The sequence below is a fragment of the Echiichthys vipera genome, assembly GCF_963691815.1.
Source record: "Echiichthys vipera genome assembly, chromosome: 18".
Taxonomy (NCBI): Eukaryota; Metazoa; Chordata; class Actinopteri; order Perciformes; family Trachinidae; genus Echiichthys; species Echiichthys vipera.
In genome coordinates this window covers 1,787,878-1,859,966 of record NC_139843.1, presented here as the reverse complement: position 1 = coordinate 1,859,966, position 72,089 = coordinate 1,787,878, and the positions used below count along the sequence as shown (strand labels likewise).

At 42.2% G+C, this 72,089-nt stretch overlaps 4 protein-coding genes across 4 annotated transcripts; 2 read left to right on the top strand and 2 right to left on the bottom strand.

Annotated features, from left to right (window-relative positions):
• Positions 1-31,486: 31,486 nt before the first annotated feature.
• Positions 31,487-43,645, top strand: LOC310961363 (neoverrucotoxin subunit beta-like; the record flags this gene model as incomplete). Its single annotated transcript, XM_083933393.1, has 4 exons — positions 31,487-31,577; positions 32,625-34,094; positions 35,275-35,450; positions 43,598-43,645. The coding sequence occupies 4 exons, from the start codon at positions 31,487-31,489 to the stop codon at positions 43,643-43,645; spliced, it is 1,785 nt and encodes a 594-aa protein (XP_083789519.1).
• Positions 43,646-46,828: 3,183 nt separating this feature from the next.
• LOC310961362 (neoverrucotoxin subunit alpha-like) lies at positions 46,829-50,696 on the bottom strand (the record flags this gene model as incomplete). Its single annotated transcript, XM_083933392.1, has 4 exons — positions 46,829-47,346; positions 48,067-49,533; positions 50,428-50,520; positions 50,606-50,696. 4 exons carry the CDS (start codon positions 50,694-50,696, stop codon positions 46,829-46,831), a joined length of 2,169 nt encoding a protein of 722 aa, XP_083789518.1.
• Positions 50,697-53,496: 2,800 nt separating this feature from the next.
• On the top strand, positions 53,497-59,653 carry LOC310961359 (stonustoxin subunit beta-like; the record flags this gene model as incomplete). The annotated part of the gene is made up of 4 exons (XM_083933389.1): positions 53,497-53,591; positions 54,935-56,401; positions 58,684-58,859; positions 59,624-59,653. The coding sequence occupies exons 1-4, from the start codon at positions 53,501-53,503 to the stop codon at positions 59,651-59,653; spliced, it is 1,764 nt and encodes a 587-aa protein (XP_083789515.1). The 5' UTR covers positions 53,497-53,500.
• Positions 59,654-62,405: 2,752 nt separating this feature from the next.
• On the bottom strand, positions 62,406-69,151 carry LOC310961356 (neoverrucotoxin subunit alpha-like; the record flags this gene model as incomplete). Its single annotated transcript, XM_083933386.1, has 5 exons — positions 62,406-62,926; positions 63,483-64,964; positions 66,706-66,805; positions 68,728-68,965; positions 69,111-69,151. The coding sequence occupies 5 exons, from the start codon at positions 69,149-69,151 to the stop codon at positions 62,406-62,408; spliced, it is 2,382 nt and encodes a 793-aa protein (XP_083789512.1).
• Positions 69,152-72,089: the final 2,938 nt, after the last annotated feature.

The following is a 72,089-nucleotide window of genomic DNA, read 5'->3' as shown; positions in this document are numbered from 1 at the left end:
TATCAACACTGCATGTTGAAATATAAAGCAATAGCTCATCTAAAAGGGAAATCAAGGTTAACTTGTTGGATTTATCGTCATAGTTACGCTGGGACACAAGGTAGCTTAAGTGCCTATGGCTTAATTTAAGAGTTAAGAGTTATCTTCAGAAAACAAGTTACGTAAGTCATTTAGTTTTACTTAGAGAAGCTCTGCTGATGTGTTTTAAGGGCTAGTCCGTACCCTAACCACGGGTTAGCTTCCTTTACGGTTCTGAGAGTCGCTGTTGACGCTGCTGACATTTATAGAGCTCACTAAATGCACAGTTGTCTAAATCAGTCGATACTGATTCAGTGCACAGTCGCCTTCTCCTCAAACAGGAGGGAAATCAAGGTTAACTTGTATTTTTGTTTTGTTGGATTTATCGTCATAGTTACGCTGGGACACAAGGTAGCTTAAGTGCCTATGGCTTAATTTAAGAGTTAAGAGTTATCTTCAGAAAACAAGATACGTAAATCATTTAGTTTTACTTAGCGAACCTCTGCTGATGTGTTTTAAGGGCTAGTCCGTACCCTAACCACGGGTTAGCTTCCTTTACGGTTCTGAGAGTCGCTGTTAACGCTGCTGACATTATAGAGCTCACTAAATGCACAGTTGTCTATATCAGTCGCCTTCTCCTCAAACCGATTTGTTTGGCAGTTTAAACTTTTATTGCTTGGCAGATTAAATTCTGTTGTTGATGTAACTTTTATTCAATCTTCCAACCCACTGGCTCTCGTCATTTTAGCTCCCTAAGGGGGTCTCGCAAGCAGATAAACTTCCTCTTCTGAGTGGCTGTCATTGTTAACGTCCGGTTGGAGACTTTAGACACATGAATGGAGTTGTAGTCAAGAGTCTGCATCTCTATAAACTGATACCTGCATTTGTATTCAGATGAATAATAACAAAAAGCTAAATCATCTCCAGACAGCAGCCAGTGGGTTCAGTAGTTGCATGATAGCTAATGCATTACACCTCTTTTGCTAACCACATGGACTCTTTACATGCCTGCAACCAAAGATGCACAATTGCTATGTCAACACTATATGTTGAAATATAACCCTTTGCTCATATAGATAAGATATAAAGTCACTGTTAACACCATTTTGTTGCAAACATTGCTGATCTTGACGGAGCTAAAGTAACGTCAGATTCCTGTGATTCTGCAACACCTGTTGGATTTGTTGACCCTGTTCTTGAGCACAATATTCAATAAACTGGAGAACTGGCTTTACCACTGTGTGATGCTGTTTCATTTCAAAGTTGAGCGTACTAAATGTATACAGTGCCTATAGAAAGTCATGATACCCTTCTGCTATAGTCACTTTTGTTTTACAGCCTGAAAATAATACATAAAAAACATTTTTCCTTACAACCTTCCAGTGATTGATAAAAAACTACAATAGCAGGGTTGGAAAAGTGATGAGTCCCCAGATGTGACACTTTGTGGTGGCACCTTTTGCTTGAATCACAGCCATCAGTCTGTTTGGATCTGTCTCTACCAGCTTCGTGCTCCTAGATTGGAAATATTTCCCCGTGTTTCCTGCAGAACTGTTTGAGTTCAGTCAAATTCTGTGGTGACCACTCCAGGACATGTGTCTCAAACTGATCCAGTAAAGAGTCGCTGTGGCTGCAGGTTTTCATTCCAACCAATCAAAAACACACCTGGTCCAACAAATCAACTGTGTGAAGACAGTTCAGGTGATTGAATGAGTCGAATCAGGTGTGTTCTTGCTTGGTTGGAATGAAAACCTGCAGCCACAGCGACTCTTTACTGGATCAGTTTGACACCCCTGCTCTAGGACAGGGATGTCAAAGTCAAACACATCAGAGGCCAAAAAAACAAATTTACTACAAGCCGAGGGCCGGACTGGTTCAATACTTATTAAAACACATTAAAATGATGCATTTAACCTGTTGAACCAAGACCTAACACAGTGTACCCTATTTTATTTAATGATTAAGTTAATAATCCAGTGCTGTTGTATAGAGTGATATAGTCTGGTCAGTAATTTCAGGTGACACATTTTTCAACAGGCAAACAGCAAAAAATAAAACATGTTCCTTAATATCAAGATAAAGACGCACAGCTTTGTGAACATGTGCTTCAAACCCCCTGTGCTCATCGTCCACCTTCAGTTAAGCCGTTATTGGGGGGGGGGGGCTGAAAGTTGACATCTGCACTGAATGCTGATGAATAATGAACTTGCGGCGCTGCAGTGAGTTTGCGGGCTACCGTTGCATTGTGGGTAATGTAGTTGTGGTGCGTGAAAACACCAGCAGGCGGCTGTGGCGTGCGGGCCGGTTCTAATACTAATCAAATATCATCCCGGGGACCGACATCATTCATTCGCGGGCTGGATCTGGCCCCAGGGGCTTGACTTTGACACCCATGCTCTAGGACATTCACCGTCCTGTCCTTTATCCACCGTGTTGTTTTTATGGCGGTGTGTTTTGGGTCATTTTCATACTGAAAGGTGAACCTCCTGCAGGTTTTCCTGAATAATTTGGGTTAATTGGTAGCATCCATTTTCCCTTCAATCCTGACCAACTGCCCAGTCCCTGCTGAAGACAAACGAGCCCCCAACATAATGCTGCCACCACCAGGCTTCACTGTAGGGATGGTGTGTTTTGGGTGGTGTGGTGTGCTTGGTTTCTGACAAACATGAGATTCATAACTGGCTGTAAACCCCTCACACATCACTGTGCATCGTACTCTCTCACAAACTGGTCTTCACTTTCCACGCACAGAACCACTCACTGGTGTCTGTTTATCTATAAATCCATTATCGGACCGCTCCCCTCTTGTTTATCAATGTATCTGGTAGAGAAACAGTCCGATCGCAGCCTCAGGTCCCTGGACTTCATCTCGTTTGCCGTCCCGTCAGTCCGTACTGAACTGGGCAACAAGGCATTTTCCTACGCTGCACCTGCGACCTGGAACCAGCTCCAGCAGAGGCTGAAGCTGCACCTGAGACCTGGAACCAGCTCCAGCAGAGGCTGAAGCTGCACCTGAGACCTGGAACCAGCTCCAGCAGAGGCTGAAGCTGCACCTGAGACCTGGAACCAGCTCCAGCAGAGGCTGAAGCTGCACCTGAGACCTGGAACCAGCTCCAGCAGAGGCTGAAGCTGTCCAGCTTTACTTCTTTAGGAGACTTCAAACTGCTGTTGAGACAGTGTGTGGGGGTCTGCACGTGTACATAACTTAACTTGTTCTTTGCCCTTTGCAGTTTGTACTGTTTGTGTTGTGTGTTGTGTCTCCTGTGTGTTCAGTTAGTCTGTAACTTTGTGTTTTGCTGCTGCCGACCTGAACAGGTCTCTCTTGCAAATGAGATCCTGGGTCTCAGTGAGATTTGACCTGAATAAATAAAGGTTCATAAAAATAAAAAACATAGAGCTTGGAGTTCAATTTCGGTCTCATCTGACCAATATGTTTTTTGGCATACTGTAGATGAGACTCAGTGTGACACTTGTTCAGAAGAGGCTTCTTTCTCTCCACCCTGTCACACATGTAGAGCTTGTGAAATTGTTGTCACATGCACGGATCGACCAAGCTCTGCCATTAAGACTTTTAACTCCTTCAAGGTCACCGTGGGCCTCTTGGTAGCTTCCCTGATCAATCTTTTCCTGGCTCGGTCCTCCAGTTTGGAGGTGCAGCCCGATCTAGGCCAGGTCAGGGTGGATCCATATGCCTTCCACTTCTGGACAATACTCTGAACGGTTCAACACGTTTTAAGCATATTCCCAGACTGTCCTGAAGCATTTGTTGTTGTTGTTATTTGTGATACTTTCACAAGGAAAATGGAGAAAGTGATGGAAAATAGATATAAGAGCAATTGTAATAGCTTCTTTGTTTACTCATATTACACGCTGTACATGTCCACTTTGACATGCAAACGAGTTGGTCTGTGTGTGTGTGTGTGTGTGTGTGTGTGAGTGAGCTTATCAACTACCCTTACGTTAGACTACCTGTAAGCTACATCCATAATAATGTTCGTGTTCCTTCTCAAGACAGACCTGTACAAACATATGCCTTATAAACATACACAAGCATATCTTAAAGGACAAGTCAGGCTGTGTTGGTGCTAAATCAGGCATAAGCATAGAAGAAGTAAGTCCACACGGTAAAATGTTCAACTCAGGTCTGTATTTATTTATTTCTTTCAAACGTATCCAACAGCTGTTAAAGTAGATGCTGAACCAGAGCCAGACAGACAGCAATCATGATGTTTACATACTGATAAAAGCTGCAATGAGACTTCACCCAGCTTCTATAAAAGCTAGGGAGCAGCAGAGGTATCCTGAGTGGTACGCAATACTTATATAAGAAGCGAGAAGTAGTTTTTTTGTTACTTTACCCCGATGAATGAAACCCAGTGATAGTAAGGGAATAGAACAATTGCTAAATCAAACAATGGACAAGAATATCTTACCACAATTAACATATATTCATCATGGTCAGCTTAGTTAAGGTCCATGCTTTGAAGCAAGACGTTGTCTATAGCAGATTTAACACAAACGCTGCATTAAAAGATATTTAAAGCATTAAAAGTTACATTAGGTTAAATTAAGTCTGTTTCTAATACATATGTTAAATTACTCTGCATGCTAATCCAACATACTGACATACAGTGTCATCCCACATGTGTTTTCCATATTCATGTTTAGATGTCAAAGCAAACAGAAATAGGCAGTATATGCGAAACTTTCATGTCATGGAAGTACTTTGTTTTTATTTTGAAAAGGTGTTTTTAAGCACAAACTGTTTTGAGAAGCAGTCTGCACATAATCAACACCAATAAAGCTATTTTAATAGGGATCACTGACGTTGACATGACTTTGATTGACATATCAGAAAAAAAGAAACTTAGCTCTGCAATGTGAGGGGAATTCATAGGCGGTACAAACCGGAGCGATCTGTATCCCCGGACTGCCAGAATTCAGATTCTGATGCACGTCCAGATAGAAGAAAGAAAACGTATCTCTCCAAAACAATTTTGAAGGTTAGTAGCCTTTGCGGAGTATTGGAAACTCTGGTACTATGTTTCAAAGTAGTCTGACCTTTCCGTTGGCAGTTATTTTACCAATAGCAAAGGCTGGATAAACAGGTTCATTGAATTTAAACTGGAAGGTGTAAATGTGTTCCACCCTAGAGTTAGAGATCACTGTGTAGTAAGACAGAGTGCCAGCTCTCCAGTCGAGATAAATTCCTAGTCGTTGAGTTCGCAGAGGCGGCACAGTGACCAGGTTGATTTTTTCATGAAACACTACATTGGGTCCACCTTTGGGATTATGTTTTAAAGCCCAGCTGCACTGATTGTACCCAATTAGGACGTTTGATATTCCTTTCCTTGGGATTCTTATATATGAGACACCTGCACAAACGTGTCCCGTGTACTCCACCTCCCAGTAATAGCACCCAGTCAGCCCCTCTTTGCACAACAGCTGCCAAGGAAGCTCGAACCTCAATGGGTTATCTGGTTTTTTCTTCAGTTTTCCAGACTCTGCAAATTTGTTGTCGTCAGAAAGAGCGATACCGTTGTGTGCTGTGTCTGGGTCGAACGTGAGGTCGCAGGCATCTGATGGAAAGACAAAGACATTATGTTACGAGACATCATCATCACTCAAACTACATTGTATGATACAATGTTTTCCTATAATGATTATATTCGTATCTGGCATATTATATTATTTCTAAATTTTGAAGAGCAAGGCAGGAAGTCGTGTAGACGACATACAGCAGGACCAAATGCAAGCCTGTTTTCAGTGACAGGGAACAGGAAATGTGGTAAATAAGGGTGTGGAAGCATCTATCATATGAGGGATAGGGAAACAGGAGTTAAGGGCGGTGCAGGAAGGGCAACTCGTGGACAGATGGGGAATGACAGGAAGAAACAGAATAGGAACTAGGGGAAAGAAGAAAGGGACACAGGGCCGGTGTCACCATGACATGATCTGTGGTTTGCTAGCAAATAACACCTGAAGTTAGGATATGTACTTACACCAGAGTAAATCACTTCTGTCTTTGATAGTTCCCACACGAGGCAGGCGAGAAAATGTATAGTCCTGAGTCATCAGGCTGCCCTCCTTGTAGTGGTAGATGGTTGCTCCTTCGTATTTCTGATTTCTTATGGCGGCTACAAGGAAACGGACATTCCTGCTGTCCTTCATGGTGTTCGTGGCATTCTCAAAAAATTCTTCAGCTTTTCTTTTCATTCTGATGATCACACGAGTGTCGAAACACCAAGCTTTTTCAGTAGATGGCACAGTCTCCCTGATACTGTCTGGGTCAGGTAACTCCAAAGTGTCAGACAAGTTTTTAAGGTAGTAATCATTGGGTTCCAGGGAGGTGAAAACAAAGCACACGGCATGTTTTACATCTGGGGCAAGGACCTCTCTATCCAACTCTGTCTTATTTGAGACCACTTTAATCTGTGTTTCCTCCATCATGTCCACGCAGATCTTTAAGGCACCGATTTCTCTCTCGATAATATCCAGCCATGTCTTAACACTTTGATCACGGAACGCTGACTTGGCCCTCTCTGCAATGATGTTCTCCAACGTGTTCTCGTCATCTATACCTGCCCGAATCTGTGGAAGCCTTACCGCAATTCTCTTTTGTATAGTAAGAATGTAATCCCTAAATATCTGTTGGAAGTTGCTAACCCTGTCATGAAGCAATGGAAACTGTTTCACAATTTTGTTATCCAGGGCATCATTGGATCTCCTCTTCAGTTCATGCAACTCTTCTAGAAAAGTGTGAATATTTCTCACTCTGCCAACAGAGATCTCACGGACCAGCTGTTTGGCTTTAGAATCAAATTTACTCAAGGGTACCAGCCAGACCTTCATTGGAACCCCTTCGTATCCATCTGATCCAAGAATCTCTGGAAGTTTCTGGTAGGTCATCACTGCATCTTCAAAAGTTGTAGGGAGGCTTTCAAGGATGAAGTCCCCATGAAACTTGCAGGAGAGATTGCTGGCCAGAGTTTTTTCTTCATCAGTTAGTTTGACAGAACCGAACCCCTCGATAGAAACAGTAGGAATCTTCTTTATCACAGCTTCCATTTTACCCTCGATGTCCTGAAGGTTGCTATCCTCTGACTTGTCACTGTCAAATACAAAGAAAGCATTTGCGCCATAAAGGATGCCTGTGACTACGTGTGTGGCTAAGCCACTCTCAGTGACAGCTGTTTGTTGCACCACGGTTCCAGGAGGTGCTTTGAATTGTTGATAAGTGGTGGTAGCTTTGTACTTTAGTGTAACTCTGCTCTGATTCTTGTATTTTTTGGTATTGTTGAGATACTTGGCAGACCCCCCAACTTCAACCAGACCGCCCAGGAAACTGACTCCCAGGGAAGCTTCAATATCCATCAGATCAGACTTGGATTTAATTGAATCTGAGGCAACAATTTTGAATTCACTGCTGGGATTTTGTTCACTTGATGTGTACTGTTTTAGAGTTTCATCACCAAACAAAGAGAAACCTGAAGAAAAGACAAAAAGCCATTTAGTTAAAACGCCATGACCATTTCAACTTCAATGCTGATGTTTGCAAGGTGTGCAGTAGAATTATTCAGGAGTAATTCACCTGAAGTATGCATGCATGCATGTATGCACCTGAAGTATACATGCATGCATGCACCCGAAGTATGCATGCATGCACCCGAAGTATGCATGCATGCACCCGAAGTATGCATGTATGCATGCACCCGAAGTATGCATGTATGCATGCACCCGAAGTATGCGTGCATGCATGCATCTGAAATATGCTTGCATGCATGCATGCATGTATTTGACTGCCCTATGGAAGCAGAGGTGGAAGAAGTACTCAGAGCTGTTACTTGAGTAACAGTAGTAATACTACACTGTAAAAAATACCCTGTCCAATCATCTCTAGTTGCGTCAAGGATTTAGCATGCACAGCTCATGTCAGTTTGTGGCCACACAACTAATGTTCAGAGCCACTGATGGTGAATCAGCTAATTCAGTTGCAGCAGACCTTCAGCTAACATAATTTACCTGGGATCAGTTTCTCTCGTCGAGCGTCATACAGCATCCCCAGGGTGAAAGGCCGACCCAGAGCCGCCGTTATCATGATCTCTGAAGACATGTCTGCAACCTTTTAGGACACAATGTGGGTCAACCCGAAAACACACAGCCTCTGAAAGTTGATCACAGTGACGACAAAATTTAAGGAGCATTAGTTTTAGCTTTGTAAAACATGGACCCAACTTCCCTGAAAGTGTCGTATTACTCACCTGGTGGAGTTCTGTAAACCAGTTATGTTGGAGTCTTCATGACTTTTACCTGGAGCTTCCAGTGTGATGGTCTGTGATGTTGCAAGGTTACTTATATCCTGTCAGATACTCCATCCTTGTGACCCCTCACCTGACACGCCTCCTGCACACCTGTAATAAAAAAAATTTCACATGTCCGCATGAGTGGGAAAATCTTTATCGAACTTTTCATAACGGTTATTTTGCATCGTGACAAAGTCAAATGTGCGGGAAATTGCTTCAATTTTGCATGAAAAGCCTTGGAAAGTCTGGTTTGGCTTTAGTCATATTCATACATTTTAATAGATACCTTTCTTCATTTTGCATCACATTGCAGGAATGCAAAAATACAGTGGTAATAATTATTTTCTTGATTGTGAGAAACTAGTTATTGTTAAAGGGTTCTGGATAGCCTGTCTTTTATATTGAATGTGTTTTTGTCCTTGTTTCTGTTATTCAGTAAGATAAGACAAGACAAGATGAGAAAAACTTTATTGTCTGTCACAAGTGACAGAAATTCGTCTTTGACAGCGCAGGTTCAATTTACACCAAATAAATAAATACCTACAAAACAGACGGTCCCAAACAACGACAATACCTTAATGCCAAAAGATGCCAGCAGTGCAAAGGGGCGACTGAGTGGAGTGACATGTGTCGCCTATTTGTGACTGTTCAGTGTGGTGATGGGGTCTTGTGACTATTCAGTGTGGTGATGGCAGTGTTGTGACTGTTCATTGTGGTGATGGCAGTGTTGTGACTGTTCAGTGTGGTGATGGCAGTGTTGTGACTGTTCAGTGTGGTGATGGCAGTGTTGTGGCTGTTCAGTGTGGTGATGGGGTGTTGTGGCTGTTCAGTGTGGGGATGGCAGTGGGGATAAAATATTTTTTATAGGTGTTTTTTCGTGCAAACGGGACCTTGTAGTGTCGCCCTGATGTCAGTAAGTCAAAGGACTGGTGGAGGGGGTGGGTGGGGTCCTGTGTGATGGTACTGACCAGGTGAACAGTTGTGGTAGGGGGGTTTGGGGTGAGCCAATTCTTTTGCCGGCCTGGTTGACTATACGTGCAAGTTTTGTTTCGTGCTTGATGTTGAGGGTGTTGCATCAGGCTGAGATATTGAAAGTAAGTACAGATTCAATGAGTGAACAGTAAACCACAGTGAAAATGTCCTTGCTGACATTAAAAGTCTGAGCTTCCTCATCAGATGGAGGCGCTGTTGGGCCTTCTTGAAGCCCATGATCTACCGGTCAGTCTTCGTTCCTACCCTCACTTGTGGTCATGAAAGCTGGGTCAAGACCCAAAGAACCAGGTCCAGGTCCAAGCGTGTGAACTGTGTTTCCTCAGGAGGGGGTCTGGAGTCTCCCTTAGAGAGAGGGGGAGAAGTTCAGCATCCGTGAGGAACTCGGAGTAGAGCCGCTGCTCCTTTGTGTTGAAAGGAGCCAGTTGAGGTGGTTCAGGATCATCTAGTAAGGATGAACCCTGGGCGCCTCCCTAGGGAGGTGTTCCAGGCACGTCCAGCTGGGAGGAGGCCTCGGGGAAGACCCAGGACCAGGTGGAGAGATTAGGTCTCCACACTGGCCTGGGAACGCCTCGGGATCCCCCAGTTAGAGCTGGTTAATGTGGCCCTGGAAAGGGAAGTTTGGGGTCCCCTGCTAAAGCTGCTGCCCCCGCAACCTGACCCCGGATAAGCGGCTGAAGATGAGATGATGAGATGATATATAAAGAAATATATTCAATGATTGTCTGTAATCTTGAATAAACACGGGTACATGAAGATCATTATTTGCCAGAAATGCAAAACCTTTGCGTGGGAAATTCAGCAGAGTTGCAAAAACATGGATCAAACCTCTGCTGATGTGTTTTAAGGGAAAGGCTAGTCTATACCCTAACCACGGCTTAGCTTTCTTTACAGTTCTGTGAGTCACTGTTCACGCTGCTGACATTTATAGAGCTCACTAAATGCACAGTTGTCTATATCAGTCGCCTTCTCCTCAAACCGATTTGTTTGGCAGTTTAAACTTTTATTGCTTGGCAAATTAAATTCTGTTGTTATCTTCCAACCCATTGGCTCTCGTCATTTTAGCTCCCTAAGGGGGTCTAGCAAGCAGATAAACGTCCTCTTCTGAGTGGCTGTCATTGTTAACGTCCCGTTAGAAACTTTTGACAAATGAATGGAGTTGTAGTCAAGAGACTGCATCTCCATAAACTGATACCTGCATTTGTATTCAGATGAATAATACTATAATAATTTACTGTAACTAACTTACTTCAGTAAGAAAGGCTGCTACACTTCACTGTACTTTACTGTAACTTACTTCAGTAAGAAAGGCTGCTACACTTCACTGTGCTTTACTGTAACTAACTTACTTCAGTAAGAAAGGCTGCTACACTTCACTGTACTTTACTGTAACTAACTTACTTCAGTAAGAAAGGCTGCTACACTTCACTGTACTTTACTGTAACTTACTTACTTCAATAAGAAAGGCTGCTACACTTCACTGTACTTTACTGTAACTAACTTACTTCAGTAAGAAAGGCTGCTACACTTCACTGTACTTTACTGTAACTAACTTACTTCAGTAAGAAAGGCTGCTACACTTCACTGTGCTTTACTGTAACTTACTTCAGTAAGAAAGGCTGCTACACTTCAGTGTGCTTTACTGTAACTAACTTACTTCAGTAAGAAAGGCTGCTACACTTCACTGTACTTTACTGTAACTAACTTACTTCAGTAAGAAAGGCTGCTACACTTCACTGTACTTTACTGTAACTAACTTACTTCAGTAAGAAAGGCTGCTACACTTCACTGTACTTTACTTTAACTTACTGCTGCTACACTTCACTGTACTTTACTGTAACTTACTTCAGTAAGAAAGGCTGCTACACTTCACTGTACTTTACTGTAACTGACTTACTTCAGTAAGAAAGGCTGCTACACTTCACTGCACTTTACTGTAACTTACTTCAGTAAGAAAGGCTGCTACACTTCACTGTACTTTACTGTAACTAACTTACTTCAGTAAGCAAGGCTGCTACACTTTATTGTACTTTACTGTAACTAACTTACTTCAGTAAGAAATGCTGCTACACTTCACTGTACTTTACTGTAAATAACTTACTTCAGTAAGAAAGGCTGCTGCACTTCACTGTACTTTACTGTAACTAACTTACTTCAGTACAAAATGCTGCTACACTTCACTGTACTTTACTGTAAATAACTTACTTCAGTAAGAAAGGCTGCTACACTTCACTGCACTTTACTGTTACTTACTTCAGTAAGAAATGCTACTACACTTCACTGCACTTTACTGTAACTTATTTCAGTAAGAAAGGCTGCTACACTTAACTGTACTTTACTGTAACTAACTTACTTCAGTAAGAAAGGCTGCTACACTTCACTGTACTTGACTGTAACTAACTTACTTCAGTAAGAAAGGCTGCTACACTTCACTGTACTTTACTGTAACTGACTTACTTCAGTAAGAAAGGCTGCTACACTTCACTGCACTTTACTGTAACTTACTTCAGTAAGAAAGGCTGCTACACTTCACTGCCCTTTACTGTAACTTACTTCAGTAAGAAAGGCTGCTACACTTCACTGTACTTTACTGTAACTTACTGCTGCTACACTTCACTGCACTTTACTGTAACTTACTTCAGCAAGAAAGGCTGCTACACTTCACTGCACTTTACTGTAACTTACTTCAGTAAGAAAGGCTGCTACACTTTACTGTACTTTACTGTAACTAACTTACTTCAGTAAGAAAGGCTGCTACACTTCACTGTACTTTACTGTAACTTTCTTACTTCAATAAGAAAGGCTGCTACACTTCACTGTGCTTTACTGTAACTTACTTCAGTAAGAAAGGCTGCTACACTTCACTGTACTTTACTTTAACTAACTTACTTCAGTACGAAATGCTGCTACACTTCACTGTACTTTACTGTAACTAACTTACTTCAGTAAGAAAGGCTGCTACACTTCACTGTACTTTACTGTAACTTACTTACTTCAGTAAGAAAGGCTGCTACACTTCACTGTACTTTACTGTAACTTACTGCTGCTACACTTCACTGTACTTTACTGTAACTTACTTCAGTAAGAAAGGCTGCTACACTTCACTGTACTTTACTGTATCTAACTTACTTCAGTAAGAAAGGCTTCTACACTTCACTGTACTTTACTGTAACTAACTTACTTCAGTAAGAAAGGCTGCTACACTTCACTGTACTTTACTGTAACTAACTTACTTCAGTACGAAATGCTGCTACACTTCACTGTACTTTACTGTAACTTACTTACTTCAGTAAGAAAGGCTGCTACACTTCACTGTGCTTTACTGTAACTTACTGCTGCTACACTTCACTGTACTTTACTGTAACTTACTTCAGTAAGAAAGGCTGCTACACTTCACTGCACTTTACTGTAACTAACTTACTTCAGTAAGAAAGGCTGCTACACTTCACTGTGCTTTACTGTAACGAACTTACTTCAGTAAGAAAGGCTGCTACACTTCACTGCACTTTACTGTAACTTACTTCAGTAAGAAAGGCTGCAACACTTCACTGTACTTTACTGTAACTTACTTCAGTACGAAAGGCTGCTACACTTCACTGTGCTTTACTGTAACTAACTTACATCAGTAAGAAAGGCTGCAACACTTCACTGTACTTTACTGTAACTTACTTCAGTACGAAAGGCTGCTACACTTCACTGTGCTTTACTGTAACTAACTTACATCAGTAAGAAAGGCTGCAACACTTCACTGTACTTTACTGTAACTTACTTCATTAAGAAAGGCTGCTACACTTCACTGTACTTTACTGTAACTAACTTACTTCGGGAAGAAAGGCTGCTACACTTCACTGTACTTTACTGTGACTAACTTACTTCAGTAAGAAAGGCTGCTACACTTCACTGTACTTTACTGTAACTGACTTACTTCAGTAAGAAAGGCTGCTACACTTCACTGTACTTTACTGTAACTAACTTACTTCAGTAAGAAAGGCTGCTACACTTCACTGTACTTTACTGTAACTAACTTACTTCAGTAAGAAAGGCTGCTACACTTCACTGTACTTTACTTTAACTAACTTACTTCAGTAAGAAAGGCTGCTACACTTCACTGTACTTTACTGTAACTAACTTACTTCAGTAAGAAAGGCTGCTACACTTCACTGTACTTTACTGTAACTAACTTACTTCAGTAAGAAAGGCTGCTACACTTCACTGCACTTTACTGTAACTAACTTACTTCAGTAAGAAAGGCTGCTGCACTTCACTGTACTTTACTGTAACTAACTTACTTCAGTAAGAAAGGCTGCTACACTTCACTGTACTTTACTCTAACTAACTTACTTCAGTAAGAAAGGCTGCTCCACTTTATTGTACTTTACTGTAACTTACTTCAGTAAGAAAGGCTGCTACACTTCACTGCACTTTACTGTAACTGACTTACTTCAGTAAGAAAGGCTGCTACACTTCACTGTACTTTAATGTAACTAACTTACTTCAGTAAGAAAGGCTGCTACACTTCACTGCACTTTACTGTAACTGACTTACTTCAGTAAGAAAGGCTGCTACACTTCACTGCACTTTACTGTAACTGACTTACTTCAGTAAGAAAGGCTGCTACACTTCACTGTACTTTACTCTAACTAACTTACTTCAGTAAGAAAGGCTGCTACACTTCACTGTACTTTAATGTAACTAACTTACTTCAGTAAGAAAGGCTGCTACACTTACTGTACTTTACTGTAACTAACTTACTTCAGTAAGAAAGGCTGCTACACTTCACTGTACTTTACTGTAACTAACTTACTTCAGCAAGAAAGGCTGCTACACTTCACTGCACTTTACTGTAACTAACTTACTTCAGTAAGAAAGGCTGCTACACTTCACTGTACTTTACTGTAACTAACTTACTTCAGTAAGAAAGGCTGCTACACTTCACTGTACTTTACTGTAACTAACTTACTTCCGTAAGAAAGGCTGCTGCACTTCACTGCACTTTACTGTAACTTACTTCAGTAAGAAAGGCTGCTACACTTCACTGTACTTTACTGTTACTAACTTACTTCAGTAAGAAATGCTGCAACACTTCACTGTACTTTACTGTAACTTACTTACTTCAGTAAGAAAGGCTGCTACACTTCACTGTACTTTACTGTAACTAACTTACTTCAGTAAGAAAGGCTGCTACACTTCACTGTACTTTACTGTAACTAACTTACTTCAGTAAGAAAGGCTGCTACACTTCACTGTGCTTTACTGTATCTAACTTACTTCAATAAGAAAGGCTGCTACACTTCACTGTACTTTACTGTAACTAACTTACTTCAGTAAGTAAGGCGTCTACACTTCACTGCACTTTACTGTAACTTACTTCAGTAAGAAAGGCTGCTACACTTCACTGTACTTTACTTTAACTAACTTACTTCAGTAGGAAAGGCTGCTACACTTCACTGTACTTTACTGTAACTAACTTACTTCAGTAAGAAAGGCTGCTACACTTCACTGTACTTTACTGTAACTAACTTACTTCAGTAAGAAAGGCTGCTACACTTCACTGTGCTTTACTGTAACTAACTTACTTCAGTAAGAAAGGCTGCTACACTTCACTGTACTTTACTGTAACTAACTTACTTCAGTAGGAAAGGCTGCTACACTTCACTGTACTTTACTGTAACTAACTTACTTCAGTAAGAAAGGCTGCTACACTTCACTGTACTTTACTGTAACTTACTTACTTCAGTAAGAAAGGCTGCTACACTTCACTGTACTTTACTGTAACTAACTTACTTCAGTAAGAAAGGCTGCTACACTTCACTGTACTTTACTGTAACTAACTTGCTTCAGTAAGAAAGGCTGCTACACTTCACTGCGCTTTACTGTAACTAACTTACATCAGTAAGAAAGGCTGCTACACTTCACTGCACTTTACTGTAACTAACCTACTTCAGTAGGAAAGGCTGCTACACTTCACTGTGCTTTACTGTAACTAACTTACTTCAGTAAGAAAGGCTGCTACACTTCACTGTACTTTACTGTAACTAACTTACTTCAGTAAGAAAGGCTGCTACACTTCACTGTACTTTACTGTAACTAACTAACTTCAGTAAGAAAGGCTGCTACACTTCACTGCACTTTACTGTAACTAACTTACTTCAGTAGGAAAGGCTGCTACACTTCACTGCACTTTACTGTAACTAACTTACTTCAGTAAGAAAGGCTGCTACACTTCACTGTACTTTACTGTAACTAACTTACTTCAGTCAGAAAGGCTGCTACACTTCTCTGCACTTTACTGTAACTTACTTCAGTAAGAAAGGCTGCTACACTTCACTGTACTTTACTGTAACTAACTTACTTCAGTAGGAAAGGCTGCTACACTTCACTCTACTTTACTGTTACTAACTTACTTCAGTAAGAAAGGCTGCTACACTTCACTGTACTTTACTGTAACTAACTTACTTCAGTCAGAAAGGCTGCTACACTTCTCTGCACTTTACTGTAACTTACTTCAGTAAGAAAGGCTGCTACACTTCACTGTACTTTACTGTAACTAACTTACTTCAGTAGGAAGACTGCTACACTTCACTCTACTTTACTGTTACTAACTTACTTCAGTAAGAAAGGCTGCTACACTTCACTGTACTTTACTGTAACTAACTTACTTCAGTAGGAAAGGCTGCTACACTTCACTGCACTTTACTGTAACTAACTTACTTCAGTCAGAAAGGCTGCTACACTTCTCTGCACTTTACTGTAACTAACTTTTGTAAGAAAGGCTGCTACACTTCACTGTACTTTACTGTCATTAACTTCAGTAAGAAAGGCTGCTACACTTCACTGTACTTTACTGTAACTAACTTACTTCAGTAGGAAAGGCTGCTACACTTCACTCTACTTTACTGTTACTAACTTACTTCAGTAAGAAAGGCTGCTACACTTCACTGTACTTTACTGTAACTAACTTACTTCAGTCAGAAAGGCTGCTACACTTCTCTGCACTTTACTGTAACTTACTTCAGTAAGAAAGGCTGCTACACTTCACTGTACTTTACTGTAACTAACTTACTTCAGTAGGAAAGGCTGCTACACTTCACTCTACTTTACTGTTACTAACTTACTTCAGTAAGAAAGGCTGCTACACTTCACTGTACTTTACTGTAACTAACTTACTTCAGTAGGAAAGGCTGCTACACTTCACTGCACTTTACTGTAACTAACTTACTTCAGTCAGAAAGGCTGCTACACTTCTCTGCACTTTACTGTAACTAACTTTTGTAAGAAAGGCTGCTACACTTCACTGTGCTTTACTGTCATTAACTTCAGTAAGAAAGGCTGCTACACTTCACTGTACTTTACTGTAACTTACTTCAGTAGGAAAGGCTGCTACACTTCACTGTACTTTACTGTAACTTACTTCATTAAGAAAGGCTGCTACACTTCACTGTACTTTACTGTAACTAACTTACTTCGGGAAGAAAGGCTGCTACACTTCACTGTACTTTACTGTAACTAACTTACTTCAGTAAGAAAGGCTGCTACACTTCACTGTACTTTACTGTAACTGACTTACTTCAGTAAGAAAGGCTGCTACACTTCACTGTACTTTACTGTAACTAACTTACTTCAGTAAGAAAGGCTGCTACACTTCACTGTACTTTACTGTAACTAACTTACTTCAGTAAGAAAGGCTGCTACACTTCACTGTACTTTACTTTAACTAACTTACTTCAGTAAGAAAGGCTGCTACACTTCACTGTACTTTACTGTAACTAACTTACTTCAGTAAGAAAGGCTGCTACACTTCACTGTACTTTACTGTAACTAACTTACTTCAGTAAGAAAGGCTGCTACACTTCACTGCACTTTACTGTAACTAACTTACTTCAGTAAGAAAGGCTGCTGCACTTCACTGTACTTTACTGTAACTAACTTACTTCAGTAAGAAAGGCTGCTACACTTCACTGTACTTTACTCTAACTAACTTACTTCAGTAAGAAAGGCTGCTCCACTTTATTGTACTTTACTGTAACTTACTTCAGTAAGAAAGGCTGCTACACTTCACTGTACTTTAATGTAACTAACTTACTTCAGTAAGAAAGGCTGCTACACTTACTGTACTTTACTGTAACTAACTTACTTCAGTAAGAAATGCTGCTACACTTCACTGTACTTTACTGTAACTTACTTACTTCAGTAAGAAAGGCTGCTACACTTCACTGTACTTTACTGTAACTAACTTACTTCAGTAAGAAAGGCTGCTACACTTCACTGCACTTTACTGTAACTAACTTACTTCAGTAAGAAAGGCTGCTACACTTCACTGTACTTTACTGTAACTAACTTACTTCAGCAAGAAAGGCTGCTACACTTCACTGCACTTTACTGTAACTAACTTACTTCAGTAAGAAAGGCTGCTACACTTCACTGTACTTTACTGTAACTAACTTACTTCAGTAAGAAAGGCTGCTACACTTCACTGTACTTTACTGTAACTAACTTACTTCAGTAAGAAAGGCTGCTGCACTTCACTGCACTTTACTGTAACTTATTTACTTCAGTAAGAAAGGCTGCTGCACTTCACTGCACTTTACTGTAACTTACTTCAGTAAGAAAGGCTGCTACACTTCACTGTACTTTACTGTTACTAACTTACTTCAGTAAGAAATGCTGCAACACTTCACTGTACTTTACTGTAACTTACTTACTTCAGTAAGAAAGGCTGCTACACTTCACTGTACTTTACTGTAACTAACTTACTTCAGTAAGAAAGGCTGCTACACTTCACTGTACTTTACTGTAACTAACTTACTTCAGTAAGAAAGGCTGCTACACTTCACTGTGCTTTACTGTATCTAACTTACTTCAATAAGAAAGGCTGCTACACTTCACTGTACTTTACTGTAACTAACTTACTTCAGTAAGTAAGGCGTCTACACTTCACTGCACTTTACTGTAACTTACTTCAGTAAGAAAGGCTGCTACACTTCACTGTACTTTACTTTAACTAACTTACTTCAGTAGGAAAGGCTGCTACACTTTACTGTACTTTACTGTAACTAACTTACTTCAGTAAGAAAGGCTGCTACACTTCACTGTACTTTACTGTAACTAACTTACTTCAGTAAGAAAGGCTGCTACACTTCACTGTGCTTTACTGTAACTAACTTACTTCAGTAAGAAAGGCTGCTACACTTCACTGTACTTTACTGTAACTAACTTACTTCAGTAGGAAAGGCTGCTACACTTCACTGTACTTTACTGTAACTAACTTACTTCAGTAAGAAAGGCTGCTACACTTCACTGTACTTTACTGTAACTTACTTACTTCAGTAAGAAAGGCTGCTACACTTCACTGTACTTTACTGTAACTAACTTGCTTCAGTAAGAAAGGCTGCTACACTTCACTGCGCTTTACTGTAACTAACTTACATCAGTAAGAAAGGCTGCTACACTTCACTGCACTTTACTGTAACTAACTTACTTCAGTAGGAAAGGCTGCTACACTTCACTGTGCTTTACTGTAACTAACTTACTTCAGTAAGAAAGGCTGCTACACTTCACTGTACTTTACTGTAACTAACTTACTTCAGTAAGAAAGGCTGCTACACTTCACTGTACTTTACTGTAACTAACTAACTTCAGTAAGAAAGGCTGCTACACTTCACTGCACTTTACTGTAACTAACTTACTTCAGTAGGAAAGGCTGCTACACTTCACTGCACTTTACTGTAACTAACTTACTTCAGTAAGAAAGGCTGCTACACTTCACTGTACTTTACTGTAACTAACTTACTTCAGTCAGAAAGGCTGCTACACTTCTCTGCACTTTACTGTAACTTACTTCAGTAAGAAAGGCTGCTACACTTCACTGTACTTTACTGTAACTAACTTACTTCAGTAGGAAAGGCTGCTACACTTCACTCTACTTTACTGTTACTAACTTACTTCAGTAAGAAAGGCTGCTACACTTCACTGTACTTTACTGTAACTAACTTACTTCAGTCAGAAAGGCTGCTACACTTCTCTGCACTTTACTGTAACTTACTTCAGTAAGAAAGGCTGCTACACTTCACTGTACTTTACTGTAACTAACTTACTTCAGTCAGAAAGGCTGCTACACTTCTCTGCACTTTACTGTAACTTACTTCAGTAAGAAAGGCTGCTACACTTCACTGTACTTTACTGTAACTAACTTACTTCAGTAGGAAAGGCTGCTACACTTCACTCTACTTTACTGTTACTAACTTACTTCAGTAAGAAAGGCTGCTACACTTCACTGTACTTTACTGTAACTAACTTACTTCAGTAGGAAAGGCTGCTACACTTCACTGCACTTTACTGTAACTAACTTACTTCAGTCAGAAAGGCTGCTACACTTCTCTGCACTTTACTGTAACTAACTTTTGTAAGAAAGGCTGCTACACTTCACTGTACTTTACTGTCATTAACTTCAGTAAGAAAGGCTGCTACACTTCACTGTACTTTACTGTAACTTACTTCAGTAGGAAAGGCTGCTACACTTCACTGTACTTTACTGTAACTTACTTCAGTAAGAAAGGCTGCTACACTTCACTGTACTTTACTGTAACGAACTTACTTCAGTAGGAAAGGCTGCTACACTTCACTGTACTTTACTGTAACTTACTTCAGTAGGAAAGGCTGCTACACTTCACTGTACTTTACTGTAACGAACTTACTTCAGTAAGAAAGGCTGCTACACTTCACTGTACTTTACTGTAACTAACTTACTTCAGTAAGAAAGGCTGCTACACTTCACTGTACTTTACTGTAACGAACTTACTTCAGTAAGAAAGGCTGCTACACTTCACTGTACTTTACTGTAACTAACTTGCTTCAGTAAGAAAGGCTGCTACACTTCACTCTACTTTACTGTTACTAACTTACTTCAGTAAGAAAGGCTGCTACACTTCACTGTACTTTACTGTAACTAACTTACATCAGTAAGAAAGGCTGCTACACTTCACTGTACTTTACTGTAACTTACTTACTTCAGTCAGAAAGGCTGCTACACTTCTCTGCACTTTACTGTAACTAACTTTTGTAAGAAAGGCTGCTACACTTCACTGTACTTTACTGTCATTAACTTCAGTAAGAAAGGCTGCTACACTTCACTGTACTTTACTGTAACTTACTTCAGTAGGAAAGGCTGCTACACTTCACTGTACTTTACTGTAACTTACTTCAGTAAGAAAGGCTGCTACACTTCACTGTACTTTACTGTAACTAACTTACTTCGGGAAGAAAGGCTGCTACACTTCACTGTACTTTACTGTAACTAACTTACTTCAGTAAGAAAGGCTGCTACACTTCACTGTACTTTACTGTAACTGACTTACTTCAGTAAGAAAGGCTGCTACACTTCACTGTACTTTACTGTAACTAACCTACTTCAGTAAGAAAGGCTGCTGCACTTCACTGTACTTTACTGTAACTAACTTACTTCAGTAAGAAAGGCTGCTACACTTCACTGTACTTTACTGTAACTAACTTACTTCAGTAAGAAAGGCTGCTACACTTCACTGCGCTTTACTGTAACTAACTTACTTCAGTAAGAAAGGCTGCTACACTTCACTGCACTTTACTGTAACTAACTTACTTCAGTAGGAAAGGCTGCTGCACTTCACTGTACTTTACTGTAACTAACTTACTTCAGTAAGAAAGGCTGCTACACTTCTCTGCACTTTACTGTAACTAACTTACTTCAGTAGGAAAGGCTGCTACACTTCACTGCACTTTACTGTAACTAACTTACTTCAGTAAGAAAGGCTGCTACACTTCACTGTACTTTACTGTAACTAACTTACTTCAGTCAGAAAGGCTGCTACACTTCTCTGCACTTTACTGTAACTAACTTTTGTAAGAAAGGCTGCTCCACTTTATTGTACTTTACTGTAACTAACTTACTTTAGTAAGAAAGGCTGCTACACTTCACTGTACTTTACTGTCATTAACTTCAGTAAGAAAGGCTGCTACACTTCACTGTACTTTACTGTAACTTACTTCAGTAGGAAAGGCTGCTACACTTCACTGTACTTTACTGTAACTTACTTCAGTAGGAAAGGCTGCTACACTTCACTGTACTTTACTGTAACGAACTTACTTCAGTAGGAAAGGCTGCTACACTTCACTGTACTTTACTGTAACTTACTTCAGTAGGAAAGGCTGCTACACTTCACTGTACTTTACTGTAACGAACTTACTTCAGTAAGAAAGGCTGCTACACTTCACTGTACTTTACTGTAACTAACTTACTTCAGTAAGAAAGGCTGCTGCACTTCACTGTACTTTACTGTAACGAACTTACTTCAGTAAGAAAGGCTGCTACACTTCACTCTACTTTACTGTTACTAACTTACTTCAGTAAGAAAGGCTGCTACACTTCACTGTACTTTACTGTAACTAACTTACATCAGTAAGAAAGGCTGCTACACTTCACTGTACTTTACTGTAACTTACTTACTTCAGTAAGAAAGGCTGCTACACTTCACTGTACTTTACTGTAACTAACTAACTTCAATAAGAAAGGCTGCTGCACTTCACTGTACTTTACTGTAACTTAGTTCTGTAGGAAATGCTGCTACACTTTAACACTGTTGTCACTTATCGCTCCTTATCACTTATTTAGTTTGTTCTTATTTTATTTAATCTGCTGCTAAACTGCACGCTGCATATTGTTGTATATTGTATAAACCTACACTTAACCACGATGTCTGTTGCACTCTGTCACACTTAGTTCATTGCTTGATTTATCTGATGTTAGCTTTATTTTGATTTGATTTATGTTTATATGCTTATTGTTACTCTGATCCTTTCATCTTTGTATTGAAACTGTTGCACAATAATTTCCCTCGGGATAAATAAATAAAGATTCTTCAATCTTGAATCTTGAATCATGAAATTCTGTGGTGACCACTCCTGGACATTCACTGTCCTGTCCATGAATGTCTGAAGCTGTCCAGCTTTACTTCTTTAGGGGACTTCAAACTGCTTTAGGAAGGCTGTTGAGACAGTGTGTGGGGGTCTGCACTTAACATAACTTAACTTGTACTTAACTTGTTCTTTGCCCCTTAAGAAGTCGCTATTTTAGAAAATACTACAAACAGGGAGGCACCTTCCCCCACCGTCTTCTTTCCACTTTTCCTACTTCTTTTTCATAGAGAGACAATTTGCGCCTGTCGCTGCCATGCCAGTGTTATAAATATTGGCTTGAATTGGGTTTGCCGATTTTCAGGCATGTATAGGTGCTCATTGGTGATCCTGGAAAGGTGCTTGGTTTTAATAATGTTCATGTTCCTTCTCAAGACAGACCTGTACAGACATATGCTGTATAAACATATATTAAAAGACAAGTCAGGCTGTGTTGGAGCATAAAAGAAGTAAGTCCACACGGTAAAATGTTCAACTCAGGTCTGTATTTATTTCTTTCTTTCAAACGTATCCAACAGCTGTTAAAGTAGATGCTGAACCAGAGCCAGACAGACAGCAATCATGATGTTTACACACTGATAAAAGCTGCAATGAGACTTCCCCCAGCTTCTAGAGAAACTAGGGAGCAGCAGAGGTATCCTGAGTGGTACGCAATACTTATATAAGAAGCGAGAAGTAGTTTTTTGTTACTTTACCCCGATGAATGGAACCCAGTGATAGTTAGAGAATAGAACAATTGCTTAATCAAACAATAATTATCATATAGTAATGATGTTCAGCTTTGTTAAGGTCCATGCTTTGTAGCAAGAAGGCGTTGATAGTAGATTTAACACAAACGCTGCATTAAAAGATATTTAAAGCATTAAAAGTTACATTAGGTTAAATTAAGTCTGTTTCTAATACATATGTTAAATCACTCTGCATGCTAATCCAACATACTGACATACACTGTCATCCCAAATGTGTTTTCCATATTAATGTTTAGATGTCAAAGCAAACAGAAATAGGCAGTATATGCGAAACTTTCATGTCATGGAAGTTCTTGGTTTTTATTTTGAAAAGGTGTTTTTAAGCACAAACTGTTTTGAGAAGCAGTCTGCACATAATCAACACCAATACAGCTATTTTAATAGGGATCACTGACGTTGACATGACTTTGATTGACATATCAGAAAAAAAGAAACTTAGCTCTGCAATGTGAGGGGAATTCATAGGAGGTACAAACCGGAGCGATCTGTATCCCCGGACTGCCAGAATTCAGATTCTGATGCACGTCCAGATAGAAGAAAGAAAACGTATCTCTCCAAAACTATTTTGAAGGTTAGTAGCCTTTGCGGAGTATTGGAAACTCTGGTACTATGTTTCAAAGTAGTCTGACCTTTCCGTTGGCAGTTATTTTACCAATAGCAAAGGCTGGATAAACAGGTTCATTGAATTTAAACTGGAAGGTGTAAATGTGTTCCACCCTAGAGTTAGAGATCACTGTGTAGTAAGACAGAGTGCCAGCTCTCCAGTCGAGATAAATTCCTAGTCGTTGAGTTCGCAGAGGCGGCACAGTGACCAGGTTGATTTTTTCATGAAACACTACATTGGGTCCACCTTTGGGATTATGTTTTAAAGCCCAGCTGCACTGATTGTACCCAATTAGGACGTTTGATATTCCTTTCCTTGGGATTCTTATATATGAGACACCTGCACAAACGTGTCCCGTGTACTCCACCTCCCAGTAATAGCACCCAGTCAGCCCCTCTTTGCACAACAGCTGCCAAGGAAGCTCGAACCTCAATGGGTTATCTGGTTTTTTCTTCAGTTTTCCAGACTCTGCAAATTTGTTGTCGTCAGAAAGAGCGATACCGTTGTGTGCTGTGTCTGGGTCGAACGTGAGGTCGCAGGCATCTGATGGAAAGACAAAGACATTATGTTACGAGACATCATCATCACTCAAACTACATTGTATGATACAATGTTTTCCTATAATGATTATATTCGTATCTGGCATATTATATTATTTCTAAATTTTGAAGAGCAAGGCAGGAAGTCGTGTAGACGACATACAGCAGGACCAAATGCAAGCCTGTTTTCAGTGACAGGGAACAGGAAATGTGGTAAATAAGGGTGTGGAAGCATCTATCATATGAGGGATAGGGAAACAGGAGTTAAGGGCGGTGCAGGAAGGGCAACTCGTGGACAGATGGGGAATGACAGGAAGAAACAGAATAGGAACTAGGGGAAAGAAGAAAGGGACACAGGGCCGGTGTCACCATGACATGATCTGTGGTTTGCTAGCAAATAACACCTGAAGTTAGGATATGTACTTACACCAGAGTAAATCACTTCTGTCTTTGATAGTTCCCACACGAGGCAGGCGAGAAAATGTATAGTCCTGAGTCATCAGGCTGCCCTCCTTGTAGTGGTAGATGGTTGCTCCTTCGTATTTCTGATTTCTTATGGCGGCTACAAGGAAACGGACATTCCTGCTGTCCTTCATGGTGTTCGTGGCATTCTCACAAAATTCTTCAGCTTTTCTTTTCATTCTGATGATCACACGAGTGTCGAAACACCAAGCTTTTTCAGTAGATGGCACAGTCTCCCTGATACTGTCCGGGTCAGGTAACTCCAAAGTGTCAGACAAGGTTTTAAGGTAGTAATCATTGGGTTCCAGGGAGGTGAAAACAAAGCACACGGCATGTTTTACATCTGGGGAAAGGACCTCTCTGTCCAACTCTGTCGTATTTGAGACCACTTTAATCTGTGTTTCCTCCATCATGTCCACGCAGATCTTTAAGGCACCGATTTCTCTCTCGATAATATCCAGCCATGTCTTAACACTTTGATCACGGAACGGGGACTTGGCCCTCTCTGCAATGATGTTCTCCAACGTGTTCTCGTCATCTGTACCTGCCCGAATCTGTGGAAGCCTTACCGCAATTCTCTTTTGTATAGTAAGAATGTAATCCCTAAATATCTGTTGGAAGTTGCTAACCCTGTCATGAAGCAATGGAAATTGTTTCACAATTTTGTTATCCATGGCATCATTGCATCTCCTCTTCAGTTCATGCAACTCTTCTAGAAAAGTGTGAATATTTCTCACTCTGCCAACAGTGATCTCACGGACCAGCTGTTTGGCCTTAGAATCAAATTTACTCAAGGGTACCAGCCAGACCTTCATTGGAACCCCTTCGTATCCTTCTGATCCAAGAATTTCTGGAAGTTTCTGGTAGGTCATCACTGCATCTTCAAAAGTTGTAGGGAGGCTTTCAAGGATGAAGTCCCCATGAAACTTGCAGGAGAGATTGCTGGCCAGAGTTTTTTCTTCATCAGTTAGTTTGACAGATCCGAACCCCTCGATAGAAACAGTAGGAATCTTCTTTATCACAGCTTCCATTTTACCCTCGATGTCCTGAAGGTTGCTATCCTCTGACTTGTCACTGTCAAATACAAAGAAAGCGTTTGCTCCGTAAAGGATGCCTGTGACTACGTGTGTGGCTAAGCCACTCTCAGTGACAGCTGTTTGTTGCACCACGGTTCCAGGAGGTGCTTTGAATTGTTGATAAGTGGTGGTAGCTTTGTACTTTAGTGTAACTCTGCTCTGATTCTTGTATTTTTTGGTATTGTTGAGATACTTGGCAGACCCCCCAATTTCAACCAGACCGCCCAGGAAACTGACTCCCAGGGAAGCTTCAATATCCATCAGATCAGACTTGGATTTAATTGAATCTGAGGCAACAATTTTGAATTCACTGCTGGGATTTTGTTCACTTGATGTGTACTGTTTTAGAGTTTCATCACCAAACAAAGAGAAACCTGAAGAAAAGACAAAAAGCCATTTAGTTAAAACGCCATGACCATTTCAACTTCAATGCTGATGTTTGCAAGGTGTGCAGTAGAATTATTCAGGAGTAATTCACCCGAAGTATGCATGCATGCATGTATGCACCTGAAGTATACATGCATGCATGCACCCGAAGTATGCATGCATGCATGCACCCGAAGTATGCATGCATGCACCCGAAGTATGCATGCATGCATGCAACCGAAGTATGCATACATGCATGCATGCACCCGAAGTATGCATGCATGCATGTATTTGACTGCCCTATGGAAGCAGAGGTGGAAGAAGTACTCAGAGCTGTTACTTGAGTAACAGTAGTAATACTACACTGTAAAAAATACCCTGTCCAATCATCTCTAGCTGCGTCAAGGATTTAGCATGCACAACTCATGTCAGTTTGTGGCCACATAACTAATGTTCAGAGCCACTGATGGTGAATCAGCTAATTCAGTTGCAGCAGACCTTCAGCTAACATAATTTACCTGGGATCAGTTTCTCTCGTCGAGCGTCATACAGCATCCCCAGGGTGAAAGGCCGACCCAGAGCCGCCGTTATCATGATCTCTGAAGACATGTCTGCAACCTTTTAGGACACAATGTGGGTCAAGCCGAAAACACACAGCCTCTGAAAGTTGATCACAGTGACGACAATATTTAAGGAGCATTAGTTTTAGCTTTGTAAAACATGGACCCAACTTCCCTGAAAGTGTCGTATTACTCACCTGGTGGAGTTCTGTAAACCAGTTGTGTGGGAGTCTTCTTGACTTTTACCTGGAGCTTCCAGTGTGATGGTCCGTGATGTTGCAAGGTTACTTATATCCTGTCAGATACTCCATCTTTGTGACCCCTCACCTGACACGCCTCCTGCACAACTGTAATTAATTTTTTTTCACATGTCCGCATGAGTGGGAAAATCTTTATCGAACTTTTCATAATGGTTATTTTGCATCGTGACAAAGTCAAATGTGCGGGAAATTGCTGAATTTTGCATGAAAAGCCTTGGAAAGTCTGGTTTGGCTTGTAATGAGTTTAGTAATATTCATACATTTTAATAGATAACTTTCTTCATTTTGCATCACATTGCAGGAATGCAAAAATACAGTGCTAATTATTTTCTTGATTGTGAGAAACCCCAAACTTGTTATTGTTAATGGGTTCTGGATAGCCTGTCTTTTATATTGAATGTGTTTTTGTCCTTCGTCCTGATATTCAGCTGACAAAAGAGGCATACAAAAAAAATCTAAATCACTCTTTCAGAGGGAAACGGAAAACACAAAAACATGTGTGACGATTCTTAGACTTTTCGGCATTATGGACGAAATATTTTGGCAACGACACAGGGGAAGACATGGACTATATACACATGAGACAGGGGAAGACATGGATATACACATGAGACAGGGGAAGACATGGATATACACATGAGACAGGGGAAGACATGGACTATATACACATGAGACAGGGGAAGACACGGACTATATACACATGAAGGGAGGGGAAGACACAGACTATATACACATGAAGGGAGGGGAAGACACGGACTATATACACATGAGACAGGGGAAGACACGGACTATATACACATGAAGGGAGGGGAAGACATGGACTATATACACATGAGACAGGGGAAGACACGGACTATATACACATGAGACAGGGGAAGACACGGACTATATACACATGAAGGGAGGGGAAGACACGGACTATATACACATGAGACAGGGGAAGACATGGATATACACATGAGACAGGGGAAGACATGGACTATATACACATGAGACAGGGGAAGACACGGACTATATACACATGAGACAGGGGAAGACATGGATATACACATGAGACAGGGGAAGACACGGACTATATACACATGAGACAGGGGAAGACACGGACTATATACACATGAAGGGAGGGGAAGACACGGACTATATACACATGAGACAGGGGAAGACATGGATATACACATGAGACAGGGGAAGACATGGACTATATACACATGAGACAGGGGAAGACATGGACTATATACACATGAGACAGGGGAAGACATGGACTATATACACATGAGACAGGGGAAGACATGGACTATATACACATGAGACAGGGGAAGACATGGATATACACATGAGACAGGGGAAGACATGGACTATATACACATGAGACAGGGGAAGACATGGACTATATACACATGAGACAGGGGAAGACATGGACTATATACACATGAGACAGGGGAAGACATGGACTATATACATATGAGACAGGGGAAGACACGGCCTATATACACATGACACAGGGGAAGACACGGACTATATACGCATGAAGGGGGGAAGACACGGACTATATACACATAAGACAGGGGAAGACACGGACTATATACACATGAGACAGGGGAAGACATGGACTATATACACATAAGACAGGGGAAGACACGGACTATATACACATGAGACAGGGGAAGACAAGGACTATATACACATGAGACAGGGGAAGACATGGACTATATACACGTGAGACAGGGGAAGACACGGACTATATACACATGAGACAGGGGAAGACATGGACTATATACACATAAGACAGGGGAAGACACGGACTATATACACATGAGACAGGGGAAGACATGGACTATATACACATAAGACAGGGGAAGACACGGACTATATACACATGAGATAGGGGAAGACAAGGACTATATACACATGAGACAGGGGAAGACACGGACTATATACACATGAGATAGGGGAAGACAAGGACTATATACACATGAGACAGGGGAAGACATGGACTATATACACGTGAGACAGGGGAAGACACGGACTATATACACATGAGACAGGGGAAGACATGGACTATATACACATAAGACAGGGGAAGACACGGACTATATACACATGAGACAGGGGAAGACATGGACTATATACACATAAGACAGGGGAAGACACGGACTATATACACATGAGACAGGGGAAGACACGGACTCTATACACATGAGACAGGGGAAGACACGGACTATACACACATGAGACAGGGGAAGACACGGACTATACACACATGAGACAGGGGAAGACACGGACTATACACACACGAGATAGGGGAAGACACGGACTTTACACACATGAGACAGGGGAAGACATGGACTATATACACATGAGACAGGGGAAGACACGGACTATATACACATGAGACAGGGGAAGACACGGACTATACACACATGAGACAGGGGAAGACACGGACTATACACACATGAGACAGGGGAAGACATGGACTATATACACATGAGACAGGGGAAGACATGGACTATATACACATGAAGGGAGGGGAAGACATGGACTATATACACATGAGACAGGGGAAGACATGGACTATATACACATGAGACAGGGGAAGACACGGACTATACACATGAGGAACTTTGAGGAACTTCCTTCTTCACACGTGGCAGTTGAATTGACGAGTATGTGTATCTGTACTTCACATATCTCAAGATGTGCTTCACACTCTGAGGGTGTTTTGCTGGATTGATGTTTGTCATATAATGTTGTATTGTGTCCAAATCTGTTTTTTGTGCAACTCCGACAATTTCCATACGGACGATCTCTGGACCAACAAACATAAAAGTCACTTTTTTAAGGTTTTTTAATGTTCCATACAGTTTTTCCTTAGCTGAGCTTCAAAGTTACTCAAATGCTGTGGGCAGGGTTTGCATTACATGTATATGTCTGAGTGGCCATGACATACAGTATATGGTGTCATTTGGCCAGGAGGTGGCACTGTAGAATAATCTCATGTAAAGGAAAGACTCACACTTCCACTTATTTATCAAACAGGCGCATAAGATAATAATGTGACCTTTACTTCTTTTGAAAATGATCTAATCATTGTCCAAGGATACAACTGTGGTCATAATTAGGCTATTGTTTTTTTTGCAGAGTTGCTTACTCCAGGTCGGGAATGAGTCCTGACCCCAAGTGAAGGAGTTCAAGTACCTCGGGATCTGGTTCACGAGTGAGGGGACGATGGAGCGTGAGTTTGGCCGGAGAATCGGAGCAGCGGGGGCGGAGCTGCAGTCGCTCTACCGCACCGTTGTGATGAACAGAGAGCTGAGGAAGACAAAGCTCTGGATCTACCGGTCAGTCCTGGTTCCTACCCTCACCTGTGGTCATGAAAGCTCGGTCAGGACCCAAAGAACCAGGTCCAGGTCCAAGCGTGTGAACTGTGTTTCCTCAGGAGGGGGTCTGGAGTCTCCCTTAGAGAGAGGGGGAGAAGTTCAGCATCCGTGAGGAACTCGGAGTAGAGCCGCTGCTCCTTTGTGTTGAAAGGAGCCAGTTGAGGTGGTTCAGGATCATCTGGTAAGGATGAACCCTGGGCGCCTCCCTAGGGAGGTGTTCCAGGCACGTCCAGCTGGGAGGAGGCCTCGGGGAAGCCCCAGGACCAGGTGGAGAGATTAGATCTCAACACTGGCCTGGGAACGCCTCAGGATCCCCCAGTTAGAGCTGGTTAATGTGGCCCGGGAAAGGGAAGTTTGGGGTCCCCTGCTAAAGCTGCTGCCCCCGAGACCTGACCCCGGATAAGAGGCTGAAGATGAGATGAGACAGGAGGTCTGTAGAGTGTAGTATACTTTCATTCAGTTGTATGTGTGAATAACATTAAAAAGTTTAGGGTTTGGTGAAAAAGGTGGAGTGAACACAGATGTTACAGAGAGCACGATTGCATAAATTAATTAATAAAAACTAACTATTGGCAGATTAAACTTAAACAAAGACACAGCTGATTAATGTGCAGTTAGCATCTTGGTGTCAAGCTTCACAGAGAAGCAGAAAAATCAAATAAACAATAGCAGACATTTGCTGTCTGGTCAAAATAACATCTCTGTAAGGTAGAGACACAGTTTAAATATTATAAAATACATATAAAGAAATGTTTTCAATGATTGTCTGTAAGCTTGAATAACCAGGGGTACATGAAGAGGATTATTTGCCAGTAATGCAAAACCCTTGCGTGGGAAATTCAGCAGAGTTGCAAAAACGTGGATCAAACCTCTGTCAGGCAATAAAAAAATTACCAAAATGGAAAACAACCGTTACAGAAACTTTGCTGCGGAAATCTTAACATTCACACTCAAAGGCGATCTGCCAACGTGGACAGATTCCAGGTGTGCAGGAGGCGTGTCAGAGGGAGGGGTCACAGATTATCTGACAGGATAAAAGTGACCCCGCAAAATCACAGACCATCACACCGGAAGCTCCTTCACGAGTCTGTGCACAACAGCTGATCTACACACCTTCCCCAGGTGAGGACAGACTGGGATGACGAGTCTTTCTGTTATTTATTTAACCCAGACATGTTTCTGTTACCCGTCTTCTCTTTCTCTTTGACTCATGTTGTTATTCCCACAGGTTGGAATCATGTCTTCAGATATCTTGGTCGTGGCCGCCCTGGGTCGACCCTTCACTCTAGGGGCGCTTTACGACGCTCGGCAGGATATACTGACCCCAGGTAGGCTTGGACGTGCTTTTCAGACGCTGGTAAAATTCTAAAATACAGAAATAAATTCATAAGCACGTCATCTGATTGGACACAGATGACCGTACTGTATTTCATCTTTACAAAGGCCTTTCCATCTGTTTTGCAGGAAGCAAGAATATAAATAATACACTTCAAGTCTTCACTGTATTCGAGTATGAAGTCAATAGAGAACTACACACGTTTTATTGTAATTTGGCCTTTGATTAGATACAACTACCCTCACTTGTACCAACACCAAATCCATTATCCTGGAGTCTCGTCATTGCTGTATTAGAGCATTGCTGTATTGCCGTCATTGGAGCTGTAGCTGATAAAAAGCTAGCATTTGAAGCAGAGTAAGACCTCTTCCTGCAGCCCTCCATGTCCGTCCTGAGCCAAAGGGAGCCGCCCATCTCAATGAAATGAACAGCGATTGGCCGAAGTCTCAGGCTAGACTTTCTAAAGCCTGAAAACAAAGCAAAGTGGACGTGCATAAGTCTAGTTTTCTCTCAGAACACCCAACAACACTAATAATAAACTGCGTCTCACAGGTTCAACGTTAATCTATGCCTACAATGAGCGTGTACTCGAGTGACAAAGCTATACATTTATATTTAAAACACTTTAATTATAGTCCTTAATTCAATCTAGGGGGCGTTTGCATGACTTTAACATTAGTGTCTGTACAGATATGGATGCACAACAGCTGTAGTGTCGGCTGATTTGACCACAGAGAATTAGATAATGGCTTGTTTGCAGGCGAGGAAGATGGGAAGTCACGACGGCTGTAATACTGTTATGATAGACTTGCATTTCCCTGTCTACACAGCTCTATCAGCACGATGTGTCCATAACAGAGTTTACAGCTTCGGTGTCTAGTTCTGCTTTTCATGTCAATGTGTGAAACCCAAAGTGTTTCCAGACTACAGTTTATGTGAAGTGTTCCCAATTATAGCATTTTATTCTTAAAGCACTGACTTGCCTGCTTCAACACACGGCTAATGCTTTTCTATTTATCTATTTCTTTACTTGCTTTAGGCGTCACATTGTGGAATACTGACGTTCTGAGAGATTTCACGGTCGAAAGCTCTCTGCCCAGCAGTGCGTTTGAAATCATAGCGTCTGATGCCATCGATGACAAGTCTAATCTGCTGGATATTGAAGCTTCTCTCAAAGCCAGTTTCCTCGGTGGACTGGTGGAAGTCGGAGGATCTGCAAAGTATCTGAATGATACGAAGAAATTCAAGAACCAGAGTCGAGTGACACTTCAGTACAAAGCTACCACGACCTTCAAGCAGTTGATGACTCACCTTGGAAGCAAGCATGTAGAATATTCTGACTCATTTGAAAACCTCACAGGAACTCATGTAGTGATAGGGATCCTTTATGGGGCCAATGCTTTCTTTGTCTTTGACAGTGACAAAGTAGATTCTAGCAACGTTCAGGATATTCAGGGCAGCATGGAAGCTGTGATAAAGAAGATCCCCTCGGTGGAAATTTCCGGTCGAGGTGCCGTCCAGCTAACCAGTGAAGAAAATGACATAACCAACAACTTCTCTTGCCATTTCCACGGCGATTTCATTCTTCCAAGTAATCCAACGACTTTTCAGGATGCAATTCAAACTTACCAGAAACTTCCACAGATGACGAGCAAAGACGCTTCTGTTCCAATGACAGTCTGGCTCGTGCCGCTGACGAGTTTTTACCCTGAAGCACCTCAACTGGTTGCTGATAGCGGCACTCCAGTACTTAGGAAGGTTCGCAACACCCTGGAAGCCATAAGGGCTCTGGAAATGCGATGCAACGATGCTCTGGAAGACAGAATAGTGAAGCAGTTCCCACAGATTCGACTTAAACTGACCAATTTCAAAAAGATGTGTCATGATTACATGTTAAACCTGCGGCAGATCATTGCCAAGAAACTTCTGTTAATCAGGGGTGGAGACGAAGATGAGAGTTCATTGTTTGACGTTTTTAGGGAAAACCTCCGATCGCCATTCAACATCGACAGCCTGAACATGTGGATTGAATGTGAGGAAAGGGAGATCAATGTCATGAGGTCCTGCATGGATATTATGGAAGGAGCGAAGCCCACGGTTGTTTTAGGCAAGAGCGACATGTTTACGAAGCTTCTTGATGGAAAAGTAAAGCAGGCTTTGTGCTTTGTTTTCACGTACGTGAACGATTATGATTATTACTTGAGTTCCTTAAAAGATTACATGGACACAAAAAAACGTCCTAAGCTCATTAGACCAGCAGCCGAAGAATACTGGTACGCCTCCGACGAATACCCGAGCATGATGAGAGACAAAGCTCGCCTCTTCTATGAACTTGCCAAAGAAATGGACAACCGCTCGGTCCTTTTCCTCGTAACAGCTGAAGTTATCGAGAAGCAGTACGGCGCAGTCATCCACCATTACACGGAGGGCATCAAGATGAATATTGATTTTACACGTGTTAACATGCCCAAAGTGGAGACCATACGGGAGAAACGACAGTTAATCTGGTGTAAGTCATTAGTGCTCTTATGTTCTCTTCACACTGTGATCTTCCTTCTCTACAAATTCGGCACTTAAGCTTAACTTACTCTTTCAAACTTTGAATGGGTCACAAGTCTTTCGTACTAAGTTGCTAATGTCTATTTAGGCCTGTGAATGTTCTCATTCGCCCAGGTCGTCGTTCTCCTCAAAGCAATTTCAGTTAAAAGCAACTGGACTTGGTTATTTGTCTAGGAAGACGTTTCACCTCTGATCCAAGAGGCTTCATCAGTTCATGTACACACCTGACCAGGACCAGGCTGGGACTGGACCAGGACCAGGACCAGGCTGGGACTGGTCCAACTAACTGGTGTGAGATCCAGGTATTTAACCTCTCACAAGGCCATTGATGTCACTGACACCCTTTGTGCTCCAAGTGCCAACGACCGTCGTTGGAGTGGCAGTCGTTGGTGGGAAGTAGGTCTGGACTTCGTTAGTGCTCCATTGAGTCTGAACGACAGTCGTTGGGGTCACACGGGGCCATGTGTGAACAGTTGTTCTTTGAGGTTAGATTGTTGAATCTGCTGGGAAGGGATGAAAGGGCAGCATAGTAAATTGGAGATAAGTGGTGTCTCAGACCTCCTCCTCTGGTTAGCGATGGTTTCTCCACTTTTACATAAATGGCTTCTTTTACTCCTCTTTCAAACCATCTGTCCTCTCTGTCCAAGATTTTGACATTGCTGTCATCAAATGTCCAGTCCCAGCCTGGTCCTGGTCCTGGTCCAGTCCCAGCCTGGTCCAGTCCCGGCCTGGTCAGATGTGTACATGAACTGATGAAGCCTCTTGGATGAGATGTGAAACGTCTTCCTGACAAATAACCAAGTCCAGTTGCTTTGGACTGAAATTGCTTGAGGATAATGTTTATTTACTTTATTGAGAAACTTCCATCTTCCTACCTTTTACTGTAGTTATCTTACGAGAAGTCTTGTTGTGGATGAGCAGAATAACAGCACTTTATAGTAAAAGACCATATACTGTTTGTTAAACGTCTTATTAAAGATGGGATTTTCTAAAATACTATGTCTAAATAAGCTATGATCAAATACAGTATGAAACTAATAATCATTCATTGAGTGCATGCCAGTGTTCATTGCAGTGACGATGGTACCGATGATGACTGGTAACAGATTATCTCATGGTCTCTCCATCAGATGACTGTGAACTCACCATGGACCCGGATACGGCACATCCGGCACTGACTCTTTCAGAGGGCAACAAAAAGGCGGTGTCTGGAGCACAGCAGAAATATAAAGATTTACCGGAGAGGTTCGACAAGTATCAGCAGGTGATGTGCCATAAGGGTCTGACTGGGCGGCATTACTGGGAGGTAGATTGGGTTGGTTACGTCCGTGCAGGTGTCACATATTACGGAACCAACAGGAAAGGATGGTCTGTAGACGCTTCATTTGGACATTCTGACCAGTCCTGGGTTCTTGATTATTATCCATCATCAGGATACAATCACATTCACAATAATAAGAAGACACCGCTCACTGTGTCCTCTCCTGGCTTTAAACGACTAGGGATTTATCTGGATTGGCCTGCTGGCACTCTGTCCTTCTACACGGTGGACTCAAAGGTGTGGGTTAATCACATCCACACCTTCCGCACCAAATTCAGTGAGGCGGTTTATCCAGCCTTCATGATTGGGTTTGATAAACCCCACCAAACCGGTTCACTTAAATTACGTTAAATGATGTAATTGGATACTGAATACAAACTCTTATCTATGCCCAACTGTGCACCCAGGAGTGTGGTGTTAAAATGAGGCGTGGTAAGTGTTTGCGTTGCTATCTTGAAGCAGCAGAAAGCGATTGCGCCATTGACCAACAAGAACCTGGGGCCGTATTCCTAAAGATCGTTAGTGCAAAGAGTTGCTCCTAGTGGCCAAATTTGTGATGTTTTCTTATAATTTCCCCTAAAAGTGAAGAGTAGATCCCAAAAAAAGATCAAAGCTGTTCCTAAAGACTCTTAATCTTAAGGTTAGATCTGTGAAGAGCAGGGAAGAGGACTTTGAAGGAGTTCCCTGAGCAGAGGACAAAATGGCGGACGGAAGAGGCAGGAGAGAGATTCTCCAAACACTGGATGACACTGAATTAATGAAACGCTACAGACTGGATCGTGCAGGAATCATGTTTGTGGTTGATCTCATTAGAAATGTACTTACTTCTCCAACCCAACGCCACAATGCAAAAGCAAAACTATCACTATGTGAATACCCAAAATGTGTGAAGCTTTCACACATTTTGGGGGATAAGTTGATGGATTTGAGGGTCCATCCTTTGCCCGTTATCACCAAAAGTATATTTGTTATCTAGCTTTTAGGATCGACCAATCACAGCTTTTGAAATGATGACTCATACTTAGCAACGGGGTCGACCACGCCTCCTCACTAAGAGAGGAGTTTCTGTCCGTTCCCTGCTCAGAGTTCACTGACAATGTTCTGGATTCACTCCAAAGCTGAGACTCCTTGCTGGGAACTTTTAGGTTAAGTTAGGAGCTCTCTGAGGGCGCACTCACACTGTCCTTCCGCACCGCGACCCGGGCTTTAGGGTACTTGTCCCCCCCTCCCCTCTCTCCCCGCGCCCCAGCCCCGTTTGTACTCACACTACCTGGGCCTCGCTCAAATGCTTCTTGCTGTCCATACGTCATCACGCCATAACACGTCACACGCATTGATCGCTTGTGTGTGGCTTTGTTTACAAATCTTTCCGTAGACCTCGGAGTTTTTGTGCGTCTTGTCGACTGTTTTTGAATCTTTTCATCGACCAAATCTGCAGTAAACACTCCACCTCCGCATCACACCAACGTGAACCTTTCCCCGCCATTGTTGTTGTTGTTAAATGTCCGCGCATGGTCCGTCCTTCTATTTTCTATGTCCGAACAGGCGCACATAACGCTACTGCCGTAGGGCTCGTGCTCGTGCTCGTACACGTGCGCACGCTCGTGCTCGTACATGTGCAAACGGCTCCGCTAAAGCCCACCTCTTTCAAGCGGGCCGTGGGCGCTGTCGGCTGTTATGCACGGAACGGTTGCACTCACACTGCTTAAACGTACTAGGCTTCAGCTGAAAAAACGGTTTTGGCCCGGGACAGAACGACAGTGTGAGTACGCCCTTAGAGGGTTCCCACAATCTCCAGGAATACGGGCCCAGGTCTTACGTCAGGGCGCAGAATTTATTGCTATTTAAAGGGTGCGTTATTTAGTTAGATGAGTGATTTGCTGACTGCAGTTGTATCCGCAGCCCAGAGTTAATTAATGGTGGATGGGTGAAATTTAATGTTGTGTTTGTGCTTCTTTTAATTAAATATAGGGTTTCAATGTTGTGCAAATCATCACATTCTGTTTCTATTGTAATTTCACACAGCGTCTCATCTCTTTTGGAAAATAATTGTAATTACATCTTTAAAAATGTGGACGCAGAGATCAGATCAGAGCTCAGGCTCCGCTGTGAGCTATTACACAGGTCATATAGCCGCAACAGAAATGTTTATTGCATTGTTTTACCTCTGTTGTTTCTTTCTTTTAGGACTTATTACCAATTAAGACTGCTGTGCGGTGTACAACACAGTTATTAGGGGACAATGAGGTTAAATTATCTGTGAGTGCAAACACAAACAAAGGCAGACAGAGAGAAAGAAAAGAATCCAATAATCGTAGAATAACACAAAGAAGAGGAATAGTTGATATAAAATGCAGATTTCTTTACTTGAATATCAATAACCTCTTTCCAATGACGTTTTAAAAAACAGAATTTAGCTTAAGTTTAGCGTGTGGAAGAACTAATTTGCATTTGTAATTACTGACATTTGTCTCATGTTGTGTTTGCTGTGGGTTGTTCTTTTAAACATAAGTGTGTTGTTTGTGTGTTAACCCTCCTGTTGCCCTAAAATTTGACTAACACCATTTATTCTAAGGGTCAATTTGACCGTAGCAATTTAAACATCTCAAAAATGATCATAATCAGTTTGTAACTCAAGTGAAGTCGGGTACTTTATGTTTTTATTTAACAGAATGAAAAATATCACTGATGTTAAACTGCATGGAGGGATTTCTGTGTGTGTGTTTTACAGTAAGTCTGTTATTTTAAGTGCTATTTTGTGTTATTTGTAACATCTGGAATGAAAGTAACGTCCGTTATCAAGGACAGCAGCATGAATTTGACCTCATATAAGATTTGAATATTAAAATAAACGATAATAATAATGATTAAATCATCCAGATGATCAAACTGACCCAAAGGAACACCAATGCCACAAGTACATGTACGATAAGAACAATAAAAAAATATATATAATCATGATAATTTTAGGTTTTTCATGAGTCGACCCCATAAAATGAGGAAAAGTCACAAATATAAAGCAAAAAAACACAAAAAGACGTCGTTATTTAGAGATTTTAAACATTAAATGGGGTCAAATTGACCCTTAGGAGAACAGGAGGGTTAATTGATTCTGGGTTTTCATGTTTGGTAAGTTGGACATGAATTCTGTTTTTCCAAAGAGGTGACATGTTGTCTTTTGTGCCACTAAGGAAAACTGTGCTGGTCCAGTTATTTAACCACCGTGATTCTCTGAAGACTCACTGTTGGGGGGTATTCTTTGGATGTTGAAGATGTATATCAGGGGTGTCCACTCCTGCTCCTGGAGAGTCGCTGTCCTGCGTGTTTTAGGTTTCTCCTGCTCTAACACACCTGAGTCTAACGATTTCCAAACCTGTGACGAGCTTCAGCTGCTTAATAACGAGCACATCGTCAGAACCAGGTGTGTTGGAGCAGAGAGAAACCTTAAACATGCAGGACAGTGGCCCTCCAGGACCGGAGTTGGGCACCCCTGATGCATATCATTTGTCTATCAACCCTCCTGGTTAAGATTGGATACCATCAATACCAGTTTTCATTCTGCCTGTGACTGTTCTCATGTGTCCAGGTCGTCGTTCTCCTCAAAGCAACTTCAGTCCAAAGCAACTGGACTTGGTTCTTTGTCAGGAAGACGTTTCACCTCTGATCCAAGAGGCTTCATCAGTTCATGTACACATCTGACCAGGACCAGGACCAGGGCCAGGACCAGGGCCAGGACCAGGGCCAGGACCAGGCTGGGACTGGACCAGGACCAGGACCAGGCTGGGACTGGTCAGATGTGTACATGAACTGATGAAGCTGCTTTGAGGACAGTTTTCATTATATCAACATTGTAGCACGGAGTCATCGTCACTGTCTAATTCTGTAAAACCTGGGTGTTTTTTTTCTCGTTGAATAAAGAAATCTGTTACAGAGAGACTGGAGTTGAATAATGTGTGTTGCCTCTTCTTCTCACTTTAGTCTCATGGGTCAGAATAAGTTAGATAAATGTATTTTGGTAGAAATTGCTCAGGAACATCGTGACAATAATGCTGACCACAGTAATTAGTGTTCAAACCCCTGAGTGAGTTCTCTCCGGTTTGTTGTCATTATTAACTCCAAAGGGGTTGAATCCTAAATAAGATGAAATACAAATGAGGATGATGTGAGAGTGTATGAAAATTAATCTCTAGTTGTGGAATAGAGCCACTTAAACCATTTATTGCAGCACAGGAAAATACAGTTATGCTTGGTGCTGACGGCTCCACTCTTAATGATGTTCCCTGTATTATCCAAGCAGCATGCTAAGCCACACGGAGTAGAATAAAAAACTGTAAAACTTTAATTTCCCCAAAAGAATAATGCTCATGCTTCAGCCAGACTAAAAGGGAAATATCTCAGTAGCAGCAAGCCGAGTGCAAAGCCTTAAGAATAAGACCACAAGCACGCAGTACATCCTGTAAGAGGCCATCCCATAGTTACAGGAAGTGTCTGTGTGATGCACCAGCATGCTGCAGTCCTCATAAAAAAATCAATCATAGTGTGAAGGATGCATCCTGAAATAAAGGTCATCCTACGGTGATGTTAAATATCTGTGTGTAGCAGCACGCTTGTTGCAAACCTCAGCTCTCACACAATGTTTTCTGGGAGGAAGGAAAGCAGACAGCCCACATGACATCATACTAGGCTGTGAATGTTCTCATGTGTCCAGGTCGTCGTTCTCCTCAAAGCAATTTCAGTCAAAAGCAACTGGACTTGGTTAATTGTCTAGGAAGACGTATCACCTCTCATCCAAGAGGCTTCATCAGTTCATGTACGCAACTTACCAGGACCAGGTTCAGGACCAGGCTGGGACTGGACCAGGACCAGGCTGGGACTGGACCTGGACCAGGACCAGGACCAGGCTGGGACTGGACCAGCACTAACGAAGTCCAAACCTACTTCTCACCAACGACTGTCACTCTAACGATGGTCGTTGGCACTTGGAGCACAAAGGGTTCCAGTGACATCATCGGCCTTGTGAGAGGTTAAATACCTGGATCTCACACCAGTTAGTTGGACCAGTCCCAGCCTGGTCCTGGTCCTGGTCCCAGCCTGGTCCGATTTAGCGTACATGAACTGATGAAGCCTCTTGAATGAGAGGTGAAACGTCTTCCTAGAAAAAAAGTCCAGTTGCTTTTGACTGAAATTGCTTTGAGGAAGACATCATAATACTACAACACCTGAGCAAGAAGCCTAGCTTTCAAATGCAGTGTTTTACTTTTAAACAATGAGGTGTTTCCTCCCTCCTTAGTACTCTTTTTTTGCGCAAGAGGTAATGAGAAGGGAAGGTGCTTGTTACTGCTGCCTGAATGCTCTCTTTTATAGGCCACTAAGGGCGCCCTCCCACTGTGCGTCCGTCCCGTGCCCCGTGCTTTAGGGTCCTTGTCCCCCCCTCCAGGCCCGTTTGTACTCACACTACCTGGGCCTCGGAGAATGCTTCTTGCTGCCTATACGTCATCACGCCGTAACACGTCACACGCATTGATGACGTCATGGCGATGCGTGGCTTTGTTTCCAGATCTTTCCGTAGACCTCAGAGTTTTTGTGCGTCTTGTCGACTGTTTTTGAATCTTTTCATCGACCAAATCTGCAGTAAACACTCCACCTCCGCATCACACCAACGTGAACCTTTCACCGCCATTGTTTGAAATGTCCGCGCATGGCCCCTCCTTCTTTTTTCTACGTCCCAACAGGCGCACAGGAAATGACCTCAGAAGCGCCGTAGGCCTTGTGCTCGTACACGTGCTTATGCTCGTGCTTGTACATGTGCAAAAGTGCTTTACTAAAGCCCACCTCTCCCAAACGTGCCGCTCCTAGACGCGGTACGGTTGCACTCATACTGGTCAAAGGAACCAGACTTTAGCCGCGAAACGTGTTACAGATGGACAGTGTGAGCGCCCTAAGACGGTTTTTATTCCTACTTTATTTGTCTTTAAATTCTTAGTGTTGAAATGTTTTTTGCTCAGCAGTTCTAAACCTCCCATATCTGCACATCTACTCAAAACACAGCAGACAGATAAAAGCTGCTACAACAGATTGTAGTTTAATTGTATTCATCTATACATCAAGGGTAGGATCCATCGGTAGAGGTGGAGTAGATTCCCCAGAAACAGAAGATGTTGATCGGTATCAACAGAGGTTACCATTCAAAAAATGTTTGTCACTATTTCCCGACAACATAATGAGAAAGATGATCTGTGGAAACGTGACTGTCCCTTTCTCCTGCTGCTGATGTCGGCTAGATCGCACTGCGCCTGAGTGACAACCACTCAGAGACGAGGCGGCTCTGACCCAGTGTCAATAACCTGCTCATTCCACACATACACTCATGTCTGACCTCATCTTAATCCAATCACTGTCCACTTATATCTTTTCTCCACTACAGTTCTGTTCATACCTGTTTCAACAGTCTACTGCATGTTGACATTGTTTACATCATATACACCCGTTCACATGTCTGCTTACATCTGATACACGCATGTCTTTCTTCATCTCACTCCGACAATGTTCTCCTTATCTAACCTGTACTAACACACTAACGTCCTGACACTTACTCTACCTGTACTAACACACTAACATCCTGACACTTATTCTACCTGTACTGACACACTAACATCCTGACACTTATTCTACCTGTACTAACACACTAACATCCTGACACTTATTCTACCTGTACTAACACACTAACATCCTGACACTTATTCTACCTGTACTAACACACTAACATCCTGACACTTACTCTACCTGTACTAACACACTAACATCCTGACACTTACTCTACCTGTACTAACACACTAACACACTTATTCTAACCTGTACTAACACACTAACACACTTATTCTAACTGTACTAACACACTAACACACTTATTCTAACCTGTACTAACACACTAACACACTTATTCTAACTGTACTAACACACTAACATCCTGACACTTATTCTACCTGTACTAACACACTAACACACTTATTCTAACCTGTACTAACACACTAACACACTTATTCTAACCTGTACTAACACACTAACATCCTGACACTTATTCTACCTGTACTAACACACTAACACACTTATTCTAACCTGTACTAACACACTAACATCCTGACACTTATTCTACCTGTACTAACACACTAACACACTTATTCTACCTGTACTAACACACTAACATCCTGACACTTATTCTAACCTGTACTAACACACTAACATCCTGACACTTATTCTAACCTGTACTAACACACTAACATCCTGACACTTATTCTACCTGTACTAACACACTAACATCCTGACACTTACTCTACCTGTACTAACACACTAACATCCTGACACTTATTCTACCTGTACTAACACACTAACATCCTGACACTTATTCTACCTGTACTAACACACTAACATCCTGACACTTATTCTACCTGTACTAACACACTAACATCCTGACACTTATTCTACCTGTACTAACACACTAACATCCTGACACTTATTCTAACCTGTACTAACACACTAACATCCTGACACTTATTCTAACTGTACTAACACACTAACACACTTATTCTAACTGTACTAACACACTAACATCCTGACACTTATTCTAACCTGTACTAACACACTAACATCCTGACACTTATTCTAACCTGTACTAACACACTAACATCCTGACACTTATTCTACCTGTACTAACACACTAACATCCTGACACTTATTCTAACTGTACTAACACACTAACACACTTATTCTAACTGTACTAACACACTAACATCCTGACACTTATTCTAACCTGTACTAACACACTAACACACTTATTCTAACTGTACTAACACACTAACATCCTGACACTTACTCTACCTGTACTAACACACTAACATCCTGACACTTATTCTACCTGTACTAACACACTAACATCCTGACACTTATTCTTCTCTTACACTTTATTCTTGTTAGGTTAAAATGTTTTTGTAGAGTTGCACTGTTGTTATTTGCTGCTCTGTGTGCCCTGAATTGCCCCCCGGGGACAAATAAAGTTTTTTGAATTGAATTGAATATGAATAAGATGATCTGTGGAAACGTGACTCTCCCTTTCTCGTGATGCTGATGTCGGCTAGATCGCACTGCGCCTGAGTGACAACCACTCAGAGACGAGGAGGCTCTGACCCAGTGTCAATAACGAATCATGAACTCCAATAAAACTGTGAAACTCGGCAGAGCTGAGCAAATAAGAGTCAGAATTCTGTTGCTATATTGCATCTTTCTGGCATGAAGTGTTTTCAGAAATATTTTACTTTGATCAGACTTCAGAAGAGTAGATCGATGTAGAAGTGTTTTTACAAACTGGAAAAAAAATATTTTTCAAAGAAAGTTACTTAAACTTAGACTTCAATTCTTTATTCACTCAGTCTCTTTGTGATATAGATCTCCGTTTCAAGACTTGTGCACATGTCAGGCTGTTCATCAGCACAGAACACCACAACATGTTCAACTCAGGTCTTTATTTATTTCATTCACTCAAGAAAATACCAAACATCCAACAGGTGTAAGAGCCGCCTCTGAACCAGAGCCAGACTAAGAGTCATCATGGTATCAACCATAAGAGGTTTGCTATTTTGACGGCTTTTCTCCGAAGCACTTCCTTGTACATACAACTTAATTCTTCCTCTGTGGTTCCTATGATTGTTGAGGCTCTGTTTACTATTCTCTGCAGCTTGCTTCTTCCTTTTATCTTTAGATTACCGTACCACATTGCCATGTTAAAGTTAAGATACCCTCTATCAGGTTCTGAAATACACTGTATATGTGTAGCAGCAAGCTCACTGCAGACCTCAGCTATTGCGTCATGCTAATTGGGAGGGAGGCACGCATGCAACCCAACAAGAATCTGAGCAATGAAACCCAGCCAACCACTTCCAAATGCAGCATATGCTGTAGGACTGTGGTCCGAATCCAACCACCAAAAGATAACTCAAGCTTTGGCCGATGCCATTGTGAATGCCATCTTATCTGAACCAGGTCCAGGTCCAAGCGGCCGGAATGTGTTTCCTCAGGAGGGGGTCTGGAGTCTCCCTTAGAGAGAGGGGGAGAAGTTCAGCATCCGTGAGGAACTCGGAGTAGAGCCGCTGCTCCTTTGTGTTGAAAGGAGCCAGTTGAGGTGGTTCAGGATCATCTGGTAAGGATGAACCCTGGGCGCCTCCCTAGGGAGGTGTTCCAGGCACGTCCAGCTGGGAGGAGGCCTCGGGGAAGACCCAGGACCAGGTGGAGAGATTAGATCTCCACACTTGCCTGGGAACGCCTCAGGATCCCCCAGTTAGAGCTGGTTAATGTGGCCCGGGAAAGGGAAGTTTGGGGTCCCCTGCTGGAGCTGCTGCCCCAGCGACCTGACCCCGGATAAGAGGCTGAAGATGAGATGAGTTGAGAGAGTCTCTGGTCCGACGGCCCATTGCGGGGTTGGCCAGAGCACCTGTTATTGTTATTTATACCAGCCCATCTGACCTTTTTGTTGTTTTTCTTCAGGTTTAGTTCTTTTGTTAGGAAACAATAAATATTCTTTGCATTAGAACCTGGTTTTGTTGATATGTTATTGGCTTTTGTGGCATTTTGACTTGGTGGCCGTAACATCGGTCTCATTGTGATCAAGATCTTCTTTACAAGACAGACCTGTGCAAACATACACAGCATAAACACACACAAACATATCTTAAAGGGAGAAGTATAGACAACAAAATGTTCAACTCAGGTTTTTATTTATTTCATTCACTCAAGAAGAGAACAAACATATCCAACAGGTGTTACAGTTAACGCTGAACGCCAGACAGAGAGTCGTCATGATGTCAACAAATGGATTTAAACAATCTGACTTTCCCCAGATCCTTCTGGAAAAATAGGGAACAGCAGAGATTTACTGAGTGGTACATGAAACTTACTTTAGAAGAACGAAAGAAAATAAGTACTTTAAGGTAATTTCCCCCTAATAAATGGAACCCAATGATACTTGCAAAATATGGAGATGCTAAATCAAACAAGTGACAAGAATGTCTCACCACAACCACCATGACATATGAAACATGATCAGCTTTGCTCAGGTCCATGACTTAAAGCAAGAAGGTGTCTATTGTACACCAAACTCATTGCTGTGTTTAAATACTTTTCAGGCATTAGAAGTTTCATCAGGTTTCTTCTCACTCATGTGTAAAGTTACGCTGCATGCTAATTCGACGTACTGACGTTAATCAACACACTACGTCATGGTGTCACTTTAAAGAAAGCAGTAACTTATGTAATGATGCCAAAACAAACAGAAATATGCAGCTATATGTAAAACACTGTCATGTCATGGGGCAAAAAGAAGGTTTAAGCAGTAACCGGTGAGGAAACGAACCGTGCACATGATCAACAACAGCAAAGTTATATTAATATCCATCACTTAACAGTGTCAGTAGAAATAGTTGAAGCCCTTTTCTGTTGTAAGAATATTCTTGTTCTGAACTTTCTGAACCCTGGGCGCCTCCCTAGGGAGGTGTTCCAGGCACGTCCAGCTGGGAGGAGGCCTCGGGGAAGACCCAGGACCAGGTGGAGAGATTAGATCTCCACACTGGCCTGGGAACGCCTCAGGATCCCCCAGTTAGAGCTGGTTAATGTGGCCCGGGAAAGGGAAGTTGGAAGTTTGGGGTCCCCTGCTGGAGCTGCTGCCCCTGAGACCCGACCCCGGATAAGAGGCTGAAGATGAGATGAACTCTCTGAACAAGACACAAACTTTTAAATACTCTATTAATTTGCAAAATATGGAAGTGGTGTAATAATTAGTCCTTCTACAGAAATTGACTTTACTAATCAACTGAATTATGTTGATGTTCTACCGTTCCCCAAGACGGTCATATGGAGGTCATGTTTTTGATGATTTCTCACGATACCTTTTAACAAATTGTTGTCAAACTTTATGAACGATTGGGTAAAGGAACAAGTGATTCATTTTTGATGATCTGAACCCTGGTGTAGATTCATGCAACACTTCCATGAATGGAAAGAATAACTATTCCATGTGTTGTACTTAATGAGTTCCAACTCTTTTTTGTTTTAATGACCCTTTTCTTTGTTTATCAAATTATTTCCAGTTGTTTATTTTACAGGAAAATCAATAGGGATAGCTTTGTGTCTACATGACATGGAAATTCGTAAGAAATACAAATGGGAGCTACGTGTACCGCAGGACTGTCATGTTACAGATTCTGATGCACATCCAGATATAGTATTTAGAAAGAACCAAACAACATTGAGAGTTGTGCAGCCTTGATGGAGGTATGAGTATCACTAAGTTAGCTCACTCTGAGACATAGTCCTATGTTTCAGAGTAGTCTGATCTGTCCCTCACCAGAGCCACACGCAAGAAGGAAGACGGGATAAACAGGCTCAGTGAATGTGGTATGGAAGGTGTGAATGTGATTCAGCCTAGAGGTGACTTTGTAGAAAGACAGAGTGCCAGCAGGCCAGTCGAGATAAATCCCTAGTCGAGACCCAAAGGGGGACACAGTAACCATGTTGAAAAGCTCATGAATCTTGGGTCCACTTTTGGGGTCATGTTCTATTGCCCAGGTGCAAGGAAGTTGTCCAAGCAGACCTCCTACTCCTTTCCTCTGGAGTGATAAATATGTGACACCTGCTCGGAAGAATCCTATGCACTCCAACTCCCAGTAATGGCACCCAGTCAGCCCCTCTTTGCACAACACCTGCTGAAAGAAGTCAAACCTCATCGGGTGATTGGGGTAATCGTTTCGTGTTTGAGACGTCCGGGCAAGTTTGTTGTCGTCAGAAAGATAGACGTTCTGGTGTGCTGTGTCTCGGTCAAAGGTGAGGTCACAGGCATCTGAAGGAAAGACCGAGACACAATATGTTACAAGTCATCCTCGTCACTATTTACACATCTCACAGGGGGAGTTGATTGTGCTTTACAACATTTAGTAGACAAAGACTTATGAAATTACCTATTTTTTCACGGTGATACCTTCAGGATTTGCTTAGCTACAAGGACTGCCTTCAATTTGCTAACTTGTTTTGTCACCATTTATTGAAGTTAAGTGTCTATAGTCTGACCGGAGTGTCTACAGATGGTTTTTCTACCTTGATGCCTAATATCTGACCAAGAACTAGTTTTGCACCTTGAAGGCAGCCCTAGCATTCAAGGACATCTTAAAGGGAAAGGCAGGGAGTCAAGCAAGAAACACACCTCAGATCTAAACACAGGTAACAGATCGCAAGCAGATTTTCAGGCACAGAGACAGGGAAGAGGAAGAGTGACAAGGTAGAGTAGGAAAGCATGGAGCAATGGACTCCAAGAGAATGGTCAACAGGAGTGCCAGAAGTCTAAGGACAACAGGTGGATAGATGGGGAATGATAAGAAGAAACAAAGACTAGTATCTAGAGGAAAGTAGAAAGGGACCTGAGGCAGTTGTCACCATGATCTTTTTTAGTTTACCAGCATGTTTCCAAATAACCCCGGGAAGGTAAGGGAAGTGCTTTTAGTACTATTAATTTACCCTACTATGAATCAATGCAGCAAGAATTACTTACACCAGAGTAAATCACTTCTGTCTTCGATACTCTCCACTTTAGCCATGCGAGGAAATGTAAAGTCCTGAGTGATCAGGCTGCCCTCCTTGTAATAGTAGATGGTTGCTCCTTCGTATTTCTGATTTCTTATGGCTGCTACAAGGAAACGGACATTCCTGCTGCACTTCATGGTGTTGACATGCTCACAGAATTCTTGGGCTTTTCGTTTCATTCTGATGATCACCCGAGTGTCGAAACACCAAGCTTTTTCAGTAGATGGCACAGTCTCCCTGATACTGTCCGGGTCAGGTAACTCCAAAGTGTCAGACAAGGTTTTAAGGTAGTAATCATTGGGTTCCAGGGAGGTGAAAACAAAGCACACGGCATGTTTTACATCTGGGGCAAGGACCTCTCTATCCAACTCTGTCGTATTTGAGACCACTTTAATCTGTGTTCCCTCCATCATGTCCACGCAGATCTTTAAGGCAGTGATTTCTCTCTCGATAATATCCAGCCATGTCTTAACACTTTGATCACGGAACGGGGACTTGGCCCTCTCTGCAATGATGTTCTCCAACGTGTTCTCGTCATCTGTACCTGCCCGAATCTGGGGAAGCCTAACGGCAATTTTGTTTTGCATGGTAAGAATATAATCCTTAAATATCTGTTGGAAGTTGCTAACCCTGTCATGAATCAACGGAAACTGTTTCACAATTTTGTTATCCAGGGCATCATTGGATCTCCTCCTCAGTTCATGCAACTCTTCTAGAAAAGTGTGAATATTTCTCACTCTGCCAACAGTGATCTCACGGACCAGCTGTTTGGCTTTAGAATCAAATTTACTCAAGGGTACCAGCCAGACCTTCATTGGAACTACATCGGTTCCTTCTGAACCAAGAAGTTCTGGAAGTTTCTGGTAGGTCATCACTGCATCTTCAAAAGTTGTAGGGAGGCTTTCAAGGATGAAGTCCCCATGAAACTTGCAGGAGAGATTGCTGGCCAGGGTTTTTTCTTCATCAGTTAGTTTGACAGAACCGAACCCCTCGATAGAAACAGTAGGAATCTTCTTTATCACAGCTTCCATTCTACCCTCGATGTCCTGAAGGTTGCTATCCTCTGACTTGTCACTGTCAAATACAAAGAAAGCGTTTGCTCCATAAAGGATGCCTGTGACTACGTGTGTGGCTAAGCCACTCTCAGTAATATCTGTTTGTTGCACCACGGTTCCAGGAGGTGCTTTGAATTGTTGATAAGTGGTGGTAGCTTTGTACTTTAGTGTAACTCTGCTCTGATTCTTGTATTTTTTGGTATTGTTGAGATACTTGGCAGACCCCCCAACTTCAACCAGTCCGCCCAGGAAACTGAGTCCCAGGGAAGCTTCAATATCCATCACATTGGACTTGGATTCAATGGAATCTGAGGCAACAATTTCAAAGTCACTGCTGCGTTGAGCGTCAATTGATGTATACTTTTGTAGAGTTTCATCACCAAACAAAGAGAAACCTTAAGAAAGGACGAAAAATACCATTTCGTTAAGCAGGAAAAGCTGTGACTACATATTCAGACCAAGAACAACAACTGCAGAGCTCGTTAATGTTTTGTTTTTTTCAGGTACTGGTCGGACGACGAAATACAATCCAGCTTGGTCGTGTCATAAATGTAAGGCGCTGAAATAAAGGATTTGACCAAACTCTAAGACAGGATTTCACAACTTTGGGAAGTTATGACAACAAATTTATCAGAACAAATGAGAGGGATGTGTAACCCTAACCCTTTTTTGCAGTGCATTGTCTATTATCCCCTCATCATATTCATATAATCTATAAAGATCTGGCCTTCTTCAGTCAATTAGTTAGAATATAATGTGGTAGACTGACAAGATTAAAGATTTACTGCTTTTTCCTCTCTGTCAAAATCTTCATACCGAAGTATATCACATTGTCTAACACACAACCACAACCTTTACGTAGTCAGGAAAGCCTAAATAAGCATAAATCCGTCAAAAAGATCTTTAGAAGTTGATTCTAAAACCGTGAAGGTGTGGTGAAAGTTTGAATCTCAACATTTCAAAGTATGATAAAACCCTAGATTGCAAACAAACGTCATATTTTCCCTCCTGCACATTTTGAGCACACGTTGTAATCAAACTAAAGGAGGCATGTCAAATGCATGGTAAATGGACTTATATGGCACCTTTCTAGTCTTCTGACTACTGAAGGCGCTTTACACTATTTGTCACATTCACAAAGACATTCATACTAATCTAATCTAACCATGCACGACACATTTACACACCCATGGTCATTTTTATATATTGCTCCCAATCTGAGTATCTTCACCTAACCACTTGAGACATACCTTTGCAAAGGTGTGCCATATGTCAGCCTATAAATTTACCTGGGATCAGTTTCTCTCTGCGGGCGTCATACAGCATCCCCAGGGTGAAAGGCCGACCCAGTCCAGCCATTACCATGGTCTCTGAAGACATGTCTGTAACCTTTTAAGACACAGAGTGTTTTAGCTTAAGTGATATATTGGTTGGAGTTCACTGAAATCCCCAGTGTCTAACACTCACCTGGTGAAGTTGTGTAGATCAGCCGAGTTGTGTGGGAGTCTTCTTGACTTTTACCTGGAGCGTCCAGTGTAATGATCTGTGCATGGTGCATGATTACTTATATCCTGTCAGACACTCCATCCTTGTGTCCCCTCCCCTTTCACCCCTCCTGCAGACCTACATCACGTCTGTGTTTGGGGGAAAATTTCACATCGCTAATTTTGCATTGTGAGTTAAATGTGAAAGAGATTTTGAATGCAAAGCTTTTGCATGTCTCGTCCAACCAGTTATGAGTTCAGTAGTATTTATTCATACATTTTAATAATTACCTTTATTTGCAAACTGCTGCAGGATTCAAGCAGGTCCAGAAGATACTGATGGATTGCATATATGTAATTACAGCATATGAGAAAATAAAGTTATCATGATTGGGTCTTTGGAACAAAATAATACTAGTTATTGTCACTAATTAGATGTGTATTGTTTGAATGTAGTCCTAGAGACACTTACTGTAGTTCCAACCACCACAGAGGACCATTTGAGTGCTTTTCCAGGTGTTTCTATGTTTATCTGTTTGCAGCCAGATTGTGTTTATCGTGATGGCGCCAAAACCGTTTAAGGTAAAGTCACGAAATGTTACAGTTTTGTAGTCGAGATCAAAATGTAGGCATAGTTTGAAGATGGACATCGTCCTAGCAAGGGCACCAGAAGTAGGGGGAAATTGGGGAAGGAGCAACTGCGACCCACTCATAAGTCCTTGTCCTGATTTGATTTTGCAGCTGGGGAGAGCCCGTCTCAACATGGTCTTTAGTTAGTTCTGGATCATTGATTTGCTATAAAGTATGCCCGTTAATTTAATTCCAGTTCAGCAGCCTGCAGTGGCTTTTCATGAGCTAGATTTACCAGTGACTGATTACCACCTGAATTCATCTGGTCTACCTCTTACAAACAACAGTCACAGGACATTTCCTGTCTTTAAGTTTTGTCGATGATTGTCTAAATTCACTCTTTACCAGTAGACTAGCACTAAGTGGGGCCGGGGAAGTATAAATCATATGTTGCACACTTTTAAATCTGCATGGTGCACTAGAGAAATCAGAGAATGGATGCTATATTAGCTTTCCAAAATAACAGCGACATAAATTTGGACTGAATGGAGATAGAGTCCAGATGAGCGGGTCTCAAGGATGCTGTAAGCACCACTTCCGGTTGCCAAGCAATCTGCATTTTACAAATGGGCAAAACTTCAGCAATGGCCTTGGGCTTTGCACTGGCCCTGGACTACGATGGATGCAGCAATACTGAGAGCCAAGCAACTGGACCTCAAGTGTTACTTTTATTTTATTTACCTGCATTTTCAGAACATCAAATTGAAACTGTTTGAATATGATTTGCTTGTTGACTGAGGATTCAGCTGTGGTCACAATTTGGTGGGACTGAAGAAAAAGACAAGAAGTCTTTGCAGCAACAAACAACTTCTTTGCGTTGTTGCTGATGTATGCAGGGACATTGAGTATCTGACATATACCATTAAACTCTGACCATGCCACCTTCCAAACTCAAAACCTTCGGACACAGAGCTTTCTCTAGAACTGCACCCCGACTCTGGAACTCTCTCCCCCAGCCCATCCGCGACTCTCCATCACTCACAACATTTAAATCCCGTCTAAAAACCTTCCTTTTCTCACAAGCCTACAACCTCCCCTACCCATAACTACATTCACTCCCGGCCTCTCCCCCCGACTCCCCCCCCCCCACCCTCCTTCCGCTCTTCTCACCCATTTCAGCCCCTCCCCTTGACCCCCCCCCCCCCCCCCCCCACTGCTCTTCAATCCATCCCCCCACCTCTATTGTTGTACCTGTTTCTGGCTATTTGTCTGTACCACCATTACCCCACGCCCCCTTCGCCTTGCTTCCCTGTCATCCTTGTCATCCTTGTCTCCTGTTGTTTATCGTCTGTATATATTATATGTCCTACTCTGTAAGCGACTTTGGGTCTCTGAAAAGCGCCTTATAAATAAAATGAATTATTATTATTATTATTAAATTTCCTCTATTTAGGCTTGGCCAATGAATGGTAACTTTATATGTGAGGCTGCAAGAAATACTTGTATTGGATTGCATGTTTGAGAAGCCATATAAAGTTAGGAACATAGGAATTGGTAAGGCGTCCAGATCGAATGAATACAGATGTGACCCCATAGGTTATTGAAAAGATGTGATTGGGTGCAAAACAATGTGATTAACTCTGGGATGAGTGAATCAAAGTGAAGGTGCATACAGTTAAAGGCTGTACAGTCAGTACATTGGTGTTTTGGAATGGCTAAACAAGGATTATGCAGTGTAGCAGAAAACGGAAACACAAATTTGTGTTCTGTTCAATATAACTCCTTTTTATGGTAAAGACAAACTAATAATACCAAAAAGAAAATACAATAACTTGTGGGTTAAATAATTACCTGTAATCCCAGATAATCAGAGTGTGGGAATATGGGTATGCATATCAAAATCTTTGAATGGTAAATTCAACAGAGTTTGAAAAACATGCAACAAACCTGGATTAGGCCGTTAAAAATTACCAAAATGTAAAACAGCTGTGAGAGAACCTTTGCTCTGGCAACCTTTACATTCAAACTCAAAGGCGATCTGTCGACGGGATTGGTTCCAGGTGTGCAGGAGGCGTGTCAGAGGGAGGGGTCGCAGATTATCTGACAGGATAAAAGTAACTGCGTGAATCACAGACCATCACACTGGAAGCTCCAGTAAGAAGTCAGGAAGACTCCTTCACAACTCAGCTGCTCTACACAACTTCACCAGGTGAGGACAGAGTGGGATGACTGAGATCTCTTTGTTATTATTTTGACCAGGAAGTATTTTTGACTTATGTTGTTAATTTTTCACCAACAGGTTGTAATCATGTCTTCAAATATCTTGGTCGTGGCCGCCCTGGGTCGACCTTTTACACTAGGGACGCTCTACGATGCTCGAAACGATAAACTGATTCCAGGTAAACTTGAACATCATTTTATGAAAGTAGTAATTTATTTGAATGATGTTGTTTGTCTGATTGGATGCAGATGATCACTCTTGTATGTTGACTTAACATCCGTTTTTTACAGATAGCAAGTATACAAATGTATGCTGACGATGCTATGCTGTATATGCTGCAAATACTAGTCGAGAACTAGATAAAATATTATCTTCAAAGCTAAATTGGTCCTTTTTTAAAGTAAAACTAAGTAAGTTGGTACTAAACATCTTATTCCAATCCATAATCATTGGATCTTATCATAAACTGTCGTATGTGCCTGAGTCTGTACTTGTACTTGACTCCAAAATAACATTGATAAATTTAAATTAATAGACGGTCATGTTTATATCGCATTGACGCAATTGTTAGAAAAAGTTGAGCAATGGTAAGAAAACGTCTGGAGCCGATCCCAGCTGACATCGGGCGTGAGGCGGGGTCCACCCTGGACAGGACGCCAGTCTATCACAGGACACATAGAGACAAACAGAGACAGACAACCATTCACACCTACGGGTGATTTAGAGTCATCAATGAACCAAACACCTGCACGTCTTTGGACTGTGGGAGGAAACCGGAGAACCCGGAGAAAACCCACGCAGACACAGGGAGAACACGCACACAGAAGGGCCCCAGCCAGGATTAAAACCAGGAACCCGCTTGCTGTGAGGCGACATTGCTAACCACCACACCACCGTCATCGTAGTTGTCCAGCGTAACATTTTATAGATAATCTGAGTGATTGTGATTCTTACCACAGCAGCTTTCTTTGCATTAATGGTGGTTTGCTCCAAAATCTCGACCAAAATTATAAAAAAGAAGACTCAAGTTGTAATAAACTGTACAAGGGTGTCTTCAAAACTTTGTCTTGGTTTAATATAATCACAATGAATATAGTAAAAGAGTCACACCTCCAAATTTCGCATTAGCCTTAATTGTGCAGACTGTTTAAAGCCGTGGTCAATAAATATCATGCAAAGACATTTTCAAATTTCTTGACCACAAAACGTGACATATCTTGTAAGCCATGACGTGCCCCAACCTTATTTATTAGTGGTATTTGAGGATGTTATGCATCTTGGGAAACATTTTGTGTAATATCCTCTTATTAACAAGATACCAAAAGTTAGTCACCAAAGGTCTTTCAGGGGATTTTCCAAAAGCATCAAAAATGTGGCCAAGCCATATCCGACTGACCTATACCCTCTGATGGTTTGATATATGATACATCCAAATTACAATTCTATTCCAGGAGTGTTGACTTCAACAGGTAGCTAATGCTTCTTCTGTTTTTGTTGCTGTCTTTCTTTTACTTGTTTTAGGGTTCACATTGTGGGATGAAGAGGTCCTGAAAGACTCCACATTTGAAAGCCCTCTGCCCAGCAGTGCATTTGAAATCATAGCGTCTGATGCCATCGATGACAAGTCTAATCTGCTGGATGTTGAAGCTTCTCTCAAAGCCAGTTTCCTGGGTGGACTGGTGGAAGTCGGAGGATCTGCCAAGTATCTGAATAATACGAAGAAATTCAAGAACCAGAGTCGAGTGACACTTCAGTACAAAGCTACCACGACCTTCAAACAGTTGATGACTCACCTTGGAAGCAAGCATGTAGAATATTCTGAGTTATTCGAGAACATCAAAGCAACTCATGTAGTGATAGGGATCCTTTATGGGGCCAATGCTTTCTTTGTCTTTGACAGTGACAAAGTAGATTCTAGCAACGTTCAGGATATTCAGGGCAGCATGGAAGCTGTGATAAAGAAGATCCCCTCGGTGGAAATTTCCGGTCGAGGTGCCGTCCAGCTAACCAGTGAAGAAAATGACATAACCAACAACTTCACCTGCAAATTTCATGGAGACTTCTTTCTCACAAGTAATCCGACGACTTTTGAGGATGCAGTTCAAACTTACCAGAAACTTCCACAGATGACGAGCAAAGACGCTTCTGTTCCAATGACGGTCTGGCTCGTGCCGCTGACGAGTTTTTACTCTAAAGCACCTCAACTGGTTGCTGATAGCGGCACTCCAGTACTTAGGAAGGTTCGTAACACCCTGGAAGCCATAAGGGAACTGATAATGCGATGCAACGATGCTCTGGAAGACACAACAGCGAAGCAGTTCCCACAGATTGGACTTAAACTGACCAATTTCAAAGAGTTGTGTCACGATTATTTGTTAAACATCCGTCAGACTATTGCAAAGAAAATTCTGGCAATCCGGAGTGGAGACGAAGACGGGAGTTCATTGTTAGACGTTTTTAGAGAAAACCACACATCACCATTCAACATCGACAGCCTGAACATGTGGATGGAGTGTGAGGAAAGAGAGATCAATGTTGTGAAGTCCTGCATGGATATAATGGAAGAAGCAAAGCCCACGGTTGTTTCAGGACAGAATGAAATGTTCATGAAGCTTATTGATTCCAATATAAAGCATGCTTTGTGCTTCGTTTTCACCGAAGTGACAGAGGAAGATCATTTCCTGGATTTGTTAAAGGATTACTCAAAGTCTAAAATAACGCCAGCGAACATCAAACCACCAGCAAAAAGCTACTGGTATACCTCTTACTTTCCGGAGATGATTAGACAAAAAGCGTACCGTTTCCGCAGACTTGCCAAAGAAATGAACAACCGCTCCGTCAGTTTCCTTGTGACGGCTATTTTAACCCCAAAGCAAGAAGGTGCAGTCATCCAACATTACATGGAGAGTGTCCTGATGGAACCAAATTTCAAAGATCTCACCATGCCCGAAGTGGAGAACATAAACAGAAGGAGTCAGCTACTCTGGTGTAAGTTATTTATGTTCTCTTATCTTGTCCTACCCTCTTTACTGTGTTGGTACCTACCTTAACTAAGGGCGTGATCACACTGTCCTTTTGGCCGCGGCCAAAACCGGTTTTTCAGCTAAAGTCTAGTACCTTTAAGTAGTGTGAGCGCACCCGCTCCGCGCTCAACTGGGGCCAGCTGGCCCTCCACGGCCCGCTTGAAATAGGTGGGCTTTAGCGGAGCCGTTTGCACATGTACGAGCACGAGCGTGCGCACGTGTACGCGCACGAGCACGAGCCCTACGGCAGTATCGTTATGTCCGCCTGTTCGGACATGTAAATAGAAGAACGGACCATGCGCGGACATTTAACAACAACAACAATGGCGGCGAAAGGTTCACGTTGGTGTGATGCGGAGGTGGAGTGTTTACTGCAGATTTGGTCGGATGAAAATATTCAAAAACAGTCGACAAGACGCACAAAAACTCTGAGGTCTGTGGAAAGATTTGTAAACAAAGCCACACACACGCGATCAATGCGTGTGACGTGTTACGGCGTGATGGCGTATGGACAGCAAGAAGCATTGGCCGAGGCCCTGGCAGTGTGAGTACAAACGGGGCTGGGGCGCGGGGGGGAGAGGGAGGGGGGACAAGTACCCTAAAGTCTGGGTCTCGGTGCGGGAGGACAGTGTGAGCACGCTGTAACACTTAAACAATGCAGGCTGGAAACATTATTAACTCTGAATTGCTGATTAGTCTTCCTCAACTTTTTGAGATATCAGTGCGGCGTTCAAAGTTCAAACGTTATGGTTGTTTTGGAGGTGATCGCTGTGCTTCTTAAAGATTCTGTCCAGTTATTTCAACATGTACAGAAGTCTGTAGTACTAGTATAATATCTGCATTGAAATCCTTAAAGAGACGTCCACTCCTTCTACCGCATTAAAAACAAATCCAGAATCTATGAATACACAAACTTTGATCATTTCTAAAATGTTCACCCTGGACACAAGATGTCTTCTACTTTACTGAGCCCATTCTCAGTGTATTTGCACAGATTGCCTCAAGTTTCCGCATCACACCTGTATGAGCTGAATATTTGACCAGGATTGACTTCCAAGCTAGTTGTGATTTCACAAATCATGCTTGTAGATTGCTTACTCGAGGTAGGGAATGAGTCCTGACCCCAAGTGAAGGAGTTCAAGGACCTCAGGATCTGGTTCACGAGTGAGGGGACGATGGAGCGTGAGTTTGGCCGGAGAATCGTAGCAGCGGGGGCGGAGCTGCAGTCGCTCTACCGCACCGCTGTGATGAAAAGAGAGCTGAGGAAGGCAAAGCTCTCGATCTACCGGTCAATCTTTGTTCCTACCCTCACCTGTGGTCCTGAAAGCTGGGTCAGGACCCAAAGAACCAGGTCCAGGTCCAAGCGTCTGAAATGTGTTTCCTCAGGAGGGGGTCTGCTGTCTCCCTTAGAGAGAGGGGGAGAAGTTCAGCATCCGTGAGGAACTCGGAGTAGAGCCGCTGCTCCTTTGTGTTGAAAGGAGCCAGGTGAGGTGGTTCAGGATCATCTGGTAAGGATGAACCCTGGGCGCCTCCCTAGGGAGGTGTTCCAGGCACGTCCAGCTGGGAGGAGGCCTCGGGGAAGACCCAGGACCAGGTGGAGAGATTAGATCTCCACACTGAGATCTAATAAGTTTGGGGTCCCCTGCTGGAGCTGTTGCCCCCGCGACCCGACCCCGGATAAGAGGTTGAAGATGAGATGAGATGAGACAGAGAAACCTTTAGCAGATGGAAGTGAAAACATCCTTCTTGTGTCAAACTGTGAACATCATCAGTGAAGCTCAAACATACGACCTTCATTAACAAAGTGTTCGTTAGTGACATCAGCTGACATCAGAACCTCTTTCTGACACTTTGATTGCATTAAGCAAACACATACCTCAGCTCTGCCTGTACTTAAATTTGCCTTTTAAATGTTTTTCGGCACTTATTGAACACTTAACTTGAACTCACAGTAACTCTTCAGTAACTTCAACTCCATTCAGTGCTTTAACTTCAACTCACTCTTGAACTCATCTTGGCACTTTCACTTCACACAGCACACACAGATATTCGGGATGAGCAGAGCAACAGCCTTACAGTAGAAACCATGTACCTGTGTGTTAAAGAATAAATAATGGGGGGGGGGGGGGGGGGGGCTAGATATAGTATGAATCTTATAATAATACATTGAGGATGTGTTCACTGCATTATGGTGGTGATGGTGATGAGGATGACAGGTAACACATTATGTCTTTGTCTTTCCAACAGATGACTGTGAGCTCACCCTGAACCCAGACACAGCAAATGCGGCCCTGACTCTTTCTAAGGGCAACAAAAAGGCAGTGTCTGGAAATCAGCAGAACTATAAAAAGTCACAAGATAGGTTCACTGAGGATCAGCAGGTGATGTGCGACAAGGGGCTGATTGGCCGCCATTACTGGGAGGTAGAGTGGTTTGGTTATGTTAGTGCAGGTGTCACATATACAAGTATCAGCAGGAGGTACTCCCCAAAAAGCAAGTTTGGACATCTTGACCAATCCTGTGTTTTTAATTATGAGCCAAGCTCAAAGTACCATTTCATTTATGATAATAAAAAGACACCTATCACCGTGTCCTCCCCTGGCTTTAAACGCCTGGGAGTTTATCTGGACTGGCCTGCTGGCACTCTGTCCTTCTACAGGGTGGACTCTGAGTCGGTTCATCACATCCACACCTTCCGCACCAAATTCAGAGAGGTCGCTTATCCGGCCTTCTCCATTGGGATTAACAAAATCAATCAAAACGGCTCAGTTAAATTACTTTAACTTGTATTTGTATGCTAAATACAAACTCTTTAGCAGTGTTCATAGTTGGTTTTTAGCTTAAGTATTTTACAGGAAGTTGAGACCAAATTATGTTTAGGTATGAAATAGCGTCCTTGTTGTGATACAGGGTGTGTTATACATATTTCACCCACTCTTCCCCATTGTCTGGTTTATAATGAGTGTTTCTATAAGACATGTTAAATGAATAGGATACAGTCACAAGGTAAAATGCCAATGACGTAACAAATATACATTTTTTTTGGAGACAGCTTTAAATTTCCTTTGGAGATTACAAATTACATAAAATAGGAATACTTCAATTTCTGGGAAATATGCTTATTTGCTTTCTTGCTAACAGTTAGATGAGAATAATTATTATTGCAACCTTCTCTGTTTTTCTTCAGTCAGTGTGCAACAAGCATGAAACAGTGTGATAATGTATGCAACAGCAATCTACTGTAGATGCTAGTTTAAATGACTAAGCTTTAAAGCTTTTGGAGAGTGATAGGGATAAAAATAGCAGTTGAGATCTCTTCACATTCGATATTGAATGATACATGATAGGGGGTATTTATGATGTATAAACTATGATGTGTAAAATATTGGCATGAATAGAGTCCTCATCCTCAAATGCTGTTGGTTCTGTTGTGTTGTTCAGTTGTATACGACTCCTCGAAGCAATTTAAGTCAAAAGCAACTGGACTTGGTTGTGAGAGGTTAAATACCTGGATCTCACACCAGCTAGTTGGACCAGTCCCAGCCTGGTCCTGGTCCTGTTCCAGTCCCAGCCTGGTCCTTGTCCTGGTCCAGTCCCAGCCTGGTCAGATGCGTACATGAACTGATGAAGCCTCTTGGACGAGAGGTGAAACGTCTTCCTAGACAAAGAACCAAGTCCAGTTGCTTTTGACTGAAATTGCTTTGAGGATAACGACGACCTGGACACATGAGAACATTCACAGGCTTGTTGTATACGACTCTTTGCATGTATCATCTTAATGTAAACGTGACAAACTAGCCCCTGTTGAACATTAGCTTTGTAGAGATCTTAACTGAATAAACACCAGATACTGCTATGCTAGCTGAGTCTTGTTATAAGCAAGGTATCTGGACAGATTTAGCTACTAAGACCGTGAACATGTAGAGTTAGCTTATGCTTAAGATAGCACTCTAAACGTGACAAACTAGTCCCTGTTGAACATTAGCTTTGTAGAGATCTTAACTGACTAAATACCAGATAATGCTATGCTAGCTGAGTCTTGTTTTAAGTAACGTATCTGGACAGATTTAGCTACTAAGGCCGTGAACATGTAGAGTTAGCTTACGCTTAAGATAGCACTCTAAACTTGACAAACTAGCCCCTGTTGAACATTAGCTTTGTAGAGAGCTTAACTAAATAAATACCAGATACTGCTATGCTAGCTGAGTCTTGTTATAACGAAGATATCTGGACAGATTTAGCTACTAAGGCCGTGAACATGTAGGGTTAGCTTATGCTTAAGATAGCACTCTAAACGTGACAAACTAGCCTCTGTTGAACATTAGCTTTGTAGAGATCTTAACTGAATACATACCAGATACTGCTATGCTAGCTGAGTCTTGTTATAATGAAGGTATCTGGACAGGTTTAGCTACTAAGACCGTGAACATGAAGGGTTAGCTTACGCGTCAGATAGCACTCTAAACGTGACACGGTGTTGACAGGGAGGAGCTTTGCCTGCAGCACTGGTGTGTGACAGCATTGGTTTATTTTACGAAATCTGGAGTGATCATCTGTTCGGGTCTGCTCTTGTTCTTCTGGAAAATATTAAACTACTGTTATAACACTTTGCTCTTATCACTTTTATAACTTGTGTTGTATCTTGTCTTTGTATGAATGTCTTCTGTTTGATGTAACTTTGTGTTGTTTTGCTGTTGTGTGTTAACAAGGTCTCTCTTGAGAATGAGTGTCTCAATGACATATACCTGTATACATTTGTGACTTAAAGCATTCAAATATATATTTCTGCAAACATTTTCTCAGTCTCATGATCTTCTTTACAAGACAGACCTGTGCAAACGTACAAAGTATAAACAAACACAAACATATCTTACAGGAAGAAGTATGGACCACAAAATGTTCAACTCAGGTTTTTATTTCATTCACTCCAGAAGAGAACAAACATATCCATCAGGTGTTACAGTTAATGCAGATGGAGAGTCGTCATGATGTCAACAAACTGATTTAAAAATCTGACTTTCCCCAGATCCTTCTGGAAATATAGGGACCAGCAGAGATTTACTGAGTGGTAAATGAAACTTACTTAAGAAGAATGAAAGAAAAACATTGTTTTAAAGAATAGGAGTACTTTTTAGTACTTTACCCTAAGAACCAGGTCGCGGATACAAGCGTGTGAAATGTGTTCTCTCAGGAGGGGGTCTGGAGTCTCCCTTAGAGAGAGGGGGAGAAGTTCAGCATCCGTGAGGAACTCGGAGTAGAGCCGCTGCTCCTTTGCGTTGAAAGGAGCCAGTTGAGGTGGTTCAGGATCATCTGGTCTGGATGAACCCTGGGCGCCTCCCTAGGGAGGTGTTCCAGGCACGTCCAGCTGGGAGGAGGCCTCGGGGAAGACCCAGGACCAGGTGGAGAGATTAGATCTCCACACTGGCCTGGGAACGCCTCAGGATCCCCCAGTTAGAGCTGGTTAATGTGGCCCGGGAAAGGGAAGTTTGGGGTCCCCTGCTGGAGCTGCTGCCCCCGCGACCCGACCCCGGATAAGAGGTTGAAGATGAGATGAGATGAGACTTACAAAATATGGAGTTGCTTAAGTTGCTAAATGAAACAAGACTCTTGCACCATAGTTATCATGACACATTCAACATGATCAGCTTTGTAAAGGTCCATGATTTATAGCAGGAAGGTGTTGACACAAATGTGGCATCAAGCAGCATACCACATGTCAGGATCTAAATATTTAAATGCAGTTATTTATGCATGAATCCCAAAGCATACCAAAGCAAACAGACATATGCAATATATGTAAAACGCTCTTTGACTTGAGTCTTGAGAATCACAAATGGATCTACATGTATTACAGGAACCACTGCGCTGATTTTGAAGCATATTCAGCTAAAGAATATTAAATGAATCTCTTAAAAATGTATAATTTTGTAGCCTTGGCGGGCTTATCAGTGTCACTTACTGACTTTGTTTTAAAGTAGTCTGATCTGTCCATCGCCAGAGGTACGTGAAATAAGGACAGCTGGATAAACAGGCTCAGTGAATCTGGTACGGAAGGTGTAAATGTGTGTCAGCTTAGAGGTGACTTTGTAGTAAGACAGAGTGCCAGCAGGCCAGTCGAGATAAATCCCTAGTCGTTGAGAGCCAAAAGGTGGCACGGTGACCAGGTTGTCATCAATCTTGACACTGGGACCATGTTTGGGCTCATGTTCTAAAGCCCAGGTGCACGGAGCCTCTCCAAGCAGACCTCCTACTCCTTTCCTTTGGAGTGATACATATGCGACACCTGCTCGAAAGAACCCGATGCCGTCCAACTCCCAGTAATGGCGCCCAGTCATCCCCTCTTTGCACAACACCTGCCAAAAGAAGTCAAACCTCATCGGGTGGTTGGAGTAGTTTTGATGTTTTAGAGACGTCCGTGCAAGTTTGTCGTCGTCAGACAGGTGGATATACTGTTGTGCTGTGTCTCGGTCAAACGTGAGGTCACAGGCATCTGATGGAAAGACCAAGACACAATATGTTACAAGTCATCCTCATCAACACTCAAACATCTCTTCATATGATGATGAAATTCAAGCTAGAGATGAACAGCAGGTCTAAACACAGGCACCAGATCACATGCAGATCTTCAGGGACAAGGACAGGGAAGAGGAAGAGTGGCAAAGTGTCCAGCATATTAGGCTCTCGGGGAATGGGGAACAGGCGTGCAGGGATGAGCTGTAACTGGTGGGAAAGTGTGGGGAAGTCTAAGGGCAACTGGTGGGGAAATAGGGAATTACAGAACCAACCAAAGGATAGGAAGTACTAGGGCATGGTTGTCAAACTGATCCAGTAAAGGGCCGTGTGGCTGCAGGTTTTCATTCCAACCACACGGCCCTTTACTGGATCAGTTTGACATCCATGTACTACAGGAAGAAAAGGAGAAGAGACCTAAAACAGGCGTAACCATGACACATAAACATCTTTAGCTTGCCGGCATGTTTCCAAATGACACTGAAAGAGGAAGGAAGGTCTTTTAGTACAGAGTCAGTACAGAAAGCATTACTTACACCAGAGTAAATCGCTTCTGTCTTCGACACTCTCCACTTTAGCCATGCGAGGGAATGTAAAGTCCTGAGTGATCAGGCTGCCCTCCTTGTAGTAGTAGACGCTTGCTCCGTCGTATTTCTGATTTCTCATGACTGCTACAAGGAAACGGACATTCCTGCTGTCCTTCATGGTGTTGACATGCTCACAAAATTCTTGGGCTTTTCGTTTCATTTTGATAATCACTCGAGTGTCAAAGCACCAACTATCTCCAGTAGATGGCACAGTCTCCCTGATACTGTCCGGGTCAGGTAACTCCAAAGTGTCAGACAAGGTTTTAAGGTAGTAATCATTGGGTTCCAGGGAGGTGAAAACAAAGCACAGAGCATGCTTAACATCTGGGGCAAGGACCTCTCTGTCCAACTCTGTCTTATTTGAGACCACTTTAATCTGTGTTCCCTCCATCATGTCCACGCAGGCCTTTAAAATGCGAATTTCTCTCTCGATAATATCCAGCCATGTCTTAACACTTTGATCACGGAACGGGGACTTGGCCCTCTCTGCAATGATGTTCTCCAACGTGTTCTCGTCATCTGTACCTGCCCGAATCTGTGGAAGCCTTACCGCAATTTTGTTTTGCATGGTAAGAATGTAATCCTTAAATATCTGTTGGAAGTTGCTAACCCTGTCATGAAGCAACGGAAACTGTTTCACAATTTTGTTATCCATGGCATCATTGGATCTCCTCTTCAGTTCATGCAACTCTTCTAGAAAAGTGTGAATATTTCTCACTCTGCCAACAGTGATCTCACGGACCAGCTGTTTGGCCTTAGAATCAAATTTACTCAAGGGTACCAGCCAGACCTTCATTGGAACAACATCGGTTCCTTCTGAACCAAGAAGTTCTGGAAGTTTCTGGTAGGTCATCACTGCATCTTCAAAAGTTGTAGGGAGGCTTTCAAGGATGAAGTCCCCATGAAACTTGCAGGAGAGATTGCTGGCCAGAGTTTTTTCTTCATCAGTTAGTTTGACAGAACCGAACCCCTCGATAGAAACAGTAGGAATCTTCTTTATCACAGCTTCCATTTTACCCTCGATGTCCTGAAGGTTGCTATCCTCTGACTTGTCACTGTCAAATACAAAGAAAGCGTTTGCTCCGTAAAGGATGCCTGTGACCACGTGTGTGGCTAAGCCACTCTCAGTGACAGCTGTTTGTTGCACCACGGTTCCAGGAGGTGCTTTGAATTGTTGATAAGTGGTGGTAGCTTTGTACTTTAGTGTAACTCTGCTCTGATTCTTGTATTTCTTTGTATTGTTCAGATACTTGGCAGATCCCCCAACTTCAACCAGTCCGCCCAGGAAACTGAGTCCCAGGGAAGCTTCAATATCCATCAGATCAGACTTGGATTTAATTGAATCGGAGGCAACGACTTCGAAGTCACTGCTGCGTTGAGCGTTAATTGATGTATACTTTTGTAGAGTTTCATCACCAAACAAAGAAAAACCTTAAGAAAAGACAAAAAAATAACATTTGGTTACTCAGGAAAGGTTGCGACTGCACATTCAGGTATTTTCAGGTACTGGTTGGACGAGAAAATACAATCTAGGAACCCTCAAAGCAATTTCAACTGGACTTGGTTCTTTGTCAGGAAGACGTTTCACCTCTCATCCAAGAGGCTTTGTCAGTTCATGTACGCATCTGACCAGGACCAGGACCAGGACCAGGACCAGGACCAGGACCCGGCTGGGACTGGTCCAACTAGCTGGTGTGAGATCCAGGTATTTAACCTCTCACAAGGCCGATGTCACTGAAACCCGGTCGTTGGCACTTGGAGCACAAAGGGTTTCAGTGACATCATCGGCCTTGTGAGAGGATAAATACCTGGATCTCACACCAGCTAGTTGGACCAGTCCCAGCCTGGTCCTGGTCCTGGTCAGATGCGTACATGAACTGATGAAGCCTCTTGGATGAGAGGTGAAACGTCTTCCTGACAAATAACCAAGTCCAGTTGCTTTTGACTGAAATGGCTTTGAGGAGAACAACGACCTGGACACATGAGAACATTCACAGGCTCACAATCCTGGGATGTTTTCGTTGAGTAATCGATGCATCATGCTAAAATAAAGGAGTTTAGAAAACTAAGACAGGATTTTACAACTTTGGGAAGTCATGAAAACTATCTTATCGTCAATGCTGATGTTTACAAGGTTGCAGTAGAAGTTTTACAAAGTAATTCCCCAGTATGCACTTCTACTGCAGTGCATTGTTGGGGAATACCATATGTCTGTATTCTTAAGTTTGTACTTGACAACCCTTTGCATTCACAACCCCTCGGTGCCACTGGAGAGCTTACATTAGAGCAAATGAGAGTGCTGCTGTTTTTCTTGCAGTGCATTGTTTTGAATCTAATCATATTTTATCTGTTAATAAACAGTGTCTGATACAATACTGCAGCAAAGCTTTCCTCTCTCAGTTACAGCCTTCATACCAAACTATATTAAATTGTCTAACTGAGCCTCCTTTCAGCAAAAATGGAAACATTGAGTCAATCTCTCTCTGTTTCAGACACTTCATACAACTTTTCTATCATCAGAAGAGCCTTAATTAGCATACAAATGTCAAAAAGTATAAAAGATATTAAGAAAATAGGCATAAGTGTGATGTGAGTTTAAATCTATGCATTTAAAAGTTTGATTTGTTGTCGTTCTTTGAGGTGATTTCAGATAAAAGTTGACTTTTTCATGTCATACTTTCATTCCTCAACCAGTTCCTTGGACGTCTCACTTTGTCATCGTTTGTGTAAACACATTTCAGTATCTGGAGCTTCAAACAAACCCTAAACTTTCAAATAAGACAGCATTTATTTTGTTGTGGGCTGCCAGGATCAGAAAACATGGAGTTCAACAAGCCAATCAGATTTGACTCCCTGAGGGTCACATGCATGGTCTTTTTTATATACCACCCCCAATCTGAGCATCTCCATACACCATTTGAGAACTTAGGTGTGCAATACTGCATGTCAAATGCATTGTAAATGGACTTATATAGCACCTTTCTAGTCTTCTGACTACTGAAGATTCAATCACCCATTCACACAGACATACATACAAATCTAATCTAACCACGCACACCACATTTACCCACCCATGGTCATTTTTATATTTTGCCCCCAATCTGAGTATCTTCACCCGACCACTTGAGACGTACCTTTGCAAAGGTGTGCCATATGTCAGCCTATAATTTACCTGGGATCAGTTTCTCTCTGCGGGCGTCATACAGCATCCCCAGGGTGAAAGGCCGACCCAGTCCAGCCATTACCATGGTCTCTGAAGACATGTCTGTAACCTTTTGAGACACATTCAACTATATGAGTCAAGCCAAAAACACACAGCTATTGAAATGTTAAAGAGTGTTTTAGCTTAAGTCATATATTGGTTGGAGTTCACTGAAATCCCCAGTGTCTAACACTCACCTGGTGAAGTTGTGTAGATCAGCTGAGTTGTGTGTGAGTCTTCTTGACTTTTACCTGGAGCGTCCAGTGTGATGATCTGTGATGGTGCATGATTACTTATATCCTGTCAGATACTCCATCCTTGTGTCCCCTCCCCTTTCACCCCTCCTGCAGACCTACATCACGTCTGTGTGTATGGGGAAAATGCCTTGTAGCGTTTTATCATATAGCTAATTTTGCATTATGAGTCAAATGTTAGAGAAATCGCTGGATTTTAAATGCAAAGATTTTGCATGTCTGGTCTGGCCAGTAATGAGTTCAGTCATATTCAAGATTCAAGAAGCTTAATTTATCCCGAGGGAAATTATTTTGCAACAGTTTCGATACAAAGGCGGAAAAGGATCAGAGTAACAATAAGCATAAACATAAATCAAATCAAAATAAAGCTAACGTCAGATAAATCAAGCAATGAACCAAGTGTGACAACAGTGCAACAGGCGTCGTGGTTAAGCGTAGGTTTATACAATATACAACAATACGCAGCGTGCAGTTTAGCAGCAGATTGAAATAAAATAAGTACAAACTAAATAAGTGAGAAGGAGCGATAAGTTATAAGTGTTAAAAATGTTAAAAATGTAGCAGCATGTCCTACAGAACTAAGTGACAGTGTGGCACAGTGGAGTGTAGCAGCATGTCCTACAGAACTAAGTGACAGTATGGCACAGTGGAGTGTAGCAGCATTTCGTACTTCAGTCAGTTACAGTAAACCACAGTGAAATGTAGCAGCATGTCCTACAGAACTAAGTGACAGTATGGCACAGTGGAGTGTAGCAGCATGTCCTACAGAACTAAGTGACAGTGTGGCACAGTGGAGTGTAGCAGCATGTCCTACAGAACTAAGTGACAGTATGGCACAGTGGAGTGCAGCAGCATGTCCTACAGAACTAAGTGACAGTATGGCACAGTGGAGTGTAGCAGCATGTCCTACAGAACTAAAGTGACAGTGTGGCACAGTGGAGTGCAGCAGCATGTCCTACAGAACTAAAGTGACAGTGTGGCACAGTGGAGTGCAGCAGCATGTCCTACAGAACTAAAGTGACAGTGTGGCACAGTGGAGTGTAGCAGCATTTCGTACTTAAGTAAGTTACAGTAAACCACAGTGAAATGTAGCAGCATGTCCTAAAGCACAGTAAGTGTATCAGCAGATAGTTACAGTAAACCATTAATAAATAAATAAAGTGATGTAGTGGTGATATAAAGTGACAGTGTCTTATAGCAGCATTACTTACTGAAGTAAGTGACAGTACAATTGAATAAAGTACAACTGAATATTCATACTTATTTTAATAATTTGCATATTTTTGTATAACATTGTAAGGACAAGTAGGTCTAAATGATATTTCTGGATTGTGCAAACAAAATATTAACAAATCTAATTAAATACACAAAAGTTCGGAATAAAGCTGAATTTTGTTTACATGTCAAATAATTGCTAAAGAACAATAGTAGTTATTGGATGGAGTCCAAGATACCCTATATATTGAATTTTGAGGAAGTCATTAACAACAGTGACACCAACACTGGTATCGTTTTCACCTTGTCAGTCTGTGTGTGTGTGTCATCATGGCAAAATGTGGTCCTAGAGACAGCTGTAAACCACCACGGAGGATGATTTGAGTACTTTTGAGGTGATTCGATTTCTGTCTGAGGCAAGGTAAAGTCATGAAATCGTGCAGGTTTGTAGTTGAGATCTAAGTCTGTTCCTGTCCTGTTTGGTGGCTGATCCAAACCAGACAGTTATAGATGTGCACAGGACAGACTGGATGATGGAGGTGTAAAAGCTGATGAGCAGCTCCTGAGGCAGGTTGAACTTCTTCAGATGTCTTAGTAAGTACAACCTCTGCTGGGCCTTTTTCCTGACTGAGTCTATGTGGGACTCCCACTTGAGATCCCAGGCGGTTGTGGTTCCCAGGCACTTAAAGGAGTCCACAGTAGACACAGCTGATGAGCCACAGCTGGGCGGGACCACGTCTACCGGCAACAACAGACAAACACTAAGGAAAAGACACAAGCAGGAGAAACAGACAGAGGGGGACAAACTCACACAAAAGGGAGAGGGAAGGGCCTGACTGGACCAGGATCCTGACACATTTCCTGTCTTTAAATTGTGTCAAGGATTGACCTAAAGTCACCCTTTACCAGTAGACTAGCACACAGTAGGGCTGGGAAGTATGAATCATGTTGCACACCTTTAAAAATGCAAGGGTGCATTATGATCGTATCCTGGTATTGAGTGGAAATCAGATTATTTATTATACATTAGCCTTCGTGACCAGAGCAGACATGCAAAAGCTCTTCATGTAAAACTCATACGTGGTGATGTTAATCAGTGCAAAGCTACTCATATGGAAAACAGGTAAGAGAACATCTTTATGCAAAATCTATAGGTGGTAGTTGTGAGGGGGGAGGAGGGAGCATGCTACAGGATATAAGTATCATCAACACATCACAGATCATCACACTGGAAGCTACAGTTGGACGTCAAGAGGACTCACACTCAACTGATCTACACAACTTCCTCAGGTGAGGACAAACCGGGTGGACGGAGAGAGATGCTTGGACTTACTGAACTCTAAATTGTATTTATAACCAATTCCTGTGAATTTACAACTTTTGAATCACCTGTTTTCAATGTTATCCCTCCATTGAATGGGCGTTATCAGTGGTTATCATAGATATGGGTTAGGAGAAGCCTGCTACACCTAATTGTAGGTTCAAAAAGCCACCATTCACATGGTAATGGTCGGTCAGGACACCTTCTCAGAGGTTTCTGTGTAACAAACCATCGGTCCAGTCAGATTAAGTCCCAAAACTAACATTCATAGGTTTGGTATGAGGCAAAAAAACAACTTGGTAAAGTTTAGGAAGATATTGTGCTTTGGGTTAAAGTACTTACGTCCGTAAAGAACACTACACAGTTAACTTCTGTAATCCTGTTGTGTGTGTGTTTGCTTTACTCTTTATAGTACTTCCTACCGTCGCCCAATAATGTGTCACACAGTTTGGTGTTTTAGCCTTTCCAATAGATGATTAGATGATAACATATGCAGTGTATCTATGGTAGTGATTAACAACACACAAGAGCAGATAACATTTGGAGCCAGTGCTTCAATTTTATTCTGAGGAATCCGTGGTATCTCTCTTTCTGTTGTATTATTGTCCTCCACTATGATAAACTCTAACACTAAAAGTTTGATTGAGTTTTGAAGGCTGTGTGATGTAACTTTGACCCTTGTTGTTGGATGTTTCCCACCAGGTTGAAGTCATGTCTTCAGATATCTTGGTGGCAGCTGCCTTGGGTCGACCATTCACCTTAGGGGCATTGTATGATGCCAGGCAAGATAAACTGATCCCAGGTAAATCTTGGTTTAAACTGGATAATCTTCATTGAACCTTTTTATTGTGTATGTGCCCTCTCTGCAACATGTTAATAGTCAGTTACTGAAGGGTCCATGAGTGACAACTCATCAAAGGAAACTAAGGGTGCCCTCCCACTGTGCGTCCGTCCCGTGCCCCGTGCTTTAGGGTCCTTGTCCCCCCCTCCAGGCCCGTTTGTACTCACACTACCTGGGCCTCGGAGAATGCTTCTTGCTGCCTATACGTCATCACGCCGTAACACGTCACACGCATTGATGACGTCATGGCGATGCGTGGCTTTGTTTCCAGATCTTTCCGTAGACCTCGGAGTTTTTGTGCGTCTTGTCGACTGTTTTTGAATCTTTTCATCGACCAAATCTGCAGTAAACACTCCACCTCCGCATCACACCAACGTGAACCTTTCACCGCCATTGTTTTAAATGTCCGCGCATGGTCCCTCCTTCTATTTTCTATGTCCGAACAGGCGCACAGGAAATGACCTCAGAACCGCCGTAGGCCTCGTGCTCGTGCTCGTACATGTGCAAACGCGCTCTACAAAAGCCCACCTCTCTCGGACGGGCCATTGACGGCCAGCGGGCCGCAAGCTATGCGCGGAGCGGTTGCACTCACACTGGTCAAACGCACTAGGCTTGACCCGAAAAACCTGTTTTGGCCCAGTTCGGAAGGACAGTGTGAGTGCGCCCTTAGAGTTTATGGAATATGGACCGATCACCTTTGATCTGTAAATTAACGTTAAACACAAAGGGAAAATCTCCTTTACCCACATGTTGTTTCCTTTCTGAGCATTGCCTCAACGCTGTTAGTACGTCACACGCTTCAGTCATCTGATTGGTTGGTTTGGCCCGTATGTTGGTGATAGACAGATGGTTTATCCAATCAGCAACCAGGATTTTCACCCCTTCCCCAAAGATCTCCAAATGAGAGTTCCCAGATGGATCTGCTAAGCAAATGAAAATCAATCCATCTGGAGGAGTCAGGTTAGGATGAGGCAAGGACGAATCCAGAATTTCTTAAGGAAGCTGAAAGATTAGGATTAGAAGTATTGCTTCAACCATGATAACAGATTATTAATTTGTTTTTTGAACTTGTTTTAGGTTTCACATTGTGGGATGAAGAGGTCCTGAAAGACTCCACATTTGAAAGCCCTCTGCCCAGCAGTGCGTTTGAAATCATAGCGTCTGATGCCATCGATGACAAGTCTAATCTGCTGGATATTGAAGCTTCTCTCAAAGCCAGTTTCCTGGGTGGACTGGTAGAAGTCGGAGGATCTGCCAAGTATCTGAATAATACGAAGAAATTCAAGAATCAGAGTCGAGTGACACTTCAGTACAAAGCTACAACGACCTTCAAACAGTTGATGACTCACCTTGGAAGCAAGCATGTAGAATATTCTGAGTTATTCGAGAACATCAAAGCAACTCATGTAGTGATAGGGATCCTTTATGGGGCCAATGCTTTCTTTGTCTTTGACAGTGACAAAGTAGATTCTAGCAACGTTCAGGATATTCAGGGCAGCATGGAAGCTGTGATAAAGAAGATCCCCTCGGTGGAAATCTCAGGTCGAGGTGCCGTCCAGCTAACCAGTGAAGAAAGTGACATAACCAACAACTTCACCTGCAAATTCCACGGGGACTTCTTTCTCACAAGTAATCCGACGACTTTTGAGGATGCAGTTCAAACTTACCAGAAACTTCCACAGATGACGAGTAAAGACGCTTCTGTTCCAATGACGGTCTGGCT